General features: G+C 41.1%; 1 pseudogene; it reads right to left on the bottom strand.

Moving 5' to 3' along the window:
* Window positions 1-22,683: 22,683 nt before the first annotated feature.
* Window positions 22,684-38,348, bottom strand: LOC128115843 (zinc finger protein 431-like; annotated as a pseudogene).
* Window positions 38,349-53,828: the final 15,480 nt, after the last annotated feature.

The following is a 53,828-nucleotide window of genomic DNA, read 5'->3' as shown; positions in this document are numbered from 1 at the left end:
CTGAGGATTCTTTAAAGTCACACGAACACTTGACTGGCATGTTCAGTCTGACTCACTATATGACTTCTGGCTCAGGTAATCTACTTTCCCAGGGCTACTTTCTACCTGAACCTGGAAAAAAACAGGTGGAGTTGAAAGGGAAAAATCAGTAGCCATCTTGAGAGATGCTCCCTCCCCCACCTCCTCTAAAGGAATTTCTGACCAGCAGTTTTAGAACTGACCAGAAGTTGAACTCATGGGAAGATAAAGCTGGAACAATAAATTTACATATCCTGGACTTGGCAAAATAGGATATGGGGAGTAATGGACTCAACTGACCAGAAACTGAACTTATGGGAAAATAGGACTAGAACAATAAATCTGAATGTATATATCCTGGGTTCAGCTAAAGCAGGACATAGGGAGTAAAAAACAATTATATCTCTGTAGATATCCTGCATCCTGATAGCCACTAGAAATTTCATGCTTATAGTCCAACCAGTAACTTCAAAGAACTACCTCACCCCTAACCCCCTCATCCAATCCCAAGATATGTAACCCTGTGCATGTAAATTTTTCCTATATAAACCCCTTGAAGTGAGTGCTCAGGGGCATCTTCCTTCACGTGCTATGTTGAGTGTTTGGACACAGACCAAGCCTGGACTTGCTTTGTTATTAATAAACCCTTGTGTGCTTGCATCAGATATTGGCTCTGTGGTAGTCTTGGGGGGGGGTGTCTTGCAACAAGGGCACAACAGAGTCACATGCTAATGCTGATTATAGAATGGCTGGAAGTTGGGGGCACAGTTGTAGCTAGAGTTTTCCTGCCTGGCCCACAGTCAAGACAAATCTCTCTCACCTGCCAGTCCCACAGCTGCTCAGACCCGACCAAGTAAACACAGAGACTTATATTGGTTACAAACTGTATGGCCGTGGCAGGCTTCTTGCTAACTGTTCTTACAGCTTAAATTAATCCATTTCTGTTAATCTATATCTTGCCACATGGCATCTTCACATGCTATTTGTCATCATGGCGGCTGGCTGTGTCTCTCACTCAGCCTTCCACTTCCCAGCTTTATTCTCCTCCTTGTCCCGCCTATACTTCTTGCCTGGCCACTGGCCAATCAGTGATTTATTTATTGACCAATCAGCAACACACTTGACATACAGACCATCCCACAGCACACAGTGGTCTTTGTACTCACAGAGAAGTAGTAACAGAATCAGGAACGTTAATTACCCAAGAGTGTCTGCTCAGTGGAGGAGATAGAAATCAAATAACTGCATTTCACCCGGAAGGCTGAGAGTGGATTCTGTTAATGACCTGATGACCATTTGCTATCTGTGGAGTATTGTATATTATTAAAGGACCAGCCTTAATAATATACTTCCCAGGGGCTCAGAAAAGAAACTATGAACAGTGAGATTTATTTTTGGGAAAAGAATCTCAGCACACAGAGCTCTTTAGTCCATTTACTTTAATTCTTTCTCAATATCTAGCTTTACAGTTATATACCCAAACAATCTCAATCCTCCCCCCTCAAGCCAGGTCACCAGACCTGAATTCCTGCAAGGTCATAAAGGCAGGTAAGAATTTTCCTCAGGCAGTGGCCATCAGGCTTTCTTTTACAACCCAAATGGTTAGTCAAGAAGGGAATTTATGTGCTCAATCTACATTCCTGGAAGTATTAGGAAATTAGGAATATGGGCTGGAGAGATGGCTCAGTAGTTAAAAGCACTGGCTGTTCTTCCAGAGGTCCTGAGTTCAATTCCCAGCAACCACATGGTGGCTCCCAACCACCTGTAATGAGATCTGGTGCCCTCTTCTGGCCTGCAAGGACACATGCAAATAGAACACTGTATACATAATAAATAAATAAATAAATCTTTAAAAAAAGAAGAAATTAGGAATATATTAGTAAGACTGTAAGGAAGGAGGGTCTCACCCTGAATTGCACAAGAAATAAAGCTATCTGCCTGACCCAGGAGACAGGTGTTGTTTTGTTCAGCCTTGGATGCTTGATAGGTATTTTAGATAAATACACTGTTAGGATTTCTTGGAAGCACACACAGCATTACAAGAAAATCACTGTAGGAACAAGCTTATATATATACAAAAGCTAAAATATCACCAAGACTTCTTAAGCCATGGCTTGACCTTTGGAGAAGTCCTTGACTTTTCCTAGTTCACTAATCACTTGAGGGGTGATGTCACATGTACTCTATGCCCTCCTGACCTCTATGCTCTCTTGGTCAGAGATCACACTAGCTTATGGGCCTTTTAGGTATAGAACCCACCCTCATGATGACATATACTTTGTAAAGACTCTCTATGTAATCACATCTTAAGCATTATTGTGCACTGGGAATTGGATGATTGTTGCCTAGAAACCTTTTCCCAAATTGTACTATGTTTTAAATATGCCAGCAATGACCATTTGCTAATAGTCTCCCCAATATCTGTTCCAGGTTGAAGAAGTCAGTCAACACCGGGTTTTCCTTCTTATCCTGCAGGGACCCCACAACTGGTGCCCAATGTGGGGCACATGACCCTTGGAAAAGGTAAGAAGAGTTTACCATGAATAGAAATAAGAGGTCCTCTCACTGATAAGGGGTTGTGACCTTAAAGTGAGAGAGTGGAGCTAAATATGGGCTTTTGGCAGTTATCTGCGACAAAGCATTTTGTGCAATTATTGAAACATTTCTTAAGATCCAGAGGAACGAAATATTCAGAGCTACAGGTCTACAAACTTTAGAATACATAGGAACTAAAGAGAGCCCATGAAAAGGGGGATAATAGAAAATGGAAAGATCTCCCGTGCTCATGGATAGGTAGGATTAACATAGTAAAAATGGCAATCTTACCAAAAGCAATCTACAGATTCAATGCAATCCCCATCAAAATCCCAACACAATTCTTCACAGACCTGGAAAGAACAATACTCAACTTCATATGAAAAAAGAAAAAACCAGGATAGCCAAAAGAATCCTGTACAATAAAACAACCTCTAGAGGCATCATGATCCCAGACTTCAAGCTCTATTATAGAGCTATAGTAATAAAAACAGCTTGGTACTGGCATAAAAACTGGCATGTGGACCAATGGAACTAAACTGAAGACCCTGACATTAATCCACACACCTATGAACAAATGATTTTCGACAAAGAAGCCAAAATTATACAATGGGGGAAAAAAGCATCTTCAACAAATGATGCTGGCATAACTGGATGCCAACATGTAGAAGAAGACTGCAAATAGATTCATATCTGTCACTGTGCACAAAACTTAAGTCCAAGTGGATCAAAGACCTCAACATAAATCCAGTTTCTCTGAACCTGATAGAAGAGAAAGTAGGAAGTAGTCTTGAATGCATTGGCACAGGAGATCACTTCCTAAATATAACACCAGTAGCACAGACACTGAGAGAAACAATTAATAAATAGGACCTCTTGAAAATGAGAAGCTTTTGTAGGGCAAAGGACATGGTCAACAAGACAAAACGATGGCCTACAGAATGGGAAAAGATCTTCACCAACCCCACATATGACAGAGGGCTAATATAAAAAACATATAAAGAACTCAAGAAATTAGACATCAAAATACCCAACAGTCCAATTAAAAAATGGGCTATAGAGCTAAACAGAGAATTCTCAACAGAAGAAATTTAATTGGCTAAAAGATATTTAAGGAATTGCTCTACATCCTTAGTCATCAGGGAAATACAAATCAAAATGACTCTGAGATACCATCTTACACCTGTCAGAATGGCTAAGATCAAAAACACTGAAGACAGCTTATGTTGGAGCGGATGTGGAGCAAGGGGAACAATCCTACACTGTTGGTGGGAATGCAAACTTGTACAGCCACTTTGGAAATCAATATGGTGCTTTCTTAGAAAATTGGGAATCAACCTCCCTCAAGACCCAGCGATACCACTCTTGGGCATATACCCAAGGAACACTCAATCATACCACAAGGACACATGCTCAACTATGTTCACAGCAGCATTATTTGTAATAGCCAGAACCTGGAAACAACCTAGATGTCCTTCAGCTGAAGAATGGATAAAGAAAATGTGGTACATATACACAATAGAGTACTACTCAGCAGAGAAAAACAATGACATCATGAGGTTTGCAGGCAAATGGACAGAACTAGAAAAAAATCATCCTGAATGAGGTAACCCAGACTCAGAAAGACGAGCATGGTATGTACTCACTCATAAGTGGATACTAGATGTAAAGCAAAGAATAACCAGACTGCAACTCACAATTACAGGGAGGCTACCTAGTAAAGAGGACCCTAAGAAAGACACAGTGATCGCCCAATGACAGAGAAATGGATGAGATCTACATGAGCAAACGGGGTGGGGGGGCAATGGAGGACAAGGGTCGGGGGAAAAGAAAGCTTAGGGGAGCAGTAGGTCCCAGCTGGATCAGGAGCAGAGTGGAAGAATGGGGAGGGAGATACCACAATGAATGAAGACCCCAGGGGAATAGGAAGAAGCAGAGTGCTAGAGAGGTCCCCAAACTTCCACAAAGATACCTCCTCTGTAGACTACTGGCAATGGTCGAGAGAGTGACTGAGCTGACCTGCTCTGGTGATTGGATGGCCAAACACCCTGGCTGTCATGATAGAACTCTCATCCAGTGTCTGATGGAAGTGGAAGCAGAGATCCATGGCCAAGCCCCAGGTGGAGCTCCGGGAGTCCAATCAGCAAGAGAGAGGAGGGATTGTATGAGCAAGAGATATTGAGACCATGATTGGAAAAAGCACAGGGACAAATAGCCAAACTAGTGGAAATGCATGAACTGTGAACCAATGGCTGAGGAGCCCCCATGGAACTGGACCAGGCCCTTTGGATAAGTGAGACAGTTGATAAGCTTGAACTGTTTGGGAGGCCCCCAGGCAGTGGAACCGGGACCTGCCCTTGATGCATGGGCTGGCTTTTTGGAGTCCCGGTCCTATGTTGGGACACTTTGCTCAGCCTTGGTGTAGGGAGGAGGAGACTGGGCCTGCCTTGGATGAGTCTACCAGGCTGGACTGATGTCCAGGGGAGACCTAGCTTTGGAGGAGGTGGGAATAGGGGGTGGATTTGGGGAGGAAAGATCAGGGAATCAGTGGCTGATATGTAAAATTAAGTTAATTATAAAATAAAAATATTAAGGGGTTGGAGATTTAGCTCAGTGGTAGAACACTTGCCTAGCAAGTGCAAGGCCCTGGGTTCGGTCCTCAGCTCTGGAAAAAAATAAAAATAAAAATAAATAAAATATCAAATAAAAAATTATGAACTTGAAAATGAAAAAAGTGCTTTCAGAAAAAGAAATAAATATTCCCAGTAACAATCTTGACACAAATAAGTAGCAACTTTGTTTAAAAATAATAAAGTTATTTTAAAAATTAAGCTATTAAAAAAAAGAAAAGAAAAGAGGAATAATAATATGGCCTAGACCACTGCTGCTTGACAGAGTTCCAGCATTTCGACATTGTGGATCACAATTCTCCAGCACCTTTTGGTTTTCATTTTTAATAATTCTCACTGTGTGTTATGGACGTTCCCTTATGCCTTTTCCTTTGGTAAATTTTGGGTGGGCTTCAGTGGAGGATGAAGATGTATACAATGGGAGCATCTTTAAACAAAATAATTATTTGAAAAAAAAACCCTTCCACTGTGAAACCATATACCATGATAGTTGCTAGAAAAGTTAGATGCTTGATAAATAAGATTTATTTGATAAATAAGGTATTTTTGATAATCAAGATCTATAAATAGCTAAGGTCTACTCAGTTCACAGTAATGTTTGTCTAGTTTTGTCCATGCTACCTTTAAGCATTAGCTATTTGGATAAACTAGGAAATATTCTATAATAGATAGTCTGGTACCACAAAAAAAGTCTTCTTACCAAAGTTAGGTGTGGGAGCCCGTTCTCAGGTTCCTCGTGGCTTTACCCAGCATGTCCGCATAGAGGATGATTAGGACCACGGGCCTGAGTGCAGGTGTCTGAGATGGTCTGCACTTGGCTGTGCTGGGGGAAGGAGGTCTTTTGCTCCACCCCTTGGCATCTCTATAAAAACCCTGGGGCAGAGACAGTCGGGGCCCGTTGGAATAGGTTCCAGGCCCTCTTGAGGCTATCCTTTATTTTCTATCTGTTTATCTCCACAATATTCTCCGCAATAAATCCTTCTATCTAATATTTCCTGCTGCTCACATTCAAGAAAACTCAGGGGAACTGTGGGGATGGTTGGGTAAACGCCCCACAGAATGGCGCCTGAACAGGGACTAAAGAAAAAAAGGGACTAAAGAAAAAAAGTGGGGACTAAAAAAAGGGGGGACTAAAGACAAATGAACAGGGACTAAAGACAAAGTAATAGGGACTAAAGATAAAGGAAAATAATAGTTTTATTACAGAGTTTTTGGCGAAAGTGCTGAGTTCAGCCCTGCCAGTGGATAAGGCATGCCGGTGTTATGGAAAATATATATTTTTTATATATATTGAGAGGCAGGGGTTTTATCCTCGAGAGAAAAGGAAAGCGGACTGGAAGGATGTCTGATGTTGCAGCGAAATTCTCTTCTGTCAAAATTTTCAATCTTGTATCCCTTTCTCAATTTCTGTGAAAAATAAGTATAAGGTATAGGGTAGTAATATAGTGTAGGAAAAACTTAGAAGTGTAAGATCGTGTAGGAAAAAATAAGGCAACTAGACAGAAAAACACTTCAATTTTCTAACTTTGGGGGCTACGAATGCAAACTGGGGGAAAAAATCTTTGGGCTTTATGGGTAGTAAAAAAAGCTCTTCTCTGAGCTTATGGGGAAGAAAAAGTTTCCTATGGAAGCTTTTGACCTGGGGACAGCTGAAATGCTAAGTCCAAGCAGCAGGAGAAAGTGATTTCTCCCTGAGGCAAAAATGGGGGTGTAAAAAGCCAAAGTTTAAAGTTGGGAAGTTTTGGGGAAAGTTGGTCTTTCTCTCTTGGGGGAAAAAAAATCTTTCTCTTAAACTATAAAGCTTTTCTTGGAAAATTTGGAGGGAAAATCTAAAAAGCCTTAATCTTTCTCAAAAGCTCTCAAACTTAAAAACTAAAGCCTTTAACTTTCTCTCTCAGGACAAAAATTAGAATCACCTGAAGATATTAGTATGGGGACCACCTGTGATTAGCTCTAAGGGAAAACAACAAACCTCTTAAGACAGCAAAACCTCTAAATTCTGTCTTTCAAGCTTTAAAAATCCTCCCTGCAATGCAGGAGGCAGGGACAAGTTCCTAAAAACCTCTTCTAAGCTCTGTCTCTTCAAGCTAGTAAAAGGCAGTGGGTCAGAGTACCCCGAGGAAAACGCTTGGGAGAGTGTGGGTGAAAAACTACAGAGAGTCCAAAAGGGCAAGAAACTTTACTGAGAAAAGCAAAAAAGCCAAGCTTTTCAGTTACAACCGAGCTGAGACATCAAGGGTTTTGTTTCTGAGTGTTTCAGAATGAAAAGGTGCTCCTAATCGTCCTAATGCAAAGATTCCCTGAAGCAATGCAAACTGTTAGCATTGTATCCTCTCTTCTGACCAAAAAACCAGAGGCGACTGGCCAGCATCTCTGAGTTGGAGTCCTTTTCGGGGATACTAGGGTTCCTGCAGTTGCAAACTACCTGGAGCACAGAGCTGAGGCAGGAAGGTGCAGGACCCGGGGGAAAACTGCTAATGAACAAACAAAACTAAAGTCGGTGGGAACGGCACAGTTGTCCACTTTCCTTCAAGTCCCGGGTTGATAGGTCCACAGCTGCAAAAAGAAATCTGAGAAAAAGCTTTCCTATCAGAGTAAGGACCTTTCTGGGAAAACAGTAAAGCTGAACTGTCTGAAGCAGTTGTGCTGCTGAGTCAGAACACTGTCTGGGGAAAGAGCCCAGCCAGGACAGAACAGAACTATCCAGGAGTAAAGCTTTCTTTTCTGTCAGAGAAAGCATCTCCTTGAGAAAAGCTTTGTTTCACCTGACTCCCTTGAGATTAGGACTGGGCCAGGTGAAGGCCTGATGAGGCAAAACACCTGTCCTAATGGGAGTTTAGAAATGGCAAAAACCTCTCTTGTTAGATTTTCAGTCTGTACGCAAACCACACAGACCCCGAAAACAAACGGACAAAAAGCCCCTACCTTCAGGAGCAGGGAAAGCCACCACTGTAGTGTCGGAATCTGTTTCTGGGGTAGAGGGGATAAATTGAGACCAAACTGGGAACTGTCTGGGAGAAAGACTCTGAAGAAACAGAAGGGACATAATCCTCCCCAGAAAAATGCATGACCTGAAAAAGCTGCTAGAATTTGAGGCAGATTCTGGGGGAGAAAAAAAAGCCCCTACCTCCAAAGGCAGCTAGCAGAGGTACAGAGCCGCAGACAGATACCTAAAGCTCTGCATCTGGGGGGGAAGGAACAAGCAAAATGAGAATAAAATCAGTGGGAGAAAAATCTCTTCTGAAGGAGCTATGGGAAAGCTGTTGTACATGATCTTGTTTTTCACTGACTGGCTAAGGCAAACATAAGCCCCGAGGAAAGTTGCTATCAGAAATGCCAGCCTCAATGCCAGCTAACGAGGCAGGTGCGGTTCTGAACCGGGGCCAGTGTCAAATGTTAAAGCCAGCTAAGGAGAGACCAGAACCCTCCCAATGTCCCATAATTGAAAATGTAAAATGCTTGTTCAAATCTCCCATTGCAAAAGCAAAAAACTTTGTTCAAACCTCCCGGGCAAGAATTTGTAAGGAAGTCTGGTAAAAGAGAACAAGTTGACTCTCAGACCCCAAAAAACTATGGGAAATGACTGATATAAGGGAAATGATATAAAGGACTGATATAAGGCACTGATATTATTATGGACTGATATAAGGGAAATGCATTCTGGGAAAGGTAGTTTTTCTGCTAAAGATGGCGACATTGTCCTGAAACACGTTTGTCAGCTCGAAAATACGTTCATGGTAAACTTAAAATACAGCTTTTAAAAGAATAAGGAGGAAAATCATCTAAGAGTTTAAGTGTCAGTTCCAATGAAAAATGGAAAGGATACGGAGCTAGGTGCTTCGCGGTTTGGGGCTCCATTGGTAAAATCCCTTATTTACCCTAATAGCTGTGCAAAGTTTTTACGATAGTTAGATGACAAAAAGCTACCTATAAGAGCAAACAAGCCACTTTAAAATCCTTAAAACAAGGGAAAGCAGTTTATACACTGAACGTTGTCTTAGATATGAAGAAACTTATGTGAAATTAAAAATTATTTACCTCTTGAACAAACAGCCTGCAATGAGTGATTCCCTTTGCAAATCTAATTAAGGGGATAAGAAACAGGCATTCAAAAAGAAATGACTGCTTTATAGACGGGAAACAAACTTCAGAAAATCTAGCTGTCTTACAAAAGAATTGCTTCACCTGAAAGTTCCTTATAAGAAATCAATGCTAAATATTACAGCTGCTAACAACATCAGGAGTTAAAGCTAATGAAGTGAAAATACTAAATACAGTTCGGAGCTGTGCCACTTGTGGCTTTACTAGCTCCTTTAGAAAAATACTTCATATCACCTAATAGCTGTGCAGTATTTGGCAAAGAGCTTTACAGCAGCTAAATATGGTAATTTCACCCTCAACATGAAGTGAAGTTTTTCGGTAGAGCAAACCAAAAGTACTGCTGTAATAGAAACGTTTGTCTGAATTGAAGCACTTAGGGGGAGCTATTATGAATTTGGGTGAAGGGACAGCCTCTAGTTAAAAACCATCTACCGTTGACAGTGCATCTCTGCCGGTCCAGAATGGCTGAGAGAACTGGCAACTTTGGAGTGTGGCTTCGTCCCGAAGATGTTACAGTCCCCTAGCAACAACTATCACAATTCTATAACAACAACACTCACTAAATCCCAGTGCTTTATAACAAAGCTGACTATTAAACTCTAAACTTTAGAAATGATGTACATACTTCCTGCCTAGTTAAGAGAATCTTTCTAATAGAGATAGTGATAATAATTAAGAGTAAGAAATACAAAAAGATGAAAATAAGATATGTGAGTTTGTAAAAATTCTCTTGTTAGATCTCTGTGTTAAATCTTTAGGTGTTTGCTAAGTTAAATATATGCTAATGGTAGCCCTATATAAGTCTGTAAAATAGATTGATAGAGTTCCTTTAAGAATATAAGCTTGCAAGAAGTATCTAAGGTAGTCTTAAGACATGTAGTAATAAGCTTGTAAGAAGTAAAGATGCTAGTTGTAAATGTAAGTTTAAATAAGAAATAAGATGGAATGAACATAAGAAATATATAAGAAGTAATAAGAAATATATTTGCCAAAGTAGTTCTATAGTTTCCTTAAGGAGTATAAATAAGTAGATGTTAATGTTATGAGTTTGTAAAAACGTGTAAATGTTGAATGTGAGTCTAAATGCTTTGCAAGGCAAAAAATGTTATATGTGAGTTTGTAAAAAAGTGTAAATGTTAAGTGTGCATCTATTCTTAATGTATATGGTTGAAAGAACCTGAGACACAGAAGGTAGTGTCGCAGTAGACTGCAAAGTAGGCAGTCTGAATGGTTTCAAAAGCTCCAAAAGCCGCTAAGAAGCTAAGAATGGCAGACGCCAGAGCCAGCACAAGGCATCTGCAGCTGAGATCTGTGGAAAATAGACGCAACACAGAAAAACCTGAGCTAACATCAAAAACGGTGCGGTTTAGAATACTACTGTACCTAAAAAGGTCTCTGGCTTGAGAATAAGTTCAGAGATGCTTGTTTGAACAAAAATTGTTAACTGCAAAAAGTTTTGGTTGAAAAATGTCTCTTCATATTTTGAAGTGAAAGCCTAATACCAGAATTTATTTCTTGTTTGAACTTTTTGAACTTAAAATGAGATAAAACTACAAAAAGATTTTGGTTATGGATTTCTTTATATTTGGAAGGCTCGTACCAGAATTTATCATTTGAATTTTGGGACTTAAGAAATGAAATGAACAGAAGAGATTTCATTGCAATGGGACAATTTTGAATTTACTTATAATAATGACCTAGGAACTGTTTTCTGGAATTGGGTTAAAAATGGAACTGTTTAAATGAAGAAATTTATTATTTCTACCTAGAATCAAGATGCAGTTTTGTGTATGCATATATGCTGGTGATTCATGTATTCTGTGTTAAAAATGCAATTGTTTTGTGGAACTGTTTATGTAAAAATGAAATTACTTAGAGAACTGGTTTTGTGTTACAAATGGAACTGTTTAAATGGAAAAGTTTGGGTTTTATAACTAGTCTTGAGATTTTGCTTAAATTATGAAGAAAAGGGGGAGAGTTAATATTCCTTAGTCTAATTTCAAAAGTTGTTTGAGTGGATTAATGTCATGTTTTTGTTAGTAAAAAATGCAAATGGGTATTTTTTGGTTTTTCGAGACAGGGTTTCTCTGTGTAGCTTTGCGCCTTTCCTGGAACTCACTTGGTATCCCAGGCTGGCCTCGAACTCACAGAGATCCGCCTGGCTCTGCCTCCCGAGTGCTGGGATTAAAGGCGTGCGCCACCACCGCCCGGCCACGCAAATGGGGTATTATTAAGAGACTACTTTTAAAGTGTAAAGAGTTTTATTAAGAAACTGCTTTTGGAAGTTTTGCTAAGTTTTCAAAGTGTTAATGGTTAGATTGAGAAGATTGCTTTTCAATATGGGTTTGTAGGAATTGTATGAGTTTGGGTTCCTCTAACTAGGTTTGAGATTTTGTTTAAAAAATTATAAAGAAAAGGAGGAGTTATGAGTGAATTAAGGTTGAATTATGTTTGCAGAAATTATATTTACCCTATTGATATTAATGCACCCTGGTTTTGTGGAGTTAAGGAAATATTTAAGTTTGATATGAATACATTGAAGTTTTTCCTATGTTCTGTTAGCAAGAAAATTCAAATGATTGAGTTAAAGTTGTAAGACGGAGAAAATTGTTAACTATATTTAGCACCATATATGCTAATTCAAATGGTTCTGTTAAGAGTTTGCTTTGAGTTATAAGATTGAGAGAATTGTGGCTATGTATAGCAATATTTATGTTAACCTGTTAATGGTAATGATGAAGCCAAGGGATTCTTTAAGTTTGTAGTCGCCTTAAGAGTTTTTGGTTTAGAAAGGGCTTGAGGCAGCTAAGACTGCTGTAGTCACCTTGGACCTAATTCAAACGAGAAATGCCATCTTTATCATCCTCTACTCCCATATTGGGAGGTGTAACAGCTTGGAGATTGCTGTAAGCCATTAATAGTTATTTTTTTATATATATATTAAGAAAGGGGGACCTGTGGGAGCCCGTTCTCGGGTTCCTCGTGGCTTTACCCAGCAGGTCCCTATAGAGGGTGATTAGACCACGGGCCTGAGTGCAGGTGTCTGAGATGGTCTACACTTGGCTGTGCTGGGGGAGGAGGTCTTTTGCTCCACCCCTTGGCATCTCTATAAAAACCCTGGGGCAGAGACAGTCGAGGCCCATTGGAATAGGTTCCAGGCCCTCTCGAGGCTATCCTTTATTTTCTATCTGTTTATCTCTGCAATATTCTCCACAATAAATCCTCCTATCTAATATTTCCTGCTGCTCGCACTCAAGAAAACACTGGGGAACTGTGGGGGTGGTTGGGTAAACGCCCCACAGTTAGGCATTTAAACAAAAGCTGACATTTCCACAAGGGCTTGGATAAAGTTTCTGCTTGCTATAGAGGGAACCATTCTCCTTATCTCTGGCAAGAAGAACTAGCTGCCCTTCCATTAACACATGACTGTGGTGTCTATTAACTTGTCATGGTCCATGCTAGCTCCCTCAATCCCTGCTCACAAGCCCCAACCCAGCACACAAGCCCCCTTCTTCCCATCCCCAGTTACTCCTTTGTGCAATTGTAGAGTATGAAAGTGTAGCCTTCTTTAATGAAGCAGCAGCTATTCAGATTTCCCCTCAGATCCTGTCAGCCTCCTGCAATCACCTACCCCACACCTCCACTTTTGGACCTGAACCTCGACAGAGCTGGACTCTGGCAATAAAGACCCTATCAAAGAATTTTTATGAAGCAGAAAGAGAATTTTCTGCTGGACACATCTTGGCCTCAAAGGCAGAATGGACTCCAGACCTTTAGGCTTCCAGGCCAGCCATGGAACCTTAGGGATTTGTCCTCTCTCAGGTCTGACTGGAACCCAGATGTCTTCTCCTGATCCTTTAGTTAATGCTTAAATGAATGCTTACTTTTCATGGTAAATAAACTAACAGAGCCAACTTCATAATTTTTAACTGTATCTATCATTGGGTGTACTTCAATAAAAAATGAAATGCAAAGGACATGATTGCTCCTAAGTATGGTGGAGGAGAAAGTTTATTGTAGATGTGTGGGAGAGCATAGTCAGAGGCAGGGATATCTGGGAGAGTCCAAAGTGGATAAGACCAGACTGAGCTGGGTCATGTGGGGAGAATGGGAGGAAAAGGGAAGAGATGGGAACCAGGTGGAGCAGTCAGGAGGCCAAAGATACAAAAGGGGCAGGAGACCAAAATGTCTGAACTGCATAAGGAAGAGCCTCTGGGGGAAGGATAGCCCAGACCCTGGGCAGGAGAGTTCAGGGTGGGGGGTTCGGTATGCCAGCCATTCCCTGTGACAAGTAGAGACTAAGGGATTCTGGGAGAAACTAGTTGCTAAATCCAGACATTACGCTAAACTGACACCTCAGCCATTTGTTTCAGGCTTGAAACTTAACATCCCAGACTTTTGTTGATAATTAATGATGAGGCTAAAGTAACTGTCTTAGTAATGGTTTCTGTTTCTTTGAAGAGAAATCATGACCACAGCACCTCTCATAAAGAAAAACATTTAACTGAGTTCAGAGGTTCAGTTCATTATCATCGTTGTGCGCACAGTGCTGGCTACATCTTGATCAGAAGTCAATAGGAAATGATATCAGACAATGGGCTGCATCTTGAGTACAGATGAGATCTCAAGCCTGCTCCCACAGTTATACATTTCCTCCACCAAGACCACACCTATTCCAAAAAAGCAATACCTCCTAATAGTGTCACTCCCTTTGGGGCCAATTTCTTTCAAACTACCACAGTTATCACTTACGAATACTTCCTTCTGGCATTGGGGCATCATAAGTGTGGACCGAAAAATCTGGAATGCTGGCGGAATCTGGGAGGAGCAGACTGTTTCACTCATTGTCCAGGCACTGCCGGACCACCTGTGGCTACAGACATGTAGGCGGCAGTTAGGGCAGTCTGCAGCCCTTAATTGCTTTGGAAATCTGCTGGAAGAGATAAATATTAGCAACAGAAGATAAAGCTGAGGAGGTTAGGAGAAAATTTTTTTCTTAGGTGTCCCTTTGAAACATTTAGGCCCATGGCCCTGGTCATCTGAGAAAGCGACCTCTGGTCCAAAGGGAAAGGGGAAGATTCTACACTCAGGAATAGTCAGAGGGGGAAACAGGTTGTTGATTGACAGGAGTATATATCTGGAATCCGTTTAACCTGTGAGAGGTGCATCAAAGTCAATGGCATGAAGCTTACAAAATAATTTAAGTTTATAAAAAGAAGTATAAGTTTTAGATAGTTAGCATTACCATTGTTTGTAATCTGTACTGAAATCCACATTGTAGGAAAAGCTGTAGACTCATGCCTTTGTGTCACAGTAAAAGCTTGAGGATCCAAAAATGATTCCTGGGTTAAAAGCATGAACGGTCTTTAAGGCAAGCCTAGAGAGAATAGAAACATTCTGTGGAGCAGAAGGGAAATAGCTCACTTGATCTTGATTTTAAATATGAAAAAAAGCAGGGCCTCTTCTCTCTATTTAGAAGACTGGGTGTATATAGATTATTCTGGTGTTTTAGCTCAATAAGAAGAACTTTTAAGTCTATACTTACTAAACAACAAATGGATTTTAAAATCTCGAGCTTGTGACTATGACATTAGAAGCAAAGCTTTCCCAGAGCTAGATTAATAGCTTATCAGAACTGCATTGATTAATAAGACTTTGAGCTTTGAAGTCTTAACATAAATGTAGCATGGTGAGAGACAGAAATTTGAAGCATTATCCATTCTTTTTATATACCTAAAATCGATACCTTATCACAACTTAAACTTTGATGTCCTCAGACCTTACATAAACTTGGATTTACACAACTCAAAACCCCTTTTCTTGGACCTTAAACCATTTCAAAGATCCTCAGAGCTTAAGCTTTAAATGTTTTTCTACCCAAACATTCACAAGAAGAAACAGATCATTGTAAAGTGGTTTTCTTTATTTAAAAAAAAAAAAAGGAATGGTAAAAAGTTACACTGAAGTCTGTCTTGTGAGTTTTATCTCTAATTTTGGAGGCTGGTAACAAGCTAAACCATGTCTAGATCCAGTAGTAGCTCCAGGAAAGCGAGGCCTGTGGCCAGATCTTTACATATGAAGAGAACTGAGAAGGCAGCTGAAGTCTTGGGAAAGCAGCTGGGTGTTTGCTGCTGATAAAGCTACAGTCAGTCAATATCCTCAGAGATCTGAGAAGGATATATAAGTGGAAATATGATCCAAATGGTCTATGTATCAATTAAAATTAGAGTGATTATTGGACCAAGAGGTGAGTGACTCTTCTCTGACCCAGAGAGTACTGCCTCTAGGACCTAGGCCCTGGTACACAATCAGTCCCTGGGAAACCCCACCCATCTCTACCCTAGTTGCTGGCCAACAGAGAAGACTCCTGTGGGCAGGCTCCCCCACCAAACCCCCCCAGGAGACCCAGCAATCTACAGACCCATGCCCTACCCCAATACCCATCCTCCTGCAACACCAGTGGCTTCCTGAGACACAGAATCCACCAGCTCTGACTGGACCAAGAACCCTGATAAGACCAAGAGTGGCTCTCTGAGGCACAGAATCATCTAACTTGGATTGGACCAAGAGCATCTCCCTAGGATACAGAATCTGCCAGCTCCAATTAGACCAAGAACTAAGATGGGACCCAGAAGGGCCCTCTGAGACATAGACACGGCAAACACAAATTGGACCAATAGCAGCTCACTCACATACAGGCACCTCTTGCACCTACTGGAGGAATTAAGGGGTAGATGCCAGAGCAAAAATACATGCACTTAGGGGCTGACTTGAAATTCCTCCAAAGAGTTAAACATTCACACAAACTCTATACCTGCCTGGAGTGACTCTGTTTGAACTGTAAGGGTAATATGATAGTCATCCAAAGGAATGCATTTTTAATGAGGTACTGAATGACAGATTAAAATAGTTTAAAACAAATTAATAAAATTAATGTTGATCCAACAAAACAAAACAAAAAATCCCCAGAGTATGAAGACTGATCTACAGTTAAGATCAGAAGTTGCTTTTGTAGAGGATGTGGATCAATTCACAGCACTCACTTGGCGGCTCATAAACATTCATAACACCAGGTCAGGGGAAACCAATGCTCCCTTCTGATTTCCGTGGAGACCTGGCACACATCCATATGTAGAGGCAAGACTCAGGCGCATGATTTAAATTGACTTTTAAATGGTCCTTCTATCCTGGTGATATCAGCAGCTACAATGGAGGGGAGCCACATGGTGGCTAAAACTATCTTTTTTTTTTTTTTAAATTAGAATTGAATTTAACCTACATATACAGTAAGTGGATCAATTTTTTTAACAAGAGTTGAATCACATATATACTAAGTTGTAGTAAACTGAAACTACTTATGTATAAATTTTCTTAAGCTATAAGCCTTTTGGTATAAGTTTAAAGGTAAATTGTTTTACATATTTTACAGATATTTAACCTTACCCTTTGAACTTACAAATACTGAGATAAGAGTTTATAGCATAGACTTAGGAGATATTTTGAGAACAAAGCACAGAGAAATTGTAGAGATAAAAGAATTTAAGAGTGTGAAGTAAGCTAGGTGGTGGCGGCCCACGCCTTCAATCCCAGCACTTGAGAGGCAGATGTTGGTGGGTCTCTGTGAGTTTGAGGCCAGCCTGTCTACAATGTGAGTTCCAGGACAGCCAGGGCTACACAGAGAAACCCTGTCTCCAAAATCCAAAAAAAAGTGTGAAATAGACAAAAGTAAGAGGCTTTGGAAGTGTAGAGCAAAGCAAAGTCAGATATAAGAGATTGAGGACAAGCTGCTTGCAAACCAAGGAGGAGAGAAAGAGGTCACAAAATGGGACTTCACAAAAGGAAGTTCCTATCATTTCCAAGAGGGAATTCAGAGAGAGACACAGAGAGAAAGAAAGAGACAGGGTGAGGGGGAGAAGCCCTGGAGGGCAGAAAGAAGCTCCAGGAAGATGCTGAGAGCAGCAGCTCTGGGCCTACAGGCAGGAGCTGAGAAATCATAGTAGCCCAATGGGCTTAGTGTAGCTATGGAGCTCAAGAAGCTCCTGAGAAGAGAAGACGAAGAAAGTGTCACATTGGTCCAGCCAGACTCAAGGAAGTTTCAGAATTGCAGGGGGAAGTTAAAAGCAAAGGCATTGTCATGGTGACAAGAATTTCAACCTGGGGCATCTCCAAGCAGAATAAAAAACTTGTCTGAGAAAATTTCCAAAAATCACAAATGCATCCCTTCCCATGTGATCAGAGGCCCTGCAGCCTGAAAGGAGCTTCCTGGGTACTGGTGGCTTTTGTAGTAATAACAAAGGAGGCAGCTCCAGAGTGACACTTGGCCAGTAGAGGAGGAGGTGAGAGAGCAGCTGAGGATTTTTGGAAAAGGGCGAGGAGGTCTTCAGTAGATGTCTATGTGGGTGTATAGAGATACCCCGACAGGTTTAACAGGCCAGAGGCTAGAGATATGAGATGTATGCTCAGGTGGATCACCCAGGGGTAGGTAGAGAGCTCAGGCTAGAGTGAAGTAGGACACTTATGGAGTAGAGGAAGTGGAGAAAAGTTGATGAGTACTCAGAATCTAGAATGTATAATGAAGCTGGGCTGTGGTGGCACAGTCCTTAAATCCCAACACTCAGAGGCAGGCAGCTCTCTGTGACTTCTCGGCCAACCTGGTCTACAAAGCAAGCTCCAGAAAAGCAAGGGTTGTTACACAGAGAAACCCTGTTTTGAAAAACAAACAAACAAATAAAAAGAATTTATAATTAAATTTGGTGGGTGGTAGAGCAAATGGAAAAAAATATTGCTTTTATTTGTTAATAGGTACCACAGCCATTTGTTAAAATTTGAGATCACATGATTATTATTGGATCCTGGGTCTCTTCCCATCCTTCCATGCTAAGCTGATGGAATTCCACCTGAAGGAAGGTTCTATATTCAGACCCTTCTCAAGGAGCATTCTGATCTTGCCATACACCTCTGATTACTAGCTGTGTGACCACGGACCCATAGTTAAGCCTGTGCCCTGGCATCCTCACTTGGTGGTGCAGGCCTGTTCTCTGGGTACTTGGAAGGCTGAGAGAGGAGGGTCAGGATTTCAAGGGCTACATTGTCAGTTCAAACACAGCCTAGGTAACTAAGAAAGACTTTCTCAAAAACATATACATGATCTGTTTTAACAAAAAATTTCATTTGCAGGGTTTTCTTTGTTGTTGGTTTGTTTGTTGAGACAGGAACTCGGTGTGAACCTGTGTATCACCAAGAGGGCTATATCAATGTTCTTATTTCAGATAGGTCTCATTGGCTAGAGCACTAGCCCAGCATGCACCAGGCCTCTTCATAAACAGAGCATGGTATTGAAACCTGTTATGCCAGTAATTGGATGTGGACTCAGAAAGGTCATAATTTCAAGGTCGGCCTGGACTTCATGAGCCTGTTTTAAAAATTAACCCCCCAAAACAATTGATTAACAAAAAGATCATGGCTCAGTGGATGTCATGGGATGTTTCCTCAGGTAAAGGTGCTTGTAGCCAAGCCTGGTAAACATAGTTTGGTCCTTAAGACCCACATGGTAGAGGACTGGGTCCCACAGGTTGTCATCTTACTTTTGAACTGTACTCTACATGTGCACACACAAAGACAAGAATAATAAATTAAATCGTAAAAGATACACAAAGGGATTCGAGATGGTTCAGCAGTTTAGTACTTCTTGCAGAAAACACAGTTCTGTTTCCAGCAGCCACTTGGTGGCTCACATCTGTAACTCTAAAGTTCCAGGGGATCCAACCACCTCTTCTTGCCTAATGGACAGTGTGCAGACAGGTGCCCATGATCATGTGGCAATACCTTAAGGAGAGCCTAGTGGTAGGAGCCATTCATGTGGAAGGTCTCAATCTTTTCCTCTCATGCCTGGAACCAAGCTGCCTCTGCAGCCAGGTCATATGATCTGGCAGTGTTCTGTCCAAGTGCTCCAGTACTTTCTGGCCTTGTCTCAGGTAAAGAAAGGCTTGGGGTTAGAATCCCAGCACCTCCCCAAATAGATAATCATTTCTGTAAATGTATATATAATTATATACTTGCAAAGATTTTTTTTATCACATTTTATTTCTTTGCTGTGTATCTGCAGGTGGGTGCACATATGCCACAGTGCATAGGTGGCAGTCAGAGAATAACTTGAGAATTGGTTCTCTCCTTCCATCATGTGGGGAGCAACTTAGGTCACTAGTGTTGGCATCAGGCCACATTAGTGGCTCCTCCATCTTGCTGACTCTAACATTACATGTTGTGAAATATGGGAGTATAGGTCTGTGGTATGTATCTGAGAGTGGTATATTTATGTGTAGAGCATGTGTGATACATGTGTCAACATGGTTGCCATCTTTGCATGTGTGTTTGGAGAAGTCTTCATGGGTGTTTGGATTTGTGGGAATCCTGTGTGGCAGAGGTGTTGTAAATGCACAATTGCCTGTGTAAAGCTCTGGCATGTCAGGGTTGGCCTGTCACTGACAGACTTGGCCAAACTTATCGAGCCCATTCCATTTTTGGTGCTACCCACCCAAGCACTTGTAGTTCCCATTCCTTTCTCTGGCCCAGCCTCTGCCCTGCCCACTGCATGAGTCTCCTTGGATGTAGCCCTGCCCAACCTACCCCTGCCAACACTGGCTCCACCCACTTGTAATGAATGGCCCTGTCCCAACCTTCCCTCTAAATTCCCCAAACTACAACCCCCATCCAAGTCTCCAACCCTACCCAGCCTGTTTCTTCCCCCAGCCTGTCTCTGTGCCCACAGTAGCAGCCCAACATTCTGGACCCTCTCTCTGGCCCTAACCCTCCCAGGGCCCACCCACATTCCTCAGCTTATATATATATGTCAATACTTGGCAGCAGAGGGAATTGTAATTGGGCAACTTTCCATGTAACTTGTTTGTGCCTTCAGGACATGCTCGACCAAATCACAAATAATATCACTTCCATTTAATAATAGATAGTTGTTTATGTCTTAACTTATGACTTGATGGGTCAGATAACACCCAGCTCCTGATGGGCAGGCAACTCAGGTTGGATGGTAACATGGAGGCCCATCATCAAATGTTCAATTTCCACTAAGGCTGAATAGCAAACTGCTCTCTTCTACTTGTGTGTAGATGGTAAGGAGCCTTGCTCCAACATCCCAAAGGTCTCTTCTTTGATTCAACTATAGAGGACCAGCAAAGGCTCCTACAAGCATCCCTATCTGCCACTGCCACTTCAAGTACCATGGAGCCTTGGATCATATGATCCAAGTGATAGAGAAGCCTGCACAGCACCCTGGACCTATTGAAGAGCCTTTTCCTGGTTCCAGGACCCACACAAAACTAGCAGCTTTTCAAGTCACATGATACAAGGGCCAGAATAACACACCCAAGAGAGGAATGTGCTATCTCCAGAATCCAAACAGGCACACTAAGTGTTGTGCTCCTTTCTTGGGGGGTGGGAGGGTGATATAACTTGTCCTTCACTTTAGAAGGAATATCTCTGCATGTCACACAGCACTAGACTCCTAAGAATCTCAATGAGGTAGAAGGCCCTTGAATTTTAGTTGGATTTATGTTACATCATATGAAGGGCATGTGTGTTACTAATGAGGTCAATGTAGCTACTACCTCCTGCTCACTTGGTCCATTCAATATGTCATTACTATAGTGCAGCAATGTGATATTTTCTAGAAGATAACACAGACTATAGAGATCCTATTGGCCAGTTATTTTCTGACCTTTATCCTGCAAATAAATCCATTGCAAAAGTTTATTCTCTTGTGCTATAATACCTGTAGGAGATAGTTTAATGGGAGAAATAAGTAAGTTTCAAGGCAGTGAAGAATCCACATGACACACAAATGCCTCATTTGTTCAGAACTCATTTGTTCAGAATAATAAATACCTGTAGTTATTTTTGCCTCTCAGGATAATATGTGAAGACAGTACAATGCCATTTCTCCTTTTATAATTTTAAATAGATTGGTGAGTGTACAATTAGATGTTAAACATTTTGACTTTGATGACATTGGACTGGAAATAACAATTGCAGATCCTGGGGCTAGGAAGGAATTCATAAATGAAATTAGCTTTTTCACAGGCTATCCTAAGTCTTCCTCAAAGGAGTGGGTGCTGAGAATTGAACCTGATTCCTCAGGAAAAGCAGACATCTATCCATATTCCCTTTTTGGACTTTTTTGAGATAGGATCACTCTATACACCTATAGCCATCCTGGAACTCAGTATCTGAGCCAGACTAGCCTGAAACTCAGAGAGATCCACTGTCTTTCTCTTCCAAGTGCTGGGAAGACATGATCCAGGTGAGAAATGTTTTTAAATAACCTGTCTTTGAATCAGACAATGCAAGAATTATACCAGACTTAAACAAGAAGCATCTTTAAAAAAAAAAACCAGTAGTTGTGGGAGCCCGTTCTCGGGTTCCTCATGGCTTTACCCAGCAGGTCCGCATAGAGGATGATTAGACCACGGGCCTGAGTACAGGTGTCTGGGATGGTCTGCACTTGGCTGTGCTGGGGGAGGAGGTCTTTTGCTCCACCCCTTGGCGTCTCTATAAAAACCCTGGGGCAGAGACAGTCGGGGCCCGTTGGAATAGGTTCCAGGCCCTCTTGAGGCTATCCTTTATTTTCTATCTGTTTATCTCCACAAGCTTCTCCGCAATAAATCCTTCTATCTAATATTTCCTGCTGCTCGCACTCAAGAAAACTCTGGGGAACTGTGGGGGTAGTTGGGTAAACGCCCCACAAGTAGTTCTAGGAATTTCTCAATGAATTGATTTCAAATGATAAATCATTCCTGCTTCAAAAAAATTTTAACTGTGGCTGGATGGTGGTGGCATACACCTTTAACCCCTGTACTTGGGAAGCACATGAAGGTGGATATCTCTGAGACTGAGATCAGCCTAGTCTACAGAATAAGTTTCAGGACTACTAGGACTACACAGCTAAACCCTGTCTCCAAAAATTACTACGTATAAACAGCAGTGCCATGCTGTCCATGTACCACTCAGAGGACAACTTACATGTGTCTATTCTCTAGTTTCTCTATGTCAGTAGTAGAGATGAAATAAAGGCAGTCAAGTTTGACAATAAGTGCACTAAACTGGTGAGTGAACTCACTGGCCCTGATTTTAGTTTCAAAAATATTTATGTATGTGCTGGTGTGTGGGTGTGAATACAACCAAAGAATAGTAATCAGAAAAGAAAGTTGTGTGAGAAATGTGGGTCTTCCAGAGAATGAATTCTGGTCATCAGGCTTAGCAGTGACCACATTTAACCACTGATAAAATTCTCTGGCATTCATTTGTGTATCTGAGAAAATGTAAAGAACAAATATTTAGTCCCCAGAATAAAATAACATAATCCAAACATAAAGGATGACAGCATAAGTATTTTCATTTGCAAATATGTTTTATTATTCAAATTATCCCATATTCTCATATTCTTGAAATACAATACATCTAAGAGCTTTACCACATTAACTATATCCATAAAGTTTCTCTCCAGTATGACTTCTTTCATGCCTGTAAAGAGGATACTTCTATACAAAGGCTTTACTACATTGACTACATTTATAGGGTTTCTCTCTAGTATGAATTCTTTCATGCCTGAGAAGAGCACTTTTACAGATAAAGGCTTTGCCATATTGATCACATTCATAGACTTTCTCTCCAGTATGACTTCTTTCATGTATTTGAATACAATTGTTCTGTGCAAAGGCTTTACCACATTGACTACATTCATAGTTTTTCACAAGTATGACCTCTTTCATGTATTTTACAATCATCTTTACGCAAAAAGGCTTTACCACAATGATTGCATCCATAAGGTCTCTCTCCAGTGTGACTTCTTTCATGCCTGTAAAGATGATACTTCTGTGCAAAGGCTTTACTACATTGACTACATTCATAGGGTTTCTCTCCAGTATGAATTCTTTCATGCCTGAGAAGAGCACCTTTATGGATAAAGGCTTTGCCACACTGATTACATTCATAGGGTCTCTCACCAGTATGACCTCTTTCGTGTATTTTACAATCAACTTTACGTAAAAAGGCTTTACCACAATGATTGCATCCATGACGTTTCTCTCCAGTATGACTTCCTTCATGTATTTTAAGATGACTTTTATATGCAAATGTTTTACCACACTGATTACATCCATAGGGTTTCTCTCCAGTATGATTTCTTTCATGCCTGCGAAGAACACTTTTATATGCAAAAGCTTTACCACACTGATTACATCCATAGGGTTTCTCTCCAGTATGACTTCTTTCATGTATTTGAAGCTCAAGTTTACGTATAAAGGCTTTACCACATTGACTGCATCCATAAGGTTTCTCTCCAGTATGACTTCTTTCATGTATTTGAAGGTAATATTTATATCCAAAGGCTTTATCACACTGATTACATCCATAGGGTTTCTCTCCAGTATGACTTCTTTCATGCCTGCGAAGAACACTTTTATATGCAAAGGCTTTACCACAGTGATTACAACCATAAGGTTTCTCTCCAGTATGACTTCTTTCATGTATTTGAAGGTAATATTTATGTCCAAAGGCTTTATCACATTGATTATATTCATAGGGTTTCTCTCCAATATGAATTCTTTCATGTCTGAGAAGATACTTCTTCAGTGCAAAGACTTTACCACATTGATTACATTTATGAGGTAACTCCCCAGTAGGAGTTTTTTCATGTATTAGAAGATAACTGGCATGTGCAATGGTGGTCTCACATTGATGATATCCATGTGTTTTCTCTCTAGTATGTGTTGTACATAATTGATTGAGACTGTGACATGGAAAGGCTATAATATTTTGATTATATTCATAGTTTTTTACTTCCAAATGAGTCCTTTGGTGTACTTTTAAAGAGGAATCAGATTCAAATGTTTTATCATGTTGCTTACATTCATAAAGATCCTGTTGAGTATTGGTTATTTTTGTATCTTTGAAAATGATATACCTATAAAAAGAAGAAAAACAAACAAAAGGTTTTCAAATTACATTCACATAGTCTAACTTTTTATGCCTCATACAGATGTGGTGTAGGGATTAGGATTTCTTCATGATAATAGGGTCTTTGACTCTCATAAACTGCTCCTTTCACTAAACAAGGATTTGAGGAACACTAGTATTAATAGAGAAGACTTGCTTGTAACAAGTCTTGGTCATAAACTAAACTCCTCATCAACGTGTATACCTTTCATAATAATTGATTGGTATGAAACTAAATGGATGGACAGTTCTACAACTTGCCTCTCATATGGCTATGATTAAAATTGTGACATCTATTTTGGAATTGTTTCCTTGTCTTGTTTCTTAAAGAAATGCCTTCAAAACAATTATCAGCTACCTGACATTAGAGTTCATGGTACTGTGAGAATTTAATAATCATCACAAAGCTGTGCTTATTTACACTGCTGCTTTTCATTACAAGTTCAGGGTACAATAACATTCTTCAGAGGTACATATGCTTCAGCTTGCACATAAAAATTACCTTCCATGTCTTCTAGAACTTTGACAATGTTCTTCAATATTCTGGTTTTTCCATTTGTAGCCTAAAATACAGTACCAGAAATATAATGATGTATTACCAGAAATTAGGCACAATGTAAATTACTATCTTCAGTGGACTTTAGGACAATGGCTAATTATTCATTGGATCCTTCCTCTTCCACAATCAAAATCACAGAAGAGCACCAACCTCCAAAAAAGGCTTGTCCCCTTAAAAAGTGACAGAAAGCTCACATTCTTACCTATACAAGTGAGATTCCAGTAGGTTTCCAGCATCACATCTTTGTAGAGACTCTTCTGGGAAGGATCCAGCAAAGCCCACTCTTCAGGAGTGAACTTCACATGCACATCCTCATAGGTCACTGCATCCTAAAGTATCCCATATATGTACATAATAGAAATGGTGAGAGTGACTGCATTGTAAATATACACTTCATTGAGAATATATTCTCATAATTCTGTATCAATGTATTCTATGACATGGGTCATAGAATTTCAAATGCAATCACCAACTCATTATAGAAGGAAACAGAAAAGGAGGATGCCTTCCATTTCTATGACCACTGAATAGAATATGGCATTGTAGGAGAAATGTCTAGTAATATATACAGAGAGACATGCAAACAGTTAGTAACACTATTTAGTATGCATCAGCAAAATTTTATCAAAATAATTAACTTCAAAGAGAATAGACAATATGGGTGTGATGGTGCATACATATAGCCCAAAACTTCAGGAGACAGAGACACATGAAACTCTGTGATTTCCAAGTCAGTCTGGTCTATGTAGTGATTGCTATGACAGCCAAAGGTACATAATGAGACCCTGTCTCAAACAAACAAAAAATAGAAAGCACTTAGGGGCTCACTCGAAATTCCTCCATAGAATTAGTTCATTCCAGTTCTGTACTTGTCCATCATATACTGGAGTGACCCCTTTTAAACTGTAAGGCTAATAATTCCCAGGAATGAAGGCATTTTTAAGAAGTTACTGACTGACAAATCAAAGTAATCAAAAACATTAGTAAAGTAAATGCTGATCCAAAAGTCATAAAAAAAAAAAACCCTAAAGGGATGGAGTATATAAAGATGGGTCAACAAATAAGATTGTTTTTGTTGCTGTTGACGAGGACCAGAATCAATCCCCAGCACTCACTTGGAGGCTCCCAACCATTCCCAACTTCAGGTCAAGAGAATCCAATGCTCTCTTCTGACTTCAGTAAATACCAGGTAGACAAATAGTACATAGCCATGTATATATGCAAAAGATTCACAAATTTTTAAAATGTAAAAACATACACAATGGAAGGGACAGTGTTACCACACCTGCAATTCAGTGATTTAGGAGATCACTATCAATTTCATGAATGTATACATTCTTCGTGTAAAAAATGACACCCTCTACCAAAGTTAAAAAGTCATGATGAGGGTAAAGTTCAGCATAAGAACAAATGCTTGACATGCACAAAAACCTATTTTGATGAGTCAAAAATATAAACATGAAAATACCAGGCAAAAAATGGATTAGCAAGGAAAAGCAATTGCTTCCACTTTGCCTTACATTATTTAGAAATGGAGTTTCTAATGGTGGTGATGATGTAGCTACATGAAAAGGAAGAGGACTGCTCAGTTTCAACCACACAAAGAAGTGTGGTGAGGGTATGAACACTCAAAGCCCAACCCCAGAGACTACATTCCTCCTGAAAGGCTCCTCCTCCTCAGGGTTTCATAAGTCACCAATGAAGGCTACACACCAAAGACAAATGCTAAAATACAACATACTATCTAGAAAATTTTTCATTCAACCTTCCACATTTTGACATAGGTTATGACAGGCTCACAGTCAAACCATGATGCAAAATGTATTAAGTCTAATTTCAAAGATCCTCATAATATATAACAGTCCCAACACTGTTTAAATATCCAAAATTTCTTCTGACACTCAATGTAACATGAATCTTAAAAGGTCTTATAATAAAAAACCCAGAGTGGGGTGAAAGATGAAAGATCAGAGAAGCAGAACAGCCAGACACTAGCTTACCTCTATGAAATCCTCAGCCTCAAGAGAGCAAGTTCCTTTTTCCTCACACTAATATACCTTTCTGTGTCCTGCCATTTTACTTAAAGACAGGTGTCACCACTGCCTGGTTCTGTTTCTTTCATGTAGCCCAGTGTGGCCTTGAACTCACAGAGATCCAAACGGATCTCTGCCTCCCAAGTGATAGGATTAAAAGTGTGTGCCACCACTGCCTGACCTCTATGTCTAATTTAGTGGTTGGCTCTGTCCTCTGATCACCAGGTAAGCTTTGTTGGGGTACAGAATAAATCACCACAACTCAAGGCAATTGTTTGACTGTGACATCTTGTAATATCAAAACACAAACTATATCTCTCCAACATACAATGGCAAAGAATACATATTTCCCTTTCAAAGTTTTAAGAAAAGATTGGACCAAAACAAGTCCAAAATCTCACAGGGCAATCCTAAATCCTGCAGCTCTGTGTCAGACAATAGGATTTTATTTTCAAAGTGCTTACATGGCTCTTTCTCTCTGTAACTTCTCATATATCTCTGTCACTTCCACTTCCTACATGCAGTTGTCTCAAAGTTTGGTTATTTCAACATATTGTTACATCAAAATGGAATTGAGGCTTTATCTCATGGCTTCATGCAAGGAAGTCTCACAGTCTCTCCATTGGGGCCTAGGAGCTCTAGACACAACAACACTAAGGCTGCAGGTTATTATTATCATTGAGACAAGGTGTCCTATAGCCCCAGGTGACATTGAATGCCATGTATAATCAAGACAGCCCTGAACTTGATCTTCCTGCCTTAATATCCAAGTCCTAGGACTATAGGCACAATCCAAACTCTGGGCTTTCGGGTTGCAGTTTTTTAGTGGTTACAGCAGAACTTCCTCACTCAATGACAGAAAGAAAATAAGGGACATGTGAGAGTTGACTATTCCCAGCAAAAGGAAAAACAGGTGCAATGTGATAATGTGCTTGACAACCAAAGCACTGAAGTATGGTTTAAGCAGTACCAACAGAGAGCTAGGAAAACCAGTGGACTTGGGAGGGGTTGATTTTGCATGGTCAATTTACTACAAGGCTTTCAGTTTTGAGAATAGCATGTATACAGGAATATGACCTAAATTGCTGTTTAGATGTCTGCTGCTTTACACATGGCACAATAGTTAAAGAGCACTGTCTGCTCTTCTAGAGGACCCAGGTTTGATTCCCTGAAATCTCATGGTGACTTAATGATCAATAAGTCCAGTTCCAGAGGACTGAATGCCCTCTTCTGGCCTTCTCAGACTACAGATATGCACATGATACATGGACACACATGCAGCAAAACAACCATACATATAGCAAAAAATATTAATTTAAGGAAAAAAAATCTGACTGTTGAGTTAAAACACAAATGTTTAGAGAACTAGAGAAGTTAGGGGTAATTAGAATCAGAACAGTTTGGGTCAAAGGAATGCCTCAGTGCTTACCAATACTTGATGCTCCTCCAAAGGACCTGGTTAGGTTCCCAGCACCCACATAGGGGCTCACAAACACCTTTAATTCCACTTCTAGGGGATCTGACTCTTTTCTGGTCTCTCTGGGCACCAGGCATACACACTATCCACAGGCATATAAGCAAGTAAAACATTCATACATAGAAAAATTATAATTAAATCCCATTTAAAAGAATAAAGGGCCTAAAGATGTAGCTTAGTTGGTAGCATACTTGTCTAGCATGCATGAAGCCCTGTAGATATAACCAACCGTCTTATTAAATAAGAAACACAGAACCAATGCAAAGAAGAAAGCCAAGAGGTCAGAGCTAAGAGCTAAAACCTTACCCTTCCTCCTGCGGTGATCCTACCTCTCCAAAAGAGAGCTACTTCCTGTGTTAATGTCTTTATATATACTTTCTGTTCTGCCTTCTCATTGGTTGTAAACCCAACCACATGACCGCCTCATCACTGCCTGTCTCTTTTGGAGAGGTAGGATCACCGCAGGAGGAAGGGTAAGGTTGTAAATATCACCATATTTTATGGGTTGTGAGCCTGAGGGTGCTGAGGAAATATAAAACATGACAGAATATAACCTAAGAAGAAAAGAAATTAAGGAAGAGAGAGAGGGGGAGATAGAAGGAGAGAGAAAGAGGATGAGAGAAAAGAGGACACAAACACAGAAAAAATATTTCCTCCTGGTAGGGAGAACCAACTCCTTTGTCTTGGCAATAGGCTTCATTAGTATAACTTTCCCTACACCATCTACGAAGAGGTTAAACAATTCAAGTCTCCAAACTCAAGTTTCAGTCTCTATCTTTTCTCTGTGTGCATGGCATTAACCCTTGTTTCCCTCCATACCTAGTTCCCTCAGAGAACCTGGGAAACCTTGGATCAGGTCTCTTAAGTGTGACTGTTGTAGATGATGACATCCAGAAGCTGTATTTCTAACTGGGTAGAAGTGCCACACAAGGCTATAAGGTTTTAAATTTGATTTAACTATATTAACAAGTTGAAATCAAAAAGTCTAAAATGCCAGACAACATAGAGAGTCAGAACTCTCTGATCACATCCCAGACCAGACTCAATTCGGACAAAATGGGACCAAGCAACACCTTGTGTCTGGGGACTGAGGAGAGAGTGAAAGACCTGAATGACAGCAATTGGCTGCCACAGTACAATCTTTGTGGTAAGACTCAACTGTCTCTGCTCAATATCATGGAAATCTTTCTTCTGTTCCTTAGCTATGTGGGGCCAACCTGCCTATGCCATAGGTACCATCTCCTCCTACATTCACGATAATAGAACAAAGGTGTCTTTTTAAAGGAAAGGGTGTAACTGTGAACATTTAACCTTTGAGAAGTGGGGATTCCACTGGGACTTGTGCCTGATGTAGGATGGGCTTGCCTTAGGAGAGAGCTGGGCTAACCTTGAGGAGAAAGCAAATGTTTCCAATCCCAGGACTCGGGAAGCAGGGGGAGGGGAATCTCTGTGAGTGAATTCGAGGCCAGCCTGATCTACCAAGTGAGTTCCAAGACAGCCAGAGCTGTTACACAAAGAAACCATGTCTCTAGGGCTAGGAAGACTAAAAATTTATGCTACCAACAATAGAAATTGGATTAGAAATGGCCATCATGAATGAAAAAATGATCAACACATGATTGAATAAACAGTAAATGCAGTGGCACCATCTGACTTCAAACTTGGAATACAACTGCAATAAAGACTGTACTGTCACTGAGGGATGGTGGTGCATACCTTTAATCCCAGCACTTGGAAGGCAGAAGCAGGTGAATCTGTGAGTACCAGGCTAGCCTTGTCTACAGACCAAGGTCCAGGACAGCCAGGGCTACACAGAGAAACCTCGTCTCAAAAAAACAACAACAAAGACTGTGCTGTCTGGGAAAAAATAAAGACATCAATGGAATATGAGAGCAAACTTAGAAATAAAAGCACAATTATTATAGTCAGTAATGACATATGAGGCCAGGAAACCCAGTAAGTCTGTCCTTACTGACACACATGACTGGACCACCCTGGCAAATGTGTTAATGACACAGACTTTACGCCCTGCACAGAATTAACTGCAGACGGATCCTACACCTGAATGTTCAGGGCCAAGTGCAGAACTTCTAGAAGACACTAGAGAAAACAGGGCTCTGTGGTGCATACCCTGCTTGATGACAAGGATGTTTCTATACAAGAGCTCCTGCTAGTGATGCTCTGTGCAGGTGCATCCAGCAGAGAGAGAAGTCATTCAGGGGATCACGTTTCTGCCTGGGAGTTGCAGGGACTTCAGGTGACCAGATGGAGTCAGTCCCAAAGTTGAGAGACATGCTACCTGGCCCCTCACCATTGTAGATTCTGAGCTCACCCCGCTCTTTTCACAGCTCCTGGTGGCAGTCACAGTGAAGCATATGTCTCCCTCAGCCCCAGAGTAGAGCTTGCAGCATGGCAGACCAGAAGTGCCCTCCCTATTCTGATTGGCAGTCAGTCCAGAGGCTGTGATTGACTTGTGATGCCTGAGTGACAGAAGCAGCTCCCTTAGGGAAAGAGTCCTGGGAAGTGACACAGTACAATGGCGGCCCCTCACTCACCATGGCGGATTCCGAGCTCACCGGCTCTCCTTAAGGCTCCCAGCAGCCAGTCACAGCCCAGCACACAGAACAGGAGATCCGCCTTAACCACTGAGCCACAGATCATACAGCAGGGCAGACTGGAAGTGCCCTCCCCATTCTGACTGGCAGTCCATCTCAGGGCCCTGATTGGCTACTGAGAGCTGGGACAGAGTGCTGTAAAGTGAGAGAACCCAATGATTGGCAGCTCTGGCTTCCAACCAGGCACAGAACTGCCCCAGACCTGCAGAGATTGGCATTGCAGCAGAACTTGGGGCTGGACTGCAATACTGTCCCTGTATTATTCCTGTATTTAGGAGGCATTTCTTCTTCTTTGTGTGGGCATAGAATCTCTAGCATACAAAGATTATTAAACAACATGCAGTGAAGTGATCCCCCTACTTCACAGCTGAAAGCACACCCAGTCCACCCAAGTCAAATTTAAACCACCTGATTGATATTCACCAGGCATCAGCAATTTTAAAAATACACACCTGTGATTGCTCACGCCTCTCGAAGATGCACGTTGGTAATCAAAACACTAACACTTTCTCAGCTTTCTATGGTGGCACTGGAGTACCATACGAGCACTTGGGAGGTAGAGACAGGGCATCAAACATTAAACCAGGTTGCTCTATGACCTGGAACACCTGCATTTAGGGTCCCCAAAGAGGAGGTGTTCAGAGTGAGGACCTGGGATAGAAAGATAAAAGTCTGGGATCAGCCAGGCAATGGTGGCACCTGCCTTTAATCCCAGCACTTGCAAAGCAAACTCAGTGGATTCCTGTGGTGAGGCCAGCTTGGTCTACAGAGCAAGTTCCAGGATAGCTAAAGCTACATGAAGAAACCTTGTCTTGAAAAAAGAGGGGAAGAGTGCTATAACATTGATCAGCTAGGTGGCTCAATGAGTAGACACTTGCAACCAAGTCCGAGGGCCTGAGGTCAATACCCAGGAGAGAACCCACGCCTCCAACCTGTCCTCTGACCTTCACACGTGCTGTGGCATGTGTGTTCACTCACATCTCAATGGCCCTTCAAATTCAGAATTTTGAAAAGAAAAGTCAAAATAATAAGAAAAAAAAGCACCAAAATGAAAAATAATTCAACAGATTAGCTACTGAGCTCCTTTCTGGCAGGAACAGGTTATTGTGGGCATTTCTCACCTCTGAGGACCTGTGAACTCAACAGTGTGCCATTCACCACATATCTGGGGAGTGGACCTAACACCTGAAGCACTAACTACAGGAACTGGGAGCTAATGCAGTGATGGAGGCCCTCTTAGATCCTGGAATTATATGACAGCGTACCTGAACTTGGGTTTTATCCAGTAGGGCCAGAGTAAGTGTCTTGTCTGGCATGGCCAACCCTGTCCAGCAATCCATTTCATTTTCATTTTGCCTACCTTAAACGTCTGGCTGTAGCAGGGTGATGGTGGCACACACCTTTAATCCCAGCACTAGGAAGGCAGAGCCAGGCGGATCTCTGTGAGTTTGAGGCCAGCCTGGTCTACAGAGTGAGTTCCAGGACAGGCACCAAAACTACACAGAGAAACCCTGTCTCAAAAAAACAAAACAAAACAACAAACAAACAACAACAACAAAAACCTCTGGCTGTATTAGAGAAAGGAAAGATGTTGGCCTTTATCTTTTGAGACAGAAATACAGAATTTACAATTCTATGCATGCCCTGTGGTTGGGCCCCCTGGTTGCCAGAAACAAGGGAGTTTCCATTACAAAAACTGGGTTTGTGAAACTGAGGCTTTCTGGAAAACTTCATTAAAAAGATTCTGGCCTACGGGAAACAAGAAATACTTCCAGAATCAGACCCTATGCCACAGGCAGGGTCCCTGAGGATGGACTCAATCATTCCCAGCCAGAAATAGGCCAGGACTGCTGGTTATGTTTAAACACCTGGCCCCTGTCATACTACACAGGGGTAGGAATTAACCAGACTGTCAGCCCATTGACTGACAAAACTCACTGTGACTGGGGACAGCCCAAATTAATGTTCTACTTTATGGGTTAATTCATCAGGATAAGAACGATATTACTGAGGCCCTGAGACTACTTGGTGGGCATGTACCAATGGTTTCACTAAATGTGCCTCTTCTGATGCTTTAAATACTAAGTAGAGAGGTTAATCATGACCTGATGGTATTAAAAATTTCTATTTCAGAATTAAAACAATTAGATTCCCTTATAAAAAATGATTACAGAAAATTGAGAAGGCTTAGACTTACTTCTCATGAGATGAAGGAAACTATGTATGGCTTGGGGGGGGGGGAACTTGTTGTTCCTATGCTAACTGATCAGGAGTAATTTAAAAAAAAAATTGCCAAGGTTGGGGGAAAATTTATTCCAGTCTCTGTTCTCCTTGTCCCATTGTCTCTATCAGCACTGACTAGGCCTTTAGTTCTCATTCTGATTGGATTAATGATGGAGCCCTGCATCTTAACTAAAGTCCATGATGTGACTCATTCACTAAGTCCAGGGGGAATGTAACAGGCCCAAGTCCTTAGGAGAACCCCAGACCTTAGCACAACTGACTCCAAGATGGAAGGGCCATTCAGGCTGCAAAACTCAGCATGTAGAAAGTACCACCAGCTAAAAGGAAAATAATACCTAATCCATCAAGTGCATATTAAAAGGAAGTCTCTAAATGAACTAACCTTGCTTTTTAGTCTATAGTTCTGCTTCTAGCTAACTGTTCTTGTTAACTGAAGTATGGCAATCCAGAACATGGTTTTGTGCTTAAAGGGTCATCCTGAAAAAGACTCTGGGCTACACCGGGATCCAGAACAGAGAGCATAGTAGCTGGTCAGTTAATAATAGTAGAAGGTCAGCTAAGACTTTCTATTGCCTTAAATCCATGTCTCCATTCACCAGCAGTCCTTCCTGGTGAATACCCCACAACAAGCACCTCATGGAACTTTCTCCAAAAGTGACCACACATTCAGACACAAAGCAAGTCTCAACAGATACAGAAAAAACAAAGTAACTCCCCGAATCCTATCAGACTACCACAATTAAAGCAGGATATCAACAACAGCAGAAGCATCAGAGACCTTACAAACTTGTGTAACCTCAATACATCTCTAATGATGAATAATGGGTCAAGATAGAAATAAGGAAATGAAAGACTTTCTAGTGATAACCATGCCACAAACTAAATGCTTTCTCAAGGAATCAGTCCACGGAGCTGGAGAGATGGCTCAGCAGTTAAGAGCAGTGGCAGCTCTTCCAGAGATCCTGAGTTCCATTCCCAAGCAACCCCAAGGTGACTCACAATCATTTCTGATGCCCTCATTTGGAATAAAGGTATCCATACAGATAGAGCACTCATATACCTAAAATAAATAACTAACCTTAAAAAAAAACTGTTTCTAATAACTGAGACACCCCCCCCCATAAGATCAGTCCATTACTCTTTCATTTTTGCCTTATTTGATTTCCCAGGACACGCACATAATACAGAGAGATAATATAACAAAATATTATACAACCTACCTTATTGACTCTTCCCTTGCTGTGAAGAAGCACTATGACCAAGGCAATTCTTATAATGGAAGGCTTTTAATTTGGGGATTGATTATAGTGACAGCGTTAGTCCGTTATCATCTTGAAAGGAAGAATCACAGTGGCAGAGATGGAGCTGAGTGTTACATCCTCGCACAGAGGCAGTCAAGACAAAAGAAACACTTGCCTTTCACAGGGCTTTTGAAACATCAAAGCCCACCTACAGTGCCACACCTATACAAACAAGACACACCTACTCCCACAAGGGCATACCTCCTAATTTTACTCAATCACTTCTACTAATTGGGGTCAACCATTCAAAGATAGGATCCTGAGGGTGTTGAGCAAATATAAACCATGACAGGAATACAACCTTAGAAGAAACAGCCTAAAGGAAAAGAGTGGAAGATATTAAAGAAAACAGAGAAAGGGGAAGAGGGGAAGATAGAGAAAAAGAGAGACACAGAGAGAAACAAAAGGAAAAAATATTTTCTCCAAATAGGGGAGTCAACTCCTCTGGCTGGATAACAGACTTCCTTAATATAATCTTACCTAACCCATCTAAGAAGAGATTAAGCAATTCAAGGTCTCCAAATTTAGGTTTCAGTTCCTACATTTTCTCTGAGTGCATGGCATTATCCCTTGTTTTCCCTCCCTACCCAGTTCTCTCGAAAACCTGGGAAACTATGGATCAGGTCTGATGGAAACCATGAAGGCAGTCAGTCTCCTGGTGTGCTGAAGTGTGACTGCTGTAGATGAGGCCATCGGAAGCTGTATTTCTAACTGGATAGAAGTGCCACACAAGGCTACAAAAGTTTTAAATTTTATTTAACTTTTTTTTTTCCAGACAGGATTTCTCTCTGTAGCCCTGGCTGCCTTGTAACTCGCTCTACATTCCAGGCTGAACTTGTGCCCAGGTTGCAAGTCCCCCAAGCAAGACCACCACAAAGCCACTATCCGATGCAAGCACACAGAGGTTTTTATTAACAAAACAAGCAAGCTTGGTCCGCCATCCAACACCCAGCATGACAGGTGAAGGAGAACGCCCCCAAGCACTCACTCTAAGGGGTTTATATAGGAAAAGTTTACATGCAGCTTGGGATTGGATGAGGGGGCTAGGGGTGAGGCAGTTCTTTGAAGTTACTGGCTGAACTATAAGCATGAGGTTACTGATGGCTAACAGGATTCAGGGTATCTACAGAGACGTAAACTTTTACTCCCTATGTCCTGCTTTTGTTGAACCAAGGATATATACATTTATATTATGGCTCCAGTCCTACTCTCCTCTAAGGTCAACTTCTGGTCAATTGAGCCCATTACTCCCCATATCTTGTGTTGTCAAGTCCAGGATACATAGATTTATTGTCCCAGCCTTATAAGTTTAATTTTTGGTCACTTCTAAAACTGCTGGTCAGCAAATACCTTTGGAGGAGGGGAGGGGAAAGCATCTCTCAAGATGGCTACTGATTTTTCCCTTTCAACCTCTGCTTCCCAAGTACTGGGTTAAATGCATACACCACCACCGCTTATCAGGGACTATGGGGGTCCAGCCCCTCGATAGTCCCCTCCCAGGATCTAGTTAGAATCTACAACCAGCTGATAATTTAATCTTTGAGGATAAGAAATGAATCTATGTACATGAAACTCCTTAGTCCATACACTTTATTATTCTGTGTAGTTCTCTCTACACAGCTTCTATTCTGCTCTCATGCCTAGCTCCTTTCTTGCCTGATTTATCTGCTGTCTCCTCTAACTTCTATCTTAATTCCTTCACATTAATTCTGCCCCATCTAGGTTCTCATTCATCTAGTTCCTTGCCATCTCAGCTCCTCTCTCATCTCCTTCTCTCTCATCTTGTTCTTTCCCATCTGGCTCTTCCTCATCTTCCATCTTGTTCCTCTAGTACTCTCTTCTAGCCCTCTAACCTAGTTTTCCCCCCATCTAGTTCATTCCTCTCCAGTTCTTACCCATCTGGTTCTTCTGTTCTCTTTTCTGTCTTGTCCTCAAGTTTTCTCGTCAAAATCCTCTTTCTCCCTCTCAGTTCTCTGTCCCTCCCTCCTCGTTCTCTAGGGTGTTCAGTTATAAACCCGAGCCATAGTGATCCTCTGGATGAGCAAAGTCACCAGGCTTGAATTCTATGGGGTCATAAAGGCAGGTAAGAATTTTCTCAGGCAGTGACCACTAGGCTTTCTTTTACAATCCAAAATGGAAGTGGTAAAAGAGGAGCTCAACTGAGTACTAATGACCAGTTAGTATATCAAAAAGGGGATCTATGTGCTCAGTCTACATTCCTAGAAGTGGTTAGGTAAGAAGTTAGGGGTCTATTAGTAAGGTTGTATAAGAAAGGAGGGTCTCACCCTAAATTGCACAAGAAATAAAGCTATCCTCCTGACCTAGGAGACAGGTGCTGTTTCGTTCAGCCTTGGATGCTTGATAGTTATTTTAGATAAATACACTGTTAGGAGTTCTTGGAAACATGCAAGAAAATCATTTTAGGAACCAGCTAATATATATGCAAACCTAATTAAAGAGTCTTTTAAAGAAAAGGGTGTAAGAATGCACATTTAACTGTGGAGAGGTGGGGATCCCACTGGGAACTGTGCCTGATGGAGGATGGGCTTCCTTAGCAGGGAGCAGGAATAACCTTAAGTAGAAAGCAAACAAGTGTCTATTACGTCAATATTATATTATGACAATACAGAATTTGAGCTATGGATACAGCAAAAGTTCAATAAGAAAGTCTAACAATTAATGCTACCAACAACAGAAATCGCATGAGAAAAGGCCATCATGAAAAATTGATCAACACACGACTGAATCCGTAGTACACACAGTGACACCACCTGACTTCAAACTTTGAATGAAACTGCAATAAAGACTGCACTGAACTGGGCGGTGGTGGCGGCACACACCTTTAAAGGAAGCACTTGGTTGTTTGAGGCCAGCCTGGTCTACAGAGTGAGTTCCAGGACAGTCAGGGCTACACAGAGAAACCCTGTCTCAAAAAAAAAAAAAAAAAAAAAAAAAAAAGGGCTGGAGAGATGGCTCAGTGGTTAAGAGTACCGACTGCTCTTCCAGAGGACTCGGGGTTCAATTCCCAGCACCCACATGGCAGCTCACAACTGTCTATAATAACTCCAGTGTCTGACACCCTCACATAGATGTACATGCAGGCCAATGCACATAAAATAAATTATTTTAAAAAAAAAAAAAAAAAAAAAAGACTGTGCTCTCTGGGAAAGAATAAAGAGATCAACAGAACATGAGAGGAAAACTTAGAAATAAAAACACAATAAATATAGAGTCAAATGAGACACGAGGCCAAGAAATCCAGTAAGTCTGCCCTTACTGTCACAGGCAAATGGACCACCCTGGCATCTACATGCAAATGAGTTAATGACACAGACTTTACGCCCTGCACAGAATTAACTGCAAACGGATCCTACATCTGCATGTTCAGTGCCAAGTGCAGAACTTCTAGAAGACACTAGAGTGACCAGGGCTCTGCAAATGAGCAAATCTGCCTTCCCTGGCCACAGTTTTTACTGAATGAAATGAAAAAATGATCACCATAGGGTATTTCCACACAAAGGCTCACACGCCCCTATGCTCTGAGAGGCGCAAACCGCAGCGCTAAATCACTCCCAGGTCCCGCTTTTGCCAGAAAGTTGCAGGGACCTCAGGGGACCAAAGGGAATCACTCCGGACACCGCGTCCTGACGCCATGTCCACAGCCCCGGGGGCACCCCACACTGTCTCCCGAGGCTTTTCCCCACGAGGGACGGCGGCCCCTCACTCACCATGGCGGATTCCGAGTTCACCCGCTCTTCTCACGGCTCCCAGCAGCCAGTCGCAGCCCAGCACACAGAACAGGAGACCCGCCCTTAACCGCTGAGCCACAGACCATGCAGCAGGGCTGGTCGGAAGTGCCCTCCCCATTCTGATTGGCAGTCCATCTGGAGGTCCTGACTGGCTACGGAGGCCTGAGTGATCTAAACAGCTCCCTTAGGGACAGAGTGCTGTGAAGTGAGGGAGCCCAATGATTGGCAGCCCTGGCTTTCACCCCAGGCACAGAACTGCCCCAGACCTGCAGAGATTGGCATTGCAGCAGAACTTGGGGCTGGACTGCAAAGTCTTCCCTGAACTATTCCTGCCTCAGGAGGACTCTTTTCTGGGGTTTTGCTATGAACTGAGAAAGGACAAAGGAAACCTGCCACTTTCTGGGCTAGCAATACCTGGGGCAAGCTATGCGAAAAGTGCTATGATTTTCACTTTTGTAAAAAGAAAGTTTAATTTAAAAAATTATGCACTCTCTTAAACTGTTATTCTGTAGAAAAGGCCATATCAGTGTAAATACAGGATTTAGAGAAGTAAACCCTACGGGATCAGAGTGAGCTTTTTACTCATCATTACTCTTGGAGTCCACATGGGTCTTGACCTTTGTCCCCCAGTGCACTGTCCACTTTTTGACACCCTCTCTGGAATCTGTGACAGTGCTGAAGCAGAAGTTAGCAGCAGTGGCAATAACATGAAGAATCCCTGTCCAGCTGCTTTACTGCTGTGCTCCACTGCTCTGTGGAGGATTTTATCCTGTGTCCTCCCTGCAGGCCTTCCACTGAGGATTCTTTAAAGCCACACGAACACTTGACTGGCGTGTTCAGTCTGGCTCACTGTATGATTTCTGGCTCAGTAATCTACTTTGCCAGGGCTACTCATTTCTACCTGACCTTGGAAAAAAGCAGGTGGAGTCACATGCTAATGCTCATTATGGAATGTATGGGATGTTGGGGACACAGAGGTCTGTGTACTCACAGAGAAGCAGTAACAGAACCAGGAAGTTAATCATACATGGGTGTTTGCTCATTGGAGGAGATACAAATCAAATAACTGAATTCCATCCAGAAGACTAAGAGTGGATTTTGTTAATGACCTTTTTGCTATCGGTGGAGCAGACCTCACCCACTTTTTGCTATAGTGGCAGACCTCACCAATATTCTCCAGAATGGTTGTCCATAGTTACAGGAAAGTCTCTAAATGCACTAACCTTGCATTTGTTTCAGTTCAGGCTAACTGTTCTTGTTAACTGAAGTATGTCAACCCAAAACATGGTTTTTGGGTTGAAAAGCTCATCCTAAAAGAGATGTGGTACTACAGTGTGGTCCTGAATATTCAGTGTAGTCCCAGCCTGGCTTATAAAGACTTTCTATTGCCTTAAACCTATGCCTGAGCAGTCCCTTTTGGTGAATACAATTCTGGAGATGCCACTGAGTTCCCAGAGACCAGACTGAAGGGCACCAGGGGCTCAGAGCCCCTTGGAGGGAAGAGGAGTGCAGTGGTCAGGTGACTACTAAGGGGTACACAAACTGAGATATTCCAGGTCCACGGGTGTAGCGAGCACATACCCCAGTTACGGGGGAGGAATAATCACTCTTGATTCAGACTTGATATAACACTCATTTATTCACACAGTAAGATTACAAGCAATATTCATCCTGTCTTCCAAATGGAAGCAGGAGTGCCTCTCCAGGTGTACAGGTCCGGACTTGCCACGTCTGTTCCTCTGGATCTTGGGTCAGCCTTCCTCAGGTCAGCCACATCTGCACTGGGGACAGGATCTCACGTCTCTGGCAGAGGAGAGTCGTCTTGCGCGAGGGCCTGACTTGAGCTCTGTTGGTCGGATCTGAGGCTTCATCTTTTATATTCTTTCCTGGCTAGGTTTCTAGTCTTATCCCTACTTCCACACATAGCTTATAGCTTATCACCACTCCATTTGTGGTTTACTTACATCATTCTATTGCTTATCACTCCTGACCAGGGTTGTTCACCCTAGGCCTTACATGTGTTCCTTACATTCCATGCCCTGATGCCTGAAATGTCTTCAACACAAAAGGCCTCACATGAGGTCGCAGCCTGGGAATTTACAATATATTATCCTAATTTGTTAATCCTAGCATTCTTATCCTTCTCATTCTGGGTAGTTTGTTTTTATGTTTTTTCTCTATGTATGCATTACATAACTTCAACCAAGTGCTATAAGCTGCAAATTCTTTTAACACATCTATAACAAAATCTCTACACAATACTCTAGTACATATGCTTTGTAAATACATTGGTTCTCCTGTTTCCCACTGTGGGTCATTCAGGAAATCTTTATCAATGCTTATTACTGCTTCATCAGGATTATGTTTTAGCCATGTTCTATATGTTTCATGTATTCTGTGATTACCACGGCCCACATATGCTGCAACTAAAGCTACACTTATATGTAAGGCTGCATCCATGTTATTTCTGTGTATTTTATACATTCCATTCATCCTATATATACTATATTGCATGGTTCCATAATATCTCATGTATCCATCTCCAATTAATCTCATATCATGTATACCTCTTTCTATTGGCAAGTGGAACGTTAAGTGCATCAAGAGCATTGGGAGGTTGTCTACCTCACCTGGTCCTGATAGGTGAAACATTGCATATTTATGGGTGCAGTATTTACATCCCTGTATCGTTCCTGCCATAGATAATATACCTATTCTATAGAAAATATCAGACAATGGTTCCATATATTTTTGGTATGTGGTGTATAGTAAATTACACATTCCATTTTTACTAAGTAAATCGAAGCGTCTGCCTGACAGATTCCAAAGTGGGTTTCCTGTTACTTGATTCCTGTAAGACATCTTAAGCATGGAGTTATTATCAAGCATTTGATTTTTTTTCAGACAAACATAAAGCAATACTTATCCCTAAAATTACTAAAAACCAAAAGGTTGCTAACTTTATCCAGTGCCACCATATGTAAATTGGTGTACATATTAGATCTAATCTGACTAATCTGCCTAAATAATCCCAAAAGCTGCATTTCTGCATCTGTTTTGCCCAGTCCTTGTGTATGTATGTATTTGTTCTTAACAGATTCACTAGATTGTGCGTTTGTGCTTGTGATGTATGTATGGCTGCATCTTGTTCTTTAATTTTGTTATGTATGGATTCTAGTTGTTTGTGATTGAAATCTGCAATGTGTTGTAACTCCATTGCTTGTTTTACAAATGTTTGGTGATGTTCTAATTCTGTTGGGTCATTAAATAAGTGTGAGCCATCAAAATAATGTTTTTCTTCTAGTGTTAATGTGGTCACTCTTTGGTTATGTTTTTACCATCATAATTAGTGAAATTCATTTGTAGGATGCTACAGTTGTGTATCATATAGCATCCTGATTCTGTAATATTGAATGTTGTGATATCATCACTCATTGTGGTTTCATTAAGATTTATGCAGCTAACTAAAGTAGGTAAATATTTAGCACAGATTAAGAAAGTGTAATCTCCTGTATCTTCTAGTGACTGTATGATAGTAGTTACTGCTAATTGACTAGTTTCAAGTGTGCTTTCTGGTAGATGTGGATAAACATATGTATTTGCTCCTAATGATATGGAGTCTTCTAATGGTATGTACACCGGTGTGTCATTCATATTGGTTCATAAGTAATGGTTTATGGGTACTAAGTATTGGTGGTTCCATTCTGATACTCCTGTTCTTTCAGTCTATAGCTGTGGTATTGCCTTGGAATGATATGCTGAAAATGAATTTTGTAGGAAGATCTGTACTAAATGTATATTGCATAATCCATCTGTGCATGAGCTTTCATATTCAGGATTTAATATACTTTGATATTCTCTTGTTCTTCTCCCTAACCCTGTGTTAAATAAACTATTTAATTCATTATTCATATTATTGACTTGAGTTCGATACATTTGACACATCATCATGTTATGGTTAGTATTAATAAGTTTTGCTTGATAGGAGAATTGTTCCTTACAAAGGTCTTGTGACATTTTTATCTCGCCTTGCATAGTTTGTATTAGTGTATGCATGCCATCTATAGAATTTGATATAGCTGCTAAAGCTTCTGCTGTTTTCTTATTTAGTTCTTGTATGTGGTATATTTCTGCCTTTATTGGTTCTATCATTGCTGCTGATACTCCTCCACCCATTATTCCACCTAAAATTGCTCCTGCCATAAAGGCTGCTACTGCCATTGCTTGTAGTGGTTTTCTTCCTACTCTTGTTGGTGATGAGCAGTCTAAATCGAATCTAAAATTCACATCACTACAATATTCTATAGGTGGTTTCAATGCTGTCAAATCTATTGTAATTTCAATTTTTCTAATCCTAGGGTATAAAACTAATTTAGCTGGACTTTTTAGGTCTGGTATAATAGCTGGTGCCTTGACTACTGTTGGGGTTCCTTCTGGTGGTATTAGGTATCCTTTTGGAAAATGAGCTGTATATAATCCAATATTTTCTTTATTTGGTCTGGTCATATTTCCTCTAAATATAATTAATGGTGTGTTGGAATGTTCGCTGAGAAAATCCTTACTTCTTGATATTGGGAGATAATATATTTTATCCCAATATTGTGTATGTGATTTCATTGATCCTCTAGGTTTGTGTGCTACCCATTCGGCCTTATTCCATTCTTTATATTGTGGATTTGGCATTAACATGTAGAAATAATATGGGAGATTATGGTGCTGTAATTCAATTACTCTATCCATTTCATAATCCAAAGTTTGCCAAAAACTACCTGATCTAGTTACCCCATTTTTATAATGTACCATTAGGTCATCTGGATCCATAACCTATTGATTCTCATAGCCTTTGCCATTTGTACATATGGTGGGATATATTCTACCTCCCTTATACCTGTGAAATTGTATGCCTTTTGTTCAATTGCCCTATTAAATATGAAAATATTTTTTGCTGCTACTTCATCTGTAGTAACATTGGCACTGACTTCCCAGGGTATGGGCATGTCCAGTAAGTCTTTAGATTCATGAAACCAGCAAATTGATATCTTACTGCCACCTAGCATGTTATATATTTTATGTTTTGGTTCATGTATCATGCCTATGGTTAATATTGGTGTGCTGTCAAATTTTACTAGTGACATATGTTTGTTTATTATGGTAATTTTATCATATATATTCAAATTTATTATTGTGGTTGCTTTATTTGTGGTACAGTTAGTCCGTACTGCTGTATTATTTGTTTCGGCAAAGCATGATAATTTGTTTCTCAAGCTTGTGGCACCTTGTGTTAGTGATTTTGCTAAGGTTAGGTTAAAAAGTCCCAAATTACTTGCTTGCGTAAAATATGTTGGATATGACTGTTGGTCGTCATTAAATCTCATTATTGCCTGGACCTGTTTAGTAGCTGTTATATTTGCAGTACTGTCCACAAAAATTCCTAGCCATGGTATTTCCTGGCCTATTGTATCTGTGATTGCTATTAAATCTTGTACTGACCTTGATGTTCTTCTAGTAAATAAAGGTCCTACATGTAGGTCCACTATGGTTTTCGTATTGTTGTTTTGCCTAATGTTTGTATTTGCTTCAGACATGTTTATACAAGCATATGCAAAAGAGTGTTTTTCCCTGTGTAATGTGGAATTTACTGTAAGTATGCAGATGTGTGTTGTGGTGTCTGTGTTGCAATCATATTTAGGTTTCATTGTGTGTCTCATTGAAGCCCAAGGTTGTTGTATAATATCTGTAAGTATGATTGGGAATCTCCAATGTTCTACTCCTAATTGCAATATTTTTGTCCAGTCATCCCTTTTCCATTCCTTTCCTTTTACTGATGGGTTATCTGTGCTATATAATACAGAGAAGTTACCATAGAATGGTAAATTGGGATAGTCTGCTATGCATAACCAGTTAGTATTATTTTGTCCTGGTACATCTAGCTTATGTTTTTTAATGTATCTCCACAAGTTATTGGGACATGAATTTCCCCAGGGTTTGGGTAATGGTATTATTCCAGATACTACTGGCCATGGTTTTACCATTTCACCATCATTGCATACTGTCCAATTCATAGGGTTGCATGGGTTTATAGGTGTTGTAGTTACTTTAGGTGTTGTACTAGTAGGGTAATCACCATCATAATAGTCATCATTGTAATTATACACTTGTTCTTCCCACCTTTCTGATGTCTTATTATACAGCATACCTATCTCCTCCATTTGTTGTGCTATTACTGGTGCGAAGTATTATCTTACAAAGGAGCTATTCATGCCTAGTTTGCAGTCAAATTCTGGTTCTGTCTCTATTCCTGTTGTATTGGTCCTATAGTGTCAGTTTACCCTTAATGTGTTTGTTCTGATATGTGAATTCTTTGTCCAATACATGTTGTATATGGCTGCGCGATTGGTAATGTTGGTCCATAATTCATTGTAATGGCATTTTAATGGGTTCTGCTCATGTATGTTGGTGTTAACATCATCCCCTGATTCTAACATATATTCTTTGTTTGGATGGTATATGCTAAGTGCCATTCTATATTGATCACAACCCTTATACCAGGCATATGTTAAACATGCTGCATATTTTTGCCAAAAACTATGTGTTTTTCCTATGTAATGTGTAAATCTTCTCTCTGCTGAACAATATAGCGGTAATTTGCCTTCTAGATCATAAATCGTTGGTGTAGCAATGGTATTCTGTTTCCTAGTGCCCACTTGTATAACATGTGGTGTGGTGGTGGGTCTGTTTGTTGTGGGTGTACTGTCCAATAGGGCTGGCATTGGTATGCTGTTATTGCCATCACATCTGCTAACCTGAGACAGAAAAATGAGCACACAAAGGCCCCAATAGCGTATAGCTTGCTTGCCTTTAGTGTGTACATCACCTTTGCTATTCTTATTGCCTCCTGTGCAGATAGTGTATCCAGCATACCGTGAAGTTGGCTGTTCTGGATGCTGCAGAGGCGTATCCAGGATTGGTCTTGTTGACTATGTTGTGTGAGTAGCTTCTTTGGTAAATGATGTTACCGAAGGGAAAAACAAATTCTAAGATTGGCAGTACTATGTATACTGCAATAGCTATTAGCCAAATTGTCAGGAGGGTTGCCCTTATGAATCTCACTTCCCTGACACACATTTATGCTATATCCTCCAGACTGGCTAATTAAGTCCTTTTTACCTTGAGTTATCCACACGTTGTTTCCTGTTCCTGGTGCTATTATTTCTGCTGGGGATAATTTGTTATTCTTCTGGTTCCTGTAAAGGCAATTAGGATTCCTTATTACTTCTCTATCTATAACTATAGGATAATCTATTGTATGTTGTTTTTGTATAGCTTCTTCTATTGGTGACTTCCTATTTATTCTGGGTCTGGTATTCAATTCATAAGTTGCTATTTTTATTGCTAATGACAGTGGTATTCCCTTATGCATCTCTAGCTGTTTTTTAATCATTCCGTTCCATCTTTCTATTGCTCCGGCTGCTGTCGGTGTATAGGCTCTATGGAAGTCCCATTGAATGTTTAAGTTTCTAGCCATTCTTTGTGTTTTGGCTCCTGTGAAATGAGTTCTTTGGTCTGATTGTATTATATCAGGTGTTCCATATGCTGCACACCATCCCCAGACCGTAAGAATCGTTGTGTTTTGGTCTGGGTGTGTGCTTTCTCGGGCCATCCCAAGACCTGTCATTATGTCTACTAGGGTACAGCAATATTTTCCCTTGAAGCTGTTTAACGGTCCTATGAAGTCTATTTGTAGGATTCTATTAAAATCCATTTGGTGTCCTATTATCCCTTGGTAATTGTGTGTTAATCTTGTAATAGCCTTTGGGCAATTGTTGCAACTATTGATTGCTTTCCTTATTGTCTGCCATGTTATCTTAAGATTTCTTTTATCGAACCAACTTTTTAGTGCATGTGTACCTATATGTCCTAACTGCTCATGGATTTTCAGTATCTCTTCTGTACTTATAGGTATGTCCTTAGTTGATGGTCTTACGTGTATCCATTCTCTCTGTATTTTGCCTTTTCCTGTTTCTGGATCAATGTTTGCCTTCCATGTACCTTTTAATTTTATACTTAACGCTGAAGCTAGTTTGTCTACTACTTCATTGTTTTTACTTGTCTCATCCTGTTTCTTGGTATGTGCATCTACATGATATACTATGATTTTGATTAGTCTGCTTGCTGCATCCAATTCCTGCCATGCTGCCTTTGACCATATATCTTTACCATTAATTTTCCATCCATTATTTCTCCATTTACCTGACCATACTGCTATGCCATTTGCCACATACCATGAATCGGTGTATAAATAAATTTGTTTATAATTGTCCTTTATAGTTTGTCTTATTGCCAATAGTGCGGCTATAACTTCTGCACGTTGGGCTGATTTATCAGTGCCCTGGTCTGTAATGACCATTCCATCCCCAGGTCTATAAGCGGCTGCTTTCCATCTCACTTTGTTGTTCACCGTGGTTGCTGATCCATCGGTGAACCAGGCATTAACCAGAGAGGGGATCGTACTCTCTAGTCCCCCAATGGCCCATTGGTACCTGTTTCTAGGGAGGGGTTGAGGTTGGGAAAATGTATCCCTCTGGAGTCATGGGCCTGTCGGACTGAAGTATCGACTCCGATACCGCTGGTACCGACCCCTTTGCTGACAGAGGTGTTGATCGAAGGAACTCCTGAAGGTACCATTTCCATTGAAGTACCTTTCCTTCCATGGGTAGTCCAGCCCATGCCTCTCCTGGTGCCTTTACCCAGTCCAAAATGGGTATATGTGATCGGAGAGTCACATGGTTCTCTTTGAGCAGTGAGTGGATTGTCCTGAATGCCTCGTAGGCTGTCCATATGGTTCTTTCGAACAGCAAATATTTGTTCTCTGACCATGGGAATTTCTTGCAGTAGAAGCCTATTGGCGTTTCCCTGTCTTTATTTTTTGAAAATATATTCCAATTACCATAGCCCTGCATATACAAGATGTCCACAAATACGTGGTCACCGGGCTGTATATAATATAGGTGGCTGTACTGGTTTATATATTCCAGTACCAGTTTAACGGCATTTTTGAAATTTTGGTCCCATTCAAAATCCTGTGCTTTCTTTGTTATTTTATATAAAGGCTGTAATAGGATCTGTAGGTATGGGATATATTGCCTCCAGTATGCAAATAGGCCAATTAGATGTTGTACCTCAGTTTTATTCTGGGGTCGCTTAATTTGTTTTAATTTATCTATTACAGTTTCGGTATTGTTGGTCCTTCTGTAGTCCAATGTACCCCTAAGAATTTTACTTCTGTTCCTGCTTTATTTACTTTTTCTAGGTTTATAGTCCATCCTTCATTTCTTAAATGTTGAATTAGTTTCTCTAATGTACTTTGTACTTTGTCAATGGCTTGTCCTACTATCATTATATCATCTACATAGGTGTATATGTTACAGTCTGATTCTGGTTCGAAGTTCTTTAATGTAGTTGTTAAGGTGTTGTGTGCAATAATAGGACTGTTCAAATACCCTTGAGGGAGTCTCAAGAATTGATATTGCTGTCCTTGCCATGTAAATGTAGTAAGTTCCCTAGATGTTGGGTGTAATGGGATTCCAAAGAACATATCACTTAAGTCTATAGTTGTCATTGCCTTTGGAGCCGAATTTTTTATTCTAAGAAAGATGTCTTCCACATCGGGAAGTTGTCCTGGAAGTTTGGGTGTTTTTTCATTTATTCTCCTGAAGTCAACTGTAAATTTCCATTTGCCATTAGGTTTCAACACTGGCCATACCGGGCTGTTATAATTGAATGATTGAGATTTCTCTATAATGCCTTCTTTTAGCAAAGTTTGTATAGTCTGTCTTGTTTCCTTAATACCTCCTTTGATAGGGTATTGTGCCGTGAAGGTCGGGGGTGTGTGTGGTAATTTAATAGGTTGTATTTTTACTTCTGCTAGATTACATCTGACCTTAGCTATTCTCTGATTATTTAGAAAGTCTGGGAATAATTTTCTTATTTCTTTAATGCCTAGGATATTACAGGGTGCATTGAAGCTAGGTGCTTCAATCTCATATTCCTTATTATATAATTTGAGTCTTAATTTTATTACTGGTACTTCTGTTTCTGCTGCTACTCCCTGTATTATAATCCTTTTGTCAGTTTTAAAATGTTCTGTAAATTCCGTTATTATACTAATTTCAGAACCTGTATCTATTAGCCACTTTACTATTCTCGGCCCTTTGTTTGTTATTATAGGTAGAGCTACAAATGGTCTACCAGCCGGGTTGATCAAGTCCGTCTTGGTATGTAGCATCTGGGGGGGTCCTGCTCTTGGAGGCCTGTGGTTGTTCTGACTGAAAAATTTTGGTCTGAAATTTGGTTTGAAATTTCGATTGCCTAAAAAAGGTTTTGGTTGGTATGTCTGTCTCCATGGGTTGCTCTGTCTCTCTCCATGGGATATTTTTCCTTCCTGTCAACCTTCTGATCGGGTTCCATGGTTTCTTTGCATTCTGTCTTATGGGCATTTGATTAGGTTTCCCAAATGGTCTTATGTTCGAAAACCGTGGTGTAACTTTCTTCTTGTCCTGTTTCTTATTAACATTAAATGATACTACCTTGTCTATGTCCATTTCCCTGTAAGATTTAAAGAATTCCATGGCGTTTGAGATGGTTTGGCATGCCTGCAGGGGTCCAGCTAGGCTCATTTTAAGGTGTGCTGGAGCTCCTTTAATAATGATCTTTTTAAATTGTGGTGTAAAAGGTGCGGCTTGAGGTGTGGGTACCTGGTTGTATATGAAATATAATATATCTAATTTTCTACATTGTTTTATGGCTTGTGCATATGTTGTCCACTGTGCTGCTGATTCAAATTGAGTGAGGTCTAGTGTTGGAAATGCAAATCTCCAAGCTGCAGTAATCCAATCTAATAGTGGATGTGTATCGCCTTTTGATGTCTCAATTACATGCTCTAGAGCTTCCGATACTGAGGGGTTCTTTACTATGTTTCTGATCTTTCTCATTTCTAGATCAGTTAACATGACTGTGTCAGCGCCCTTTTCCCACAGTCGGCACATATATTCTGCATCTTTCTGTCCATTTTGGGCATAATCTTTCCGTAATACTGAGATCTCCTGAGGAGTATATGGCCTAATTTCCTCAAACTTCGTTCCCATTTCAAATTTGGGACGATTACTACCTCCTCCAGTGCTGAAGGGGTTCAGAGCTGATATAGTACTTCTAATAGGAGTTCTCTTACTTTGGGTAGAGACAGGAAATGATGGTTCGGTGTTACATCCGTTCCATCCAGGAGTAGCACTATGCTCCTGTTCCTTCCTCACTATGTTTAAGGCTAGCCTTTTGCCCATTAATCTGTCCTTATCAATATCCTGCACCATTTTCATAAGCAGTGCAGTAGTTTGTGTCTTGCTACATCCCTCTAATTCTTGTTCTACCACATCCAGATTAGTTAATGTATTAGTCACATTTACTGATTTCATGCCGGCCTTTTTTTTTAAACCTTGGAGGCTACTTTCCTCCACTGTTCTTCAACCTCATCTTGATATTCTCTACCTGTCACCGGGGAGATGTTAGTCTTCTTGAATTTCTTAATTAATCTATTCATTGTAAGTGGTATACCAAGCCGTATAAAAATTTAATTAATTTTTTCCTACAGTACCACTCCCAGTCACTAATTCGTTTAGACTGATTCAAGGAATCAGTTATCAATTTTTCAAATTTTAAATCCACAATTCTTTCTATCCTTTTGGCCAGCCAGCGCCTCATTTAGCTCTTTCCCAGCACCTTCCGCTCTTCCCCAGGGGTCTGGGTTGGCATCAAGGTGTCCGGTATTCTTTCGGTACTCCGCACCCTTAGGGAGGGTGGTGTTTCCCGTCTGCTTCTGATACTCTCTCTCTCCTACCAGTTCTTCCTCCTTGGACCTTCAGATTTTCTTTAGGTCCTCAGAGTTGACTTCTCAGAGTGGCTTTGAGGTCGCTTGCTAGTTTATTTGGTTTCCTGTAATTTGTTACTCCACCAGAGTAATAGCCAATTCTTTGTATTAAGCAAGATCTACTTATTTTACATTCCTCAGTGCTCAGTGGTCAAGGAGGCTTTAAGCCCAAAATCCTGCTGACTACGCCAACTGTAGCGAGCACATACCCCAGTTACAGGGGAGGAATAATCACTCTTGATTCAGACTTGATATAACACTCATTTATTCACACAGTAAGATTACAAGCAATATTCATCCTGTCTTCCAAATGGAAGCAGGAGTGCCTCTCCAGGTGTACAGGTCCGGACTTGCCACGTCTGTTCCTCTGGATCTTGGGTCAGCCTCCCTCAGGTCAGCCACATCTGCACTGGGGACAGGATCTCACGTCTCTGGCAGAGGAGAGTCGTCTTGCGCGAGGGCCTGACTTGAGCTCTGTTGGTCGGATCTGAGGCTTCATCTTTTATATTCTTTCCTGGCTAGGTTTCTAGTCTTATTCCTACTTCCACACATAGCTTATAGCTTATCACCACTCCATTTGTGGTTTACTTACATCATTCTATTGCTTATCACTCCTGACCAGGGTTGTTCACCCTAGGCCTTACATGTGTTCCTTACAACGGGTATCTTTGTTAGGATTTTATTGCTGTGAGACACCATTTTTTTATTATTATAAAGGAAAACATTTCATTGGGACTGTGTCAGTCTGACCAACAAGTAGGGCAGAGGCAGCACTGGTACAGCCAGTCTCTCCCTTGGGCTGAGCAGGATGATGAGTGGGCCCAGACTGGAGAGAAACACTGGTCTGAGAGTCTTGTCGAAGCAGGAACTCGTTTTATTGCATCAGGAGTGAACTTATATAGGTTGGGGGGGGGATAGCGGGCCAATAAGATGATGCCATCTCAGCAGCTACTAGGCAGAGGCGATTCTAGGTCAGGTAGTGCTGAGTCACTTATGTGGAAGTCATGTCCCAGGACAGGTAGCCAAATTCACTAGGCTCAGGAAGTTACACTGGGCCTCATGCCCAGGCCTTGTGGGGCCCAACAGGACTTCCTTACAGTTTACAGGTTTAGTCCATTATCATCATAGCAAGAAGCATGCTGATATATAGGCAGACAGGGTGCTGGAGAAGGAGCAGAGATTTCTATGTCTTGATCTGCAAGAAGCAGCAGGACACTGAGACACACAGATCTCAAAGCCTGCCTCCACTGTGACTCACTTCCTCCACCAAGCCACATCTACTGGAACAAGGGCCACACCTAATAATGCTAGTTTTTTTTTTTTAATATAATTCTTTATTTTGTGTAAAACCCTTGATTGCCTCAACTCAGCTGTAACTGAGAAGGTTGGCTTTTTGCTTTTCTCAGGTAAACAGTTTCCTGCCCTATTGGGCTCTTTGTGGCTTTTAACCCACACTCACCAGAGGGTTTCCCTCAGGGGACTTTGACCCACTGTCTTTTACTAGCTTGAAAAGACAGAGCTTAGAGGAGGATTTTAGGAAATCAAGACCTGCCTCCTGCATTGCAGGGAGGATTTTTAAAGCTTGAAAGAAAGAACTTAGAGAGAGAGGTTTTGCTGTCTTAAAAGGTTTGTTGTTTTCCCTTAGACCTAATCACAGGTGATTCCCATACCAACATCTTCAGGTGATTCTAGTTTTTGTCCTTCTGATAAAGTTAAAGGCTTTAGTTTTTAAGTTTTTTTTTTTAGAGAGCTTTTTAGTTTGATAGAGAAAGATTGAGGCTTTTTAGAGAGATTTTTCCCCCAAATTTTCCAAGAAAAGCTTTTTAAGAGAAAGATTTTTTTCCCCAAGAGAGAAAGACCAATTTTCCCTATTGGTGACTATGGGGGTCCAGCCCCTCGATAGTCCCTCCCAGGGTCTGGGAAGAATCTACAACCAACTGATAATTAATCTTTGATGAAAAGAAATGAATCTATGTACACGAGACTCCGTAGTACATACACTTTATTATTCTGTGATAGTTCTCTCTCTGCACAGCTTCTATTCTGCTCTCATGTCTAGGTCCTTTCTTGCCTGATTTCTCTCTATATTTATCTACTGTCCCCTCTAGGTTCTATCTTAATTCCTCATTTAGTTCTGTCCCGTCTAGGTTCTCATCTATATAGTTCTTTCCCCTATCAGCTCCTCTCCCATCTCCTTCTCTCTCATCTGGGACTTCCTCATCTTGTTCTTCCCCATCTGGCTCTTCCTTATCTTCCATCTCATTCCTTTAGTCCTCTCTTCTAGCCCTTCAATCTAGTTCTTCCCCATCTCAGTTTGTTCCTCTCAAGTTCTTTCCCATCTAGTTCTTCCATTTTCTTTTCTCTTCTCCATCCCGTGCCCTGGAAGTCCCGGTATAAGAAGGGAGGGTCCGAGCTAAATTGTGTAAAGCTATTACTTAATGTCCACCTGACCTAGGCAGTGTCTCCTTGTGGAATTTACCTTAAGTCAGGAGACTTGCATGTGGGCTGTTATCACTGTTAGTCCTTGAAAGTGGCTAAGGGAGCTATCTGATTCCAGAGAAAGCCTTTCCTGAGGCTGTTCTCCAAATACCTAGAATATGTATGTCCAGAGAGTGATCAGTCCACACTGTTAACCCTTCTTGGGGAAAAGTTAATTGGGAAAACTATGAAGGCACACATGATTTTCATAACAGAATACAGCTGATATATAACAAGCCAAATAGCATCAAAAGCTCCTTGGAATTTGCTTCCTCTGGAGGAATTCCCTAATTGATAGGGATTCACAATACGCCCCCATGTCTGGCACATTGACACTTCCGCCTAGCCATTTCTGGGTCAAAACGTCTCACATGACCATGACCCCATGGCTTTGTGTGATTTTGTAAACATGTACAACCATGTAATCTACACGCATGCATGGAGTAGCCACATGAGCCTGTGTGCTCAGGCGCGGCCCAGCCTTTATAAGCTGGCACCATATTCCTGGCTCCATCTCTTTATTCACGTCTTTCCCACAGGCCTGAGCACATCTGTCTCTTTCTCTTATCTTAATAAAACTCTTGTTAGTGGATTCTGTTGTGTTTCGTGACATTTCCTCGCAGGGTAAGAGTGCCACAAATAACTAACATCTGGTGCTGTGACAAAACGGGTGCTTTCTGGTGTTCTGCACCTGGAAACCCGTAAACTGGGGACTCTGCTCCGTATGTGACAGACCACTGTCAATTCACTTGACTGCACAAACCTACATGCAACACAGCTTCTTCGATTGGTATGCCCCCACTTTTCGGCCAGTGTAAATGGTTTCCTGAATCTGTGACAATGTTTAATGTCCAACATCTCACTGAGCATTCTTGAAACCAGGGGAATCCCTGACCACGGTCTTTACTGGCTAAGGTCGGCCCCTATCACAGGTCTAAATTTCTAGCCATCTCCCACATCTACAGCTTGAGATATTCTTCGTGGTTGGGCCACCACTGTTGGGTGCATCCTGGGGCTGTGTGGGAGCAACACGTTTTTCTGGCTTGATGAAGCCATAGACACTGTTCTGGATTCCTGAGGAATCCTTGCTTCACAAACCGGGGGGGGGGGGGGGTGACTGCTTTTCGGCTGATGAGCTGTCTAGCAGCCTGTGCCTGGTGAA

The sequence above is a fragment of the Peromyscus californicus genome, unplaced genomic scaffold, assembly GCF_007827085.1.
Source record: "Peromyscus californicus insignis strain IS unplaced genomic scaffold, ASM782708v3 Scaffold_1__1_contigs__length_55948999, whole genome shotgun sequence".
Lineage (NCBI taxonomy): Eukaryota > Metazoa > Chordata > Mammalia > Rodentia > Cricetidae > Peromyscus > Peromyscus californicus.
Note: the sequence above shows the minus strand (reverse complement) of the source record. Positions and strands in the feature narration are given on the sequence as shown.